The 71,286-nt window shown below is 38.2% G+C and overlaps 4 protein-coding genes and 2 long non-coding RNA genes across 14 annotated transcripts; 1 reads left to right on the top strand and 5 right to left on the bottom strand.

Annotated features, from left to right (window-relative positions):
• Window positions 1-16,996: 16,996 nt before the first annotated feature.
• Window positions 16,997-20,070, top strand: LOC112174762 (disease resistance protein RPM1). The gene is made up of 2 exons (XM_024312557.2): window positions 16,997-19,817; window positions 19,929-20,070. The coding sequence occupies exons 1-2, from the start codon at window positions 17,030-17,032 to the stop codon at window positions 19,931-19,933; spliced, it is 2,793 nt and encodes a 930-aa protein (XP_024168325.1). The 5' UTR covers window positions 16,997-17,029; the 3' UTR covers window positions 19,934-20,070.
• Window positions 20,071-20,625: 555 nt separating this feature from the next.
• LOC112174774 (RGG repeats nuclear RNA binding protein A) lies at window positions 20,626-24,140 on the bottom strand. Its single transcript, XM_024312587.2, has 7 exons — window positions 23,684-24,140; window positions 22,704-23,091; window positions 22,540-22,605; window positions 22,281-22,413; window positions 21,656-21,811; window positions 21,496-21,552; window positions 20,626-21,093 (listed from the first exon to the last, which is right to left on the bottom strand). The coding sequence occupies exons 1-7, from the start codon at window positions 23,868-23,870 to the stop codon at window positions 20,914-20,916; spliced, it is 1,167 nt and encodes a 388-aa protein (XP_024168355.1). The 5' UTR covers window positions 23,871-24,140; the 3' UTR covers window positions 20,626-20,913.
• Window positions 24,141-26,273: 2,133 nt separating this feature from the next.
• LOC112174708 (glycine--tRNA ligase, chloroplastic/mitochondrial 2) lies at window positions 26,274-44,279 on the bottom strand. 5 transcript variants are annotated; one of them, XM_024312506.2, is made up of 36 exons: window positions 43,906-44,278; window positions 43,767-43,817; window positions 43,548-43,615; window positions 43,264-43,345; window positions 43,081-43,144; window positions 42,052-42,107; window positions 41,736-41,813; window positions 41,580-41,654; window positions 41,423-41,493; window positions 40,883-40,999; window positions 40,660-40,761; window positions 39,819-39,945; window positions 38,739-38,822; window positions 37,836-37,922; window positions 36,857-36,958; window positions 36,658-36,721; window positions 36,477-36,532; window positions 35,890-35,961; window positions 35,339-35,421; window positions 34,395-34,443; window positions 33,518-33,580; window positions 33,315-33,404; window positions 33,159-33,245; window positions 31,840-31,911; window positions 31,672-31,730; window positions 30,823-30,916; window positions 30,281-30,499; window positions 30,041-30,135; window positions 29,568-29,658; window positions 29,382-29,486; window positions 28,917-28,955; window positions 28,355-28,444; window positions 28,158-28,259; window positions 27,363-27,444; window positions 27,174-27,259; window positions 26,274-26,730 (listed from the first exon to the last, which is right to left on the bottom strand). In XM_024312506.2, the coding sequence occupies exons 1-36, from the start codon at window positions 44,158-44,160 to the stop codon at window positions 26,632-26,634; spliced, it is 3,216 nt and encodes a 1,071-aa protein (XP_024168274.1). In that variant the 5' UTR covers window positions 44,161-44,278; the 3' UTR covers window positions 26,274-26,631. The 5 variants fall into 5 exon arrangements, with proteins under 5 accessions (XP_024168274.1, XP_024168280.1, XP_024168286.1 ...); XM_024312512.2 differs by lacking the exon at window positions 33,159-33,245 and having other exon boundaries at window positions 43,906-44,279; XM_024312518.2 differs by lacking the exon at window positions 43,906-44,278 and having other exon boundaries at window positions 43,538-43,615.
• Window positions 44,280-46,707: 2,428 nt separating this feature from the next.
• On the bottom strand, window positions 46,708-48,353 carry LOC121052706. 3 transcript variants are annotated; one of them, XR_005809834.1, is made up of 3 exons: window positions 47,987-48,353; window positions 47,788-47,864; window positions 46,708-47,312 (listed from the first exon to the last, which is right to left on the bottom strand). It is a non-coding gene; the product is annotated as an uncharacterized LOC121052706 (long non-coding RNA). The 3 variants fall into 3 exon arrangements; XR_005809833.1 differs by having other exon boundaries at window positions 46,708-47,864; XR_005809837.1 differs by lacking the exon at window positions 47,788-47,864.
• A 149-nt stretch (window positions 48,354-48,502) lies between these two features.
• On the bottom strand, window positions 48,503-51,160 carry LOC121048879. Of its 3 annotated transcripts, none has more exons than XR_005809831.1 (5): window positions 51,070-51,160; window positions 50,291-50,589; window positions 49,629-49,705; window positions 48,999-49,399; window positions 48,503-48,858 (listed from the first exon to the last, which is right to left on the bottom strand). It is a non-coding gene; the product is annotated as an uncharacterized LOC121048879 (long non-coding RNA). The 3 variants fall into 3 exon arrangements; XR_005809830.1 differs by having other exon boundaries at window positions 50,303-50,589; XR_005809832.1 differs by having other exon boundaries at window positions 50,303-50,549; window positions 51,070-51,158.
• Window positions 51,161-53,361: 2,201 nt separating this feature from the next.
• On the bottom strand, window positions 53,362-58,007 carry LOC112174667 (putative disease resistance RPP13-like protein 1). The gene is made up of 4 exons (XM_024312491.2): window positions 57,304-58,007; window positions 53,732-57,189; window positions 53,514-53,600; window positions 53,362-53,405 (listed from the first exon to the last, which is right to left on the bottom strand). The coding sequence occupies exons 1-2, from the start codon at window positions 57,816-57,818 to the stop codon at window positions 53,754-53,756; spliced, it is 3,951 nt and encodes a 1,316-aa protein (XP_024168259.1). The 5' UTR covers window positions 57,819-58,007; the 3' UTR covers window positions 53,362-53,405; window positions 53,514-53,600; window positions 53,732-53,753.
• Window positions 58,008-71,286: the final 13,279 nt, after the last annotated feature.

Here is a 71,286-nt window from a genome sequence, read left to right as displayed (position 1 = left end):
AAAAGTCGCCTGAAAGTTGATCAGAAACAATCAACCAACGTTGACCGGAGTTGATTGGTGCTGACGTGGCGGTGGGTCCGGTTACTGACGTGGCAGTGGGGTTCGGCTGTTGACGTGGCAGTGGGGTCTGGCTACTGACGTGGCAGTGGGTCTGGCTACTAAGGTGGCAGTGGGTCTGGCTGCTAAGGTGGCAGTGGGTCCCAGTGATGATGTGGCAGTGGGCTTTTGGGCTGCCTACTTTTCCTTTTTTTTTTCTTTCTTCTGCCTGTTTTTTTGCCTGCATGTTCGGCAGTTTTTAGAGTTCTATTTCTGGTTCCTGGATCCTGGGATCGAGGCGCTGCTGGTGGAAAAATTTGGTAGCAATCGGAGGTCCGGAAGGTGGTGAACTGGTGCAGGGATCCCTTTTTTTCTTCTTGAAGTGCTGGATCGATACTTCCTGTGGCCGGTTCGGTGCTTTTTCGGCCGGTTTTCTTCTTGAAGGGCTGGATCAATACTTTCAGTGGCCGGTTCGGTGCTTTTCCAGCCAGTTCTGGTGGTTCCACCTCCAGTTTTGGAATCTTGGGATTGAGGGCTTCAATATATGAGGCGGTGGTTGCTAAGGTTGGAAGGCTATAAATTTAGGGTTTTAGGGTTAGGGCTTCGTGCTGATAACATGTTTTAGAGAAACAGGAATTGAGAGAAAATTGTTGTGTATTCTCATTGATAATAGGGGTCTCTTTATACAATGCATAGAATCTGAATAGTACAAGGAAAGGTAATTATACATTGAATGGATATATCTAAGATTCTCCGAGATTATCTCTAGTTAATAACTCTATTACCATTTATTCAAGTAACCTAGAGTTTGGGCCAGACACAATTTGGATTTACTTAAACAAAATTAAAATTATACATTTATTTTATGCCGTCAAATTCACTTGTCTCTCATAGTCCCTTAAAAACTGTTCCTTAGATGAGTAGGCCTTTATATGTGTATGTCTGTTTAAATATATATATATATATATATATATATATATATATTGTTAAAGTAAATCTAGAATATGTGTCTAGCCCAAACTCTAGGTTACTTGACCTAGTTGTAATAAGGTTTTGAATTAGAGATATTTTCGGAGATATTCATAGATATCCGATTAATTGTACAATTATCTTTCCTTGTACAACTCTGATTCTATGTCTTGTAATCCTTTGTATAAAGAGGCCCCTATTATCAATGAAAGTACGACTCAATTCTCTCCCAATTCAGTTATCCTTAAACACGTTATTAGCACAAAACCCTAACCCTGAAACAAGTAGCTAAACCGTGATTCAAGAAGCTAAAACCCTAAATTCGGATACAAAACCTTGAAGCCTTTTCTGCCTCCACCTCACACCGTGAAGCCCTCCACACCAGAAGTCCAGAACGAGTGGTAGAACAACTAGGGCTGTCAATGGGTCGTGTCGGATTGGGTTTGTGTCGGGTCAAGATATTTGTCGTGTCGCAAGATATAAACCCAAACCCAACCCATTTAATAATCGTGTCAAAAATTTAAACTAAAACTCAACCTATTTATTAAACGGTTACCCGTTTTTAACCCACTTAACCCATTTAATAAATAGGTCGTGTCATGTTAGACAAAATGATCCATTAAGGATTAACAATGCGACTCATTTAACTAAAAAAATTCATAAATTGATTAAATTTATTAAAAACTCCACAAGATGAAGAATATAAATAATTATATATAATTTATAAATAATTAAATTCAATAATTATAAAGCAAAATATTTCAAATTGTCTAATCCTATGATCAAATACTCCCAACGTCCAAAATTTCAAGAAGAAGTATAGCATAATCGGGTTATACAGGTTCATTTCATGTTGGCAGGTTGACCCGTGGCCGACCCATTTATTAAATGGGTCATGGCGGGTTAACCCACGATTGACCCGCTTTATTTCGTCCAGGTTTCGAGTCGTGTTATCGGGTCGAAATTGACAGCCCTAAGAACAACCAGAACAGGCCTGAATTGCACCTAACCGGCCTCCCCAAGAAGAGAAAAAGATCCCTGCATAGTTCACAAGCTTCCAGATCACCTTCCACTGTCAAACTTTGCCGCCATCACGGCCCTGACCCCCGGCTATTGGAACGGAAACCAGATCATCCGAAACCGACCAAAAAGTGACTGGACCGCCAGCGGTCAAAGTGTTCCCGGCCAGCCAAAAAAAAAAGAAAAAAGAGGGAGACGCAGCCTAGAAGAATAAAAGAAAAGAGGAAGAAACGTGGTCTGGCCCATTACCAGAAAAGAAGAAGACACGGAAGAAGAAGAAAGAGAAAAAAAAAAAAAAAAAAAGGGAGGAGTGGGCCCCAGAAGAAGGCAGCAAAAAAAAAAAAAAAAGAGGCCTGCGGCCTATTGACATGACAAGGGCCCGAAGACGTCAAGGCCTAGAAGCGAAAAGTCAATGCCCTGCTTTCCTCAACAGGCCTGGGCCGAGAGAAAAGAAGAAGTAAAAGAAAAGAGGGAAAGGAATGGCAGCCCACCACCAAATAATTCCGGCCAACCACCGCCAAGCTCCGGCCACCTCATGCGACCCAATTCCGGCGATTTTTCAGGCAAATTTTGACACTTTTTTAGGTATGTTTTAAAAGGTTCTTTAAGTTTCCCTTTTTGAATTTTTTTTTATTGTTTTTCTCGGGGACTTGCAACCTCCCTTCTTCTACCCCCCTTTCTTCTTCATAGCCCACGATCTCTCTCTTATACGATATGAAACTCTCTCTCTCTCTCTCTCTCTGGCCGGCGTCGATCCAATCCCCAATCTCCACCTCTGGTAGGCGTCGATCTACTCTCTAATCTCCACCTCCGGCCGACGTCGATCAACTCCCTGATATCCAACTCTGGCATGGGTTTAGTTCCTACCCAGATTAGGTTGCAGCTCGCCGGTGAGCTGGCACAAGCTCAGCCCTATCAGCCCAATCGTCGTCGCTGACAACGACGACCAAACGACGTCGTCGATGGCCTCTTGGATGCCTCGCCATCACCTTGGCGTCACCAATAGCCTCCTAGACGCCTCCGGTGCTCGACCCGGGTTGTGGCAGAGCATAAAGATGATTGGGTGCCTAGAGCTTTTCTCTGGGTGCCTAAATCAATCTCTCTCTTTCATTTGTTTGTTTGTTTTTTTTTTTTTTTTGGTAAAATGGGGCTGAAGGCCCACAAGGGAAGAAAAAATGAAAAAAAGAAGAAGTTATATTAGGCAATAGAAGTGTGTTAAAGGTCTATTGGGGGGCAATAGACGTTTTGAATTGATGTAATCTCCTCATTTTTTTCTTTAATCAAAGTTTTATTTGTCTAAATCTAGGGAGATTAGTTACCATTCTGACAACTGAAAATTCTATTGGGGGGCAATAGACGTTTTGAATTGATGTAATCTCATCTTTTTTTTTCTTCAATCAAAGTTTTATTTGTCTAAATCTAGGGAGATTAGTTACCATTCTGGCGACTAAAAATTCTATTGAGGGGTAATAAACATTTCCAGCGACCTATGAGATCTCCGACGACCTATTTGGGGACATTCGGCGAGGTTTTTAGAGAAGTCCCGCGGCCGGTGACTGAACTCCGACGAAGTCTCCTATGGTTTCTCTCTCTCTCTCTCTCTCTCTCTCTCTATGTAACAAAGAGGTAAGGGTAAAATATCTCAAAAAAAAAAAAACATAATTGGATATTAGGGAATACCTTATTAGAGTCTTTAGGGATAAGGAAGAATTAAAAAAATTTAATAGGGTAAGTGAAAAAAAAATCATAGAATTGGGGTAAATGGACAAAAAAAAACTATTTATCTATCAAATAAGAAAGATAAACAATACGAATTCTCATCAAAATGCATGTGAGGTGAGATGAAGTCATTCTTCTAATCCGAATTTGAGGCTGAATGTAGATGTAGCCCGTGATGTCAAGCAAGGAAAGTGTGGAGTGGAAATAGTACTTAGAGATGCAGCAAGCAACCTCAAGGGAGCAGCTATGAAAACGATTCATAGTAACTGTTGTTTAAGTACGAGGTCGTTCGAACTGAGGATTGATAATCAATTTAATTCCTCACTCAATTAATCCAAACTAAGAACACTAAATTAAATAGACCATCAAGATAAAGAAGATCTGGATTTTAGGTTTTTGAATATAAATTTTATAAGTTGAAAAGCAATGATGATGGAATCTAAGGTTTCAGAATCAACCACTAACAATTATATTTATGTTTCAATGCAATTAACAGATTCTTTTCTTTCTTTAAATAATAATTTTTATATCTAAGTCCTTCTCAAACACTCTAGACCATAGTTTTCCTTAAATGTATGATGCTCTCCCTCTCGGGTAAAGATCTTATACCCTAGCTATGTAGTCTATCCTTCTCAAGTACAAATTTAACATGCAAGGAAACATTAGAGAATCAAGCAAAGCGTTATTCTTTCTCAAGTAAGAATGTAATTTATCACACTTAAAAAAAAGAAGTTAATTCAAATTATATTGCATCTCTGCTTCAAATTTGTCTTCCAACTACTAGATGCAAAGCCCTAAGGTGATCAATCAAAGAGCTTAAGCATAAAACATATAATTCAGTAAGTGATAACCATTCATCATATTAAAAAAAAATAAAAAAAAAATAAAAAGTATAAAAATCCATCAATAAAACATCAAAATACATAAACAATCATGATAGGGCATCATCCTAGCAAGAAAAAGGTCTAGTAAAATATAACTAAATAAAGCATAACAAAAACATAAAAAGAATGGAAAGGAAAAGAAGGAAATGATGGATGAGTCGTCTTTGCTCCTTAGGCGTCTTCAATCTGCTCCCTCAGACGTCCTCTTTTCTTGTGAAATTCGTTTTCCCTTATATAGAGAAGATTCCTACACATGTTTGGCTTCAAGTTTCCTTGTAGGGGCTTGAGTTCAACTTCCTTTATTGATTTGGAATCGGAAACACTTGAAATATCTTCACTAGAAGTAAGAATAAGTTCATCATTAAATCGTCATTTAAATTAACTTCCTTGAAGCATTAGGGTTGACGATCTTATGTCGTGGAATTTGAATTCTCCACAAATATTTGTAAAATCCCAAGCATACTTTTTATTATGACCTATCTTCACTCAGACAATCATACCTGGCTTTAGAAGCATCAAAATCGAGATCCGTAAAATGTTTGATTTGATATGAGAATCTCCCAGTAATTCGGCAAAGTTAGATATTCTGCATAGACAGAATTCTGAGACTTCGGATTGCAAATTGCTTTTCAATTGTAGTTAGCTTATTTTAGCTACTTTTTTCTCTCTCTACAAAATAAACCTACAAGAACACTAAAATAACGTAAATAAATCATAAAAATAAGGAGAATAAACTTAAATATCAAAACTAAGAGGAATATAAATATTGAAAATTATAGACCGAACTTACCTTAACATGAGGTCTTTAAAATAAAGATTTTGATATATAGGAGGGACACAAAAGTTATACCAAATACAAAGGTAGATTAAAAGTACTATGTCGTCGAGAAATTATATTATAAAATCAAATTAGAGAACAAACAATGTCATTTTTCATTGACTAGCAATACTGAAACCTATGGTTTCATGCAGCAGGGCGGTGGCAACTTCTTTGACAACAATAGGGCTCTTCAGTGCTGTTTCCATCAGGTGATTAAGGTAGAAGGACCGGGTTTGTCTTCCCTGTGTAAGCAGCACTAGTTTTGGGCTGGCATCAGACTCAATCTTATACTGGTTTCGAGACGACTACGTGGAGTTTGGATCGAAGTCATTGGCGTGAAGTGTCGTCAGATCCTGATCCTTCTGAGAAAGCACGTGGGATCATCGACGTAATTTGATTTGTATAGGTAGTGATCGTTTTCTCTAGGCGGTAGGCAATGTTTTTGTCTTCCTGGTGGACATGGGCATAGGGAGTATAGGGCCAGCAGAGTCAGCTGATCTTTCTCAAATTTTCATTCTAAATGTTGATTGGTTGAACTTTCCATATATATAGATGTTTATAATACTTTAACGGCCCTCCTAAGAAATGAAAAGATCGAATGCTTCTTCAGCTAATTAGCTTCATCTTTTGACCTAATTAAATACATAATCTTATCTATTTAATTTCTATTTTTACTATTTGATGCTTTCCTCTTTCAATTTATGCAAAGGGAATCACAATTAATATTCTCTAATAAACCAATCTAATTGCCAAACAAATCAGTATCATTCGTCATGTACGTAATTTATCAAGGTATAAAGTAACTATGTAAAGATTTCACATGAGCAATTGTGTTAGTAAACGACTTTTCTTTCTTTCAATGTAATAGCTTGTTTATTTTTTGACCCTCCTAGATGAAATTTCGAGCTACGCTACTCCTGACAGGGCTCTAGGCAGGTCCTTGTTTCGTTCCTTGGAGGGCCACCGGAAGGCTGATTGCAGACTACTCTCTCAGGGGTCCGGCTCCAACATGACCTAGGTGGCAAAGGTGAAGAGAGTTAGGTTTGGGCCTATGGGCCTTAGTCTTTCTAAGTTGTAGCAATGCAACCTAGTGGATTAGGCCACTGGGCTAAGCCATCTTTCCTTCTTTCTCTCTTTCAATTGGGTTGGGTTTGGGTTGGATCTTTGGGGATTGGCCTCAATACCTATACATTTCCCTAGTTTGAAGTTGTTGCTGTGTTGGAAGCGAAGATGTACACCATAAGGGTCTTAGGCATCAATGCTTATCAAGACAGTTATTTTGGGTCGGAGTGGGATGAGGTTTTTTCCATGCATTTTCTTTTTTAAATTATAGTCATTTGAATAAGAGTTAATTCCTTTCAAATCCAAAATTGATGTCATATATTAGTTGTAATCCACACATATTTTTGCTAATTGCGGGCTAGTGACTCACCTGCCACATCAGATTACTTTCTTTTGTTTGCATGTTGACTCAGTATAGCGTATTGATGATATATTTTGTCATCATATTCTACCCTTAATATTAAACTCCTTGAAGGATGCTTTTTATTTATCACAATTTATTATAATGGTGCATTCAAGATTTTGTCAACTCATTATTATTGAAAGTTTCTTGAACGTCTCCTTATATATAATACATAATTACTTTGAGTTTTGTATTTTCTCCTTCCATATAGTTCCTCTCATCTTCTTGATCTACTTTTTTTTTTTTACCCTTTTGAGGGTCAAGAAAATTGTTCTTATATGGTAGATGTATGTTGTGGAATATATGTGGGAGAAAAAAGAAGTACTAATAATCTCTCATCTCTTGTATTACTCAAGTATTGGTTTTATTGCAGGTGCTTCATGTTAGATTAAATATTATTAATTTACCTTTACTTTATAATCAATCTAGGCTTTTGTTGCATACCTCGACTATAGAACCAATTATAGTGTAGATTACCTTCATTGTAGACCCAAGTAGCAATTTTAATCTCAGGCTTATATAGCTACTATAAATGTCAGGTTTTGAGTGAGTTTTTAAGACAACATGCATGCATGCTTGTATTTCTTTTATTGGTAATATTCTAACTTCTCTATAGATTATTTTTCACATTAATATGCGTAAGACAAAGGTAAGATATTTATGAGGCTTTTTAAAGGGAGGGCATCATGTGTATCTTAATTGTAGGTACACAAAATGCATTGTCAATGAGTTAAGTTTACCTTTAGATTAGGTACAAACAAAATTAATCGTAAAGTTCAATTGAGAGTGATTTTGGATTGCTATAAATATTGTGGCTTATTGACTTACTGGTAGGTTCATTAGTAGTGATATGATGTGATAAAGTTGTTTTCTTTCATGTAGGTATGTTATATTATTGAGAGTTTTATTGAGACCTCCAAATTTGCTCACTTAACCTCTCATACTCTCTACACCTCATTTTTCCTTTTAAATAAAAGAGTTTGCTCACTAGACCTCTTTTTAAATTCCTAAAGCAACCTTAGTTATATTATACACACACAAAATAATAGAGTTTTTCTATTGGAACCTCCAAATTTACTCACTTGACCTCTATGCTTTTTACACCTCTTATCAAATTTTCAAATACTAAATTTGCTCACTAAACCTCACTAAACTTCCTCAAATAACCTCACTCATATAATTTGCAAACAAATTATTATCTTTAAAATAAAAAATTTAGTCATTTCAATGATTTAATCACTCTATAAATCTTAACTAAATATACATTTGTTAATCAAACTTGAGTTTCAAAAATTAATGTCTAATCAATAAGAAAATGCCATGAACTATTATGTTTTTTTTTAATTCTATTTTAGCTGTGCAAAATATAAAAAAATGAAGTAATCATTTGTTTTTATTCTCAAAAAAAAAAATCATTCGTTTTTTTAATGTTTATTTTTTTTCAGTATTTTTTGTACCACATGATTAATTATTTAAATATTTTTAGTTTTTTTTTTGTAGTTTTTTTTTTTTTTTTTTGCAAATATGATGGATTGACTTATATTTAGGTCATAAATCATAAGAGGAATTATTTTGTTTTCCTCACCAATATGCGTTCTTATTAAATATATATGAATAAATATTTAATTCTTATTAAATATATATGAATGCTTTAATGAGTATGTAGTGGAATTGGAAAATGAAAATAGATAAGGAAAATAATAAGGAATACAATCTAATATTATTGAATCGGAAAGTCTACATAAAATAAATGTAATATTTTTTTGGTATAATTGTTGTCCTTAATAGTCATTTTATAGTAGTTTATATATGTCATTTAATAATTCAAAATAGAGTGAGGTCAAATGAGCATATTTGGAGGTCCCAATAGAAACTCTCAAAATAATAAGTTACTCATTATACCTATAATTCACTCATTACACCTCCATTCCTCAATTTTTTTTTCATACAAACCCAAACAAAAAAATCTAAATTTTTGTTCATGAATAAAAAAATCATAAATCTCTCATTTAATTGAACCAAAAACACACGATTTGACAAAAAAAATTTTGATTCAGGCTTCATATATATGTAAGGGAGCAACATATATAATAGTAAAGCTTTGAAATTGCATGAATGGTAGCTAGCATATATTTATGCTATTCACACACCCATTTTCTCTATTCACGCACCCCCTCTATTTTCCTATTACTTTAATTCAATTTGTTTTTACAAATTACCCTAACTATCCTCCCTTGTAATTATGTTTCTTTTTTCTATTTAGCAAGTCAATCATGAATCAAATATCATTATACAATAAATCAATTTTAAGAGTTTCATACCATTGATTATGCATGTGTCTGCATTTGTCTAGCTCCTCAGGTAAGTCTTGTTCAAACAATTAATTTTGAACTATACTCCAAATTTTTTTTTTGTTGTACCTAAAAATTTCCCAAATTTGCAAATTGCGTTTGAAAATGGCTTATTGCCAATCTATAAGAGACGAGAAATTCAAATAAGCTAGGTGCAATATTGGACCCTGAGACAACAAAGGAGTAAAGTATGCTTCAATTCTTACCCCTCCTACTTGTACGAGGATAAACTTTGCAATTTAGATTGATGAACGTAATTACTTATGAAATATATTCCTTGTGTAATAATATAGTTCATTCCACTTAATGAACGTAATATTTTTCCTTCATTTATATAGATAAAAGAAAATTGATTTATTGTATAATTTGATTCATGAGCATTGGGTCTTTGTACCCATTTTTTAATTTGTTTTGTTTTAACTAGCCTATTACTATGCGAGATTAGTTCATAGTTATGAGCTCACTTTAAATAAGTGAGCGATAAGTTCAAATATAATTGGTCTATTCTATGTACCACTGTGGCTCCTCCATGAATTCTTGTGTGGCCATTGTTATGTGTAAGCGCATGGGTATGTAATGTCCTTCTTGGCATGCACTATTATCAATGAAATTTCTTTAATTAACAAAATATGATTGGTTTACTAAAAAGAAAAAAGAAATAGAATTGCAAGAAAGGGTAGTCATGGTAATTTGTAAAAAAAAAATTGAATTAAAGTAATAAAAAAAATAGAGGGGTGTGCGAATAGAGAAAATGGGTGTGTGAATAACACCACCTACCATGATCTGTCTAAGATTCTAATTCTTCATTGCAATTCTTATTCCGGGAGTTTTCATAAATTATCTCTTGCTTACTACTTGGATAATAATTCATTCTGAAGAAAGTAAAAGTCATCGATCAACAAAACCTCTGGAACGGGGAAAAAAAAAACTCCCATCCTCCACCAAACCCTAAACAAAGAAAATATTTAGTTGCTTATTATTTATTGTCAATCTATAACTGTCATTTTATAAAATGATATATATGCAATTCATTAATTCAAAAGAGATAGAGGTCAAGTGAGAAAATTTGGAGGTCCCAATAGAAAAACTCTATATTGTTATGATATGCTTTCTTTTGCTTGAAAATATTTTACATGTTGTTTTGATACTTTAGGTATATTGAATTCAAATTCAAAAGTTCAAATTTGGAGTAAGAGCTGCAAAAATTAGGAGATTTAATTTGTTTCCCTTATTTACCTCAAAGGGGAAAATAGACAAATGAAAATAGTGAAAGGACCGCAATTAAAACAAAAAAGTGAATAGACTGCATCTAATTATCACCTAAAAAATTGGACTTTAAATAAAAAACCTCTTTGAATAATTGAGCATGGTGACATAATATGATCGTATGATCCTTTGATCACAAGAATATATCTTCTTTTTTTTTCCCTAAACAAAATGTCATTCTTCATTGGGTAAAAGAAAAAATAACTCTCAAATTCAATTGAGAAAGCAATCCAAACTTAATGTGAAAAATATTGTATCCTAGACATAAATCTAACAGAACTCACCAAAATTATCAAAAACAACAATTCATATCATCATGAAGAACATATATACCTCTGAGGTAGAATGTTTGGAATCTCAAAGCAAATTCACCATTACATCCTCTACATCTACCTTCATTTGAATAACCATATATGTCATTTGAATTCAGAAATTCAAGACCACAAATACATAATTCTAGTAATAATAATGACACTACAATATATGCAAGAGCTAGAATAAAGAATTGTAGTGAATGTGCTGAACGTAAGTAATATACTTATAAATGGTAGCTTGTGTAAGTTTTCAAATATAAAAGTATAAAATTTATCCTACTTGGTAATTATTAGGTGTAGATTGAAATATGGTACGTGGGCTTTTTTTATTTAATTTTTGGGTTATTATCACAAATGGTACCTGAACTTATCATCTATCTTATCGATGATACCTAAACTTCAATTTTGATCACAACCAGACCAGAACTTTTTGATTTGATTTCAAATGGTACCTATCACTAACTTCAATTAATGTTCCATTAAAAACTTACATGTGTAGAGCACATGTTCTATATTCAACAGTAGTTTGACGAAAATACCTATTTAAATAATTTTATTACTAGATATTTTGATCAATTAATATGTTAATAAAATTAGAAGTTCAATTAAAAATAGAACTTCTGAACTTATCCTCTATCTTATCGATGATATCTAGACTTCAATCTTGATCACAACCAATACCCGAACTTTTTGATTTGATTTCAAATGGTTCCTATCACTAACTTCCGTTAATGTTCCGTTAAAAACTGACATGTACAGAGCACATGACCTATATTCAAGAGTAGTTTGACGAAAATACACATTTAAATAATTTTCTTACTAGATGTGATGCCCCGGAAATTCGTATTTATTTTCCGAGGATTTTCCGGAATCTAAATTATGGTTATTGGATGGTTTCGTGGCTCGTGGATGGAGCGGAAGTGTTTCGGGTGAATAATTAATTGAAGAATATGGTTTTAAGGGGGTTGCCTAAGGTTGACTTTTTATACGTTGGGATTCTCCGAAAACTTCCTTCACGAAAGTTGTAGAGCGCGTCGATACGAGTTCGTGGACTTGTGGAACGCGAGAATCGGAGTTCGTATGAAAAAGTTATGGCCATTGGAAGAAGTTTCCATTTTGGTATAAATAGGGAATTTCCGAAAATAATTTCATAATTTTGATATTTCCTTTTTCGGAAACCCTTTTCTCTCTGTTCTCTCTCCTCAGCCTCCGTGCGACCCAACCCAAACCCGGTGACCCGACCTGACTTTTCCAGCCGTTCCCGACGTCCGCCGGCGACGAAACCAACGCAGACGTGATCGCCACCATCTCGCCGACCTCCCTCTGGTGCTTGACGGCGACGGAGACCATTGGAAAGTGGAGATCGGAGGAGCTACAGTAGACGTACTCGGATCCTGTCGGATTTTCTCAGTTTCCGGCGATTCCTCGGCCGATCGTTCTCAGTTTCAGAATCTCCTCCTCCTTCTGATCATCCTCATAACCACCTTGTAGGACGATTTTGCGTGTGGAGTGAAAGATCTAGGTTTGAAAATATACGGTGCACAACGAATCTGGGGTTTGATCAGACGGCTGCGATTGGCTGATCTTGCAAGCTTGATCTAGGACGATCTAGGCCGAACCAGGCTTAGCTCCAGGTATGAAAGTTGCTCTACTCATCATGATGAACATTTCTGGTTGGCTTGATTGTTGTGGTGTTGAGTTTTGGCCGGTGGTAGTTGTGGTGGTTGCACCGCCGACTGTGGCGGCGTTATGGTGGCCTTCCGGCCATGTAATGGTTAGTTTCTGGTATTGTATATCATCCACTCGTCGATACGAGCGTTTTGATATATAATACGCAATTTTTGGAGATCGTATGAATATATTGTGATTTTTACGGTTTCGGACCGTTTGATGCTTCGATCTGTGAGGATCCGAGCGTCCGATCGACTTGTGGTTTGGACATATCGATCGTAGAAGTGTTCCGGAGACATTGGGTGGTTCGGATGTGGTTTCGCCTCGATTGGCGTTACTTTGGGGATTTAGTTCAAAATAGGGGTTTCGGACTTAAATCGTTTGTGAATCGTTACTGATTTGAGGTCATTGGTGATTAGGTGCTTCTAAAGGTGAATTGGACGAGTTGTTGGTGATAGTTTTGGTTCGGTTCTGTATAGAAGACGCAGCGGGAGTTCAAGGTGAGTAATCTCACGAAGTTCATTTCACGAACGGGAATACCCTTATTGTTTTGAGAGTTATTTAGTTAACTGCAAACTATAGATGGTATTAGTGGCACTTTTGAGTAGATGATTACGTGTGTATATATATATATATTATGGGATGTATATATATACATACGTATTCATGTATTAGTAGATATATGTTTACGTGAAATATATATGTTTTGGGTGGTTTGTGGATTTATGAAAACAATATGCATGAAATGATGCTTTTTATTGTTTTGGGGTGTGGCTTTTGGAAAACAAATGATTTGTGGAAATGATTGATTTCGTTTTGTTTTGAAAAGCGTTGAGATTTGAGAAAAGTGTTGAGATTTGGGTATGAAAACAATAGGCATGAATTGATGCTTTTTATTGTTTTGTGTTATGGCTTTTCGGAAAACAATAATTATGGAAATGTTGATTTCGATTGTTTTCAAAAGCGTTGCGACTTGTGTAACATTTTGGGTCCTGTGCGACTCCTTTAATGTTTTGCTCCAAGGGACAGTGCGGCCCGAGGATCGAAGGTCTAAGACCTTGGGCAGAATATCAAGTGACCACGTCTTTGGCCGGACGAGTGGTTACGTTTTTCAGTTAGAGCTCTAATCTGTCTGCCATATAGGTAATTCATGGGGTAACGGGAATTGGTTATTTACAACTCATGACATTACGTATTTTTAGGGAACAAGGTGTGAGTTGCTTCCTTATTAATGGTTTTTAAGGGGACAAGGTGTGAGTTGTTTTCCTTATTAACGTTTTGATAGAAATCAAGGTGTGAGTTGCTTTCTATGGTACGATTATGGTACATTTGATAGGAAACAAGGTGTGAGTTGTTTTCTATGTTTTATTGATAGAAATCAAGGTGTGAGTTGCTTTCTATGGTACGCTTATGGTACAACTGATAGAATTCAAGGTGCGAGTTGTTTTCTATGTTTTATTGATAGAATTCAAGTGTGGGTTGTTTTCTATGTTTCGTTTTAAAAGGAAACAAGGTGTGAGTTGCTTTCTTTTATTTCGATTTGAAAGGAAATTAAAGTGTGAGTTATTCTCCTTTATTTCGTGTTTTAAGGAATCAAAGCGTGAGTTGTTTTCCTTATTTTTGGCGTGAGTTGTGTGTGGTTTGAGTTACTCATACGGGCTTGCAAAAGCTTACCGGGTTTGTTGTGTGGCAACCCGGTACACTATTCAAACGGTGTAGGGGTTAATCCTGCAGGTTAGGATAATCGGGGCTGAAGCTGAGGTAGCGCCTTTGCAGCTTTACGGTAGGAAGCCATTTTTGTAACTTTACCGTCGATAAGGACTTCCGTTGTATAGTTAACTCTGAGCTGCATTTACGTTTTATTTTGTTGTTGACAATTTAATTCGTATGCTTGTGTAATATATAACTCTATGGACGAGTGTATATTAACCTTGAGGGTTCAGGGCATCAATATCTGTGTAAGTTAAAGGGAAAAAGATTCCAGGTATTTTGTATTGATGACTGGACGTTCACGCATATATAATTATGGGGTTATATATATCGATTTTCATGTGTGTAAAATCAGGGGCGTGACACTAGATATTTTGATCAATTAATATGTTAATAAAACTTTCGTAAGTCTTTTTTTTTTCCCGTCATTCATATTTTTAATTGAAATAGAAAGCTTTTCTTTTTTATAGTCTCATTTTTTATAGCCACAATATAAGTGAAAACAAGTGATATTACCAAAAAAAAATAAAAATGAAGGGATCTTGTAGGATTCCCAAGAAATTCTTCAATTTCTTCTGGAAGCAGCTGCTTAGAACTATATGTTAAAAATAAAAACACACACACACACACACATATATATATACACATACAGGGTCCTTCCACTAAGGGATACCTTTTTTTGTTTTTTTTATAGGGATAGACATTAGACAAACTTTTCGATTATATTTCGGCATCTCAATCGTTCATTTTTTAGGTTCTAATGTGTAGATCACTTTTGTAAATTTTCAGCCAAATCGATGATCGTTAAGGCATCCAAAACTGCAATTTACACGAACGGACCGAATCTGTTGAACCGGAACCGTTCGTGTTTGTAATGGTAAATTGTAGTTTTGGATGCCTTAACGATCATCAAATTGGCTGAAATTTGCAGAAGTGATCTATACATTAGGACCTAAAAATGAACGGTTGAGATGTGAAAATATGATCGAAAAGTTAGTCTAATGCCCTATCCCTATAAAAGACAAAAAAAAAGGGATCCCTCATTAGAAGGGCCCTGTATATATATATATATATATATATATATATATATATATATATATATATATATATTTCTATGCTAAGGAGACCCTTAGCTTAGCTTAAGGAATGGATTTCCATATTTTGACCATTTTCGATCGTATATTCACACCTTAACTGTTCAGTTTTTAGGTATATATGAGTAGATTAATTTTGCAAATTTTCAGCTAAATTGATGATCGTTAAGGATCCAAAACTACAATTTACACGAACGGGTTCAAGTTGGACAGATTTGGTTCGTTCGTGTAACTTGCAGTTTTGGATGCTTTAACGATCATCAATTTGACTGAAAATTTGCAAAGATAATCTACTCATATATACCTAAAAACTGAACGGTTAAGATGTGAATATGTGATTGAAAAGTGGTCAAAATATGGAAATCCGTTCCTTAAGCTAAGTTAAGGACCTCCTTAGCAGAGCAAGACTACACACACACACACACACACACACACATCCTATCTAGAGTGAGGCCTCACTCTGAAATTAACGTGTGAAGTTGGAGTTTATGGTCACTTTTCGGTTTCATATGTACATCTCGACCGTTTAGTTTTTAGGTACTAATGTATAGATCATCTGTTAAGGCATTGATAATTGTCTTAAAGCTAGTACAGTTCAGGGTTAACAGATTCACTTCGTCCATTGGTTTAAGTGAGTTAGATACCTTAAAGATCATCAATTTGGCTGAAATTTTGTAGAGATGATATATACATTAGTACCTAAAAACTAAACGGTCGAGATGTGGATATGAGACCGAAAAATGACCCTAAACTCCAAGCTCACACGTTAATTTCAGAGTGAGGCCTCACTCTGGATAGAATATGTATAATATATATACACACACACACACACGGAGCCGTTCAAGAGCGGACGTCGCTCCTCCGGCCTCGATCTAGAGGCGACGGCGCGGCGCTGCTTGCTTGAGGGAAGCTGGGGGTCGTGTGGAGGGGGTCTGCGGTCCGGTGGAGTCGCCTACAACGGTTCTGCGATGCTGCACAAAACCTGCAACTGCAGGTGAGGTGGCTGCCCAGAAACCGGTAAGCCTGACCTCCTCCGACCTCGAACGCCGCCGACCTCCCTCCAGCCAACCCAGCGCTGCCGCCGCTGCCTGGAAGCCGCTTGCTGCATCGACGTCCGCACTTTAGCGAAGTGCGGACGGCCGCTCCTGATCGGGCCTCTATATATATATATATATATATTTGTCCTCGCCCAAACAAGAAGCGTCGTGAGAGGTAGGAAGGATCAATGCAGATTAAACTAATTCTCGTCACATTCATGCTAAAGGGTGCAATACCACATATCCGGATATTCCATTGTTGTACTAAAACTGTAGCAGTCACATTGATTTCACAGAACAATATCCTTCAATATATTACGTTCATATATGTCTCTCTGTAGGTGCTTGGAATATGCTAGAAGCCTAGGATCCAAAGCATAAAGAGTGCGTATATTCCATATAGCTACTCATGGTCATGACATTCTGATAGTGACAATTATTAACAACTAAAATATCTGAATTTTTTTATGTCAAATAAGAAATTTCTACTCGCTTCATGTATACCTATTATTCATCTTCGGTTTTGGAACCTCATTCTTGTTCGTTCTGCCTCTCTCTTCCATATATTGATTTCCACTCAAGTAATAGTTCCTCACTGACTGTCTTGTTTTTTGAAAAGCTGCTTCTGATCTAATATGATTGAGGAGTTACCTTCCAAATCAATTTCAGATATATGGCCTTGCCGACGACAGATTTGTTGATTGGAAAAATTGTAGCTATTGTTGAGAATGAAGCATTATCCATATCCAGTGTTCGTGATGAAATCGATGAGATCAAGCAGGAGCTGGTTAGCATGAAATCTTTCCTGCAGGATGCTGATGGAAAGAAAGAAAACAGCGAAGGAGAGGAAACGTGGGTCGCAAGCGTCAGAGACTTGGCCTATGATGTTGAGGACATAATTGATGAATTCATGTACCACATATATGAGAAGCAAACTGGTGGCCTATTTCCAAGGTGGCTCCACAAGATCATTCACATTCCAAGGAGTCTCTGGTATAAACGTCAAATTGCCAACAAATTGCAGAAAACCACTAAAATGATCAAAGCCATTCCAGAGAGGAATCAGAGATATGCTATTGGTGGTGTAGAAGGGACAACAAGTTCAATTGATGTTGACAAATGGGTGCAGAACCAAGCAGAGTCTTCTCTTTTTATTAAGGAAGATGAACTTGTAGGCATTGAAGGCAACAAGCAAACAATAATGGGATGGCTGATGGATGAAGAGCAACATCAAACTATTGTCTCTGTGGTCGGGATGGGAGGTTCAGGAAAGACAACTCTAGTTGCCAAGACCTTCACCAATGAAAGTGTGAAAAGACATTTTGACTGCTATGCGTGGATTACTGTTTCCAGAACCTATGCCATTGAAGACTTATTTAGATGCTTGATCAAGGAGTTCCACCAATCAAGAAAAGAAAAGGTTCCTGCACCTGCAAAACTGAAGGACATGAGCTACAGAGAATTGCTAGAGAAGCTCGTGAACTACTTGGAGAGTAAAAGGTACCTAGTTGTATTGGATGACGTGTGGGATGTTAAACTTTGGACAGAAATAAATATATCACTCCCTGATAGACGACTTGGAAGTCGGATCCTTCTTACAACTCGGAAAGAAGACATAGCACATTATTCTTTCGGAGTGGTAAGCCATGTTCATCTTATTAAGCCCTTGGACAACAATGAGGCGTGGGAGCTTTTCAGCAAGAAAGCATTCTCAACTTACCATAATAGATTTTGTACACCGGAGCTTGAACCGTTAGCTTCAAAACTTGTGGAGAAGTGTAAAGGTTTGCCTCTTGCAATTGTTGCTTTAGGAGGTCTTATGTCTTCCAAAAAGTCAACCACAGAGTGGAGGGATGTCTACAACAGCTTAAATTGGCATCTAACTAACAATCCCTTGTTAGATAATGTGAAGAGCATTTTGTTGCTCAGTTACAATGATTTGCCTTTCCGACTCAAGCAATGTTTCTTGTATTGTTCTCTTTTCCCAGAAGATTATTTGATTCGAAGAAAAAGGCTCTTCAGGTTGTGGATATCTGAAGGACTTGTTCAACATGTCCAAGGGGTCACTCCGCAAGCAGCTACAGAAAACTATCTTATGGAACTCATTGTTCGTAGCATGCTACAAGTTGTAAGGAGGAATGAAACTGGGAGGCCAAAGGCATTTAAGATGCATGATCTTATGCGGGAGCTTGCTCTATCAATGTCAACAAGAGAAAAGTTTTTTGTTGTATATGATGGGAGAGAATCAGTAATGGAAGAAATTGGAGCCCGGCGTTTGTCAATTCAAAGCACTGAAGGAACAGAAATCAAATCATGGATAGGTATGTCAAAGCTTCGTACCCTTCTTGTGTTTGTCACTGGCATAATACCATTATCTTTCTCAAACGCATTGCCTTCTGGATTTAAATTATTAAGGGTTCTAGATGTGGAGGATATGCCACTTGATAAACTGCCAAATGATCTAGTGTACTTATTCAACTTGAGATATTTGAATTTGAAAGGAACTGCAATTAGGGAGCTTCCAAAATCCATAGGGTATCTCCATAACCTTCACTTCTTGGACATTAGGAAAACAAAGATTGAGGCACTTCCAAAAGGATTTTCTAAGTTGCTAAACTTGCGCCACCTAATGATGTATTATAATAATAAGGATTATAATGATTTCAAGATTGTAAGTGGGACAAGAGCAACTTCAAATATCAGCAAGTTGAAGAAATTGCAAGTTTTGTCTAGAGTTCAATCCGAAGGGAATATCATTAGACTACTCGGGAACATGACCCAGCTTACAAGGATTGGCATAACCAACCTAACTGAGAGAGATGAGATGGACCTATGTGACTCAATCCAAAAGATGAAACTCCTTACCAATTTGAGCTTGATGGTAAAGGATGAAGAAGAATTTCTTCGAGCTGATAATGCACTGTTTTCACCTCCTCCTCACCTTAGAAAGCTTTGTTTCATTGGGAAACTGGAAAAAGTACCACATTGGTTTTCTTCACTCGACAGCCTCACATCCATGCATCTGCATTGGCCTAGACTTGAGGAAGATTTATTATCTCACATCGAAGGACTGCCGTTTTTGGGAAGTCTTACACTTGTTAATGCATATGTCGGGAGTGAGTTACGTTTCAGTAGAGGCTTTGTGAAGCTTTCAAATTTGCAATTATTTAAATTCCCCTCATTGAGTAAGATAACAGTGGAAAAGGGGGTGATGCCAAATCTCCAGTTCCTAACACTCAATAGCTGCATGGAATTAAAGAGATTGCCTCATGGTCTTGAACACCTTACTAATCTACAAACATTGAGCTTGGAGTTTCTTTCGAGCCAACTTATACAGTCCATACGAGAAGGAGGTGTGGATCGTCCAAAGGTACAACATATCCTAGAAATCAACCATTTTTTCGACTCTTCAGGTGGGAGGTCTTGCGAAAGCTTGTCTCCAAGGGCTCTTTACCGAGGAGGTAATAAACTTGCTTTGTATATGTAAATTTTCTGCATTGGAGTTCCAATATTTTTGCCACGTACTAATATTTCAGTAAACTGAACGTTTAATCTTGTTAAATCTTTTGCAGAATAAAGTCCGAGAAGTAGGGTGACTGCCATGTTTGCGGTGAATTCAGATGCCCTAGCATAATGTCAATTGCACTCTAAATTCAGATGCCCAACAATTGTGTGATTTGCCTATAATAATGAGACTTACTATAGGCCTTGCGCGCGGGGGTAACTGTATAGGTGAGCAGTAGCAAGCGCGCGGGGGTATAGGTGAGCAGTGATGTTGTGGATGCACAATTCATATTACTTACCATCCGCCCATACCAGGGGAATGATATGTAAATCTCCTACAACTGAGTGGGTGTTTATCATTCATCTAATGAAATATGCTCATCTTGTTTACCTGCTGGCCGCTGCAACCAAATCATCCTCATTCAACTGTTGAATCTTGGGCAACAAAGATTTAGAATACAACTAAACTATAAATCCATCAATTACATTACCCTAATCTTCTTTCAATAAAATTTTAACGTTTCCCTTTTCTCTAAAGGAAGCCCAGATTAGGTTGGATACCACATTAAACAGAATCATAGTATGCACACAGGAACAGTAAAGCTAAACTAGTTGGTAGTCAAGCAATAATACAACAAAAATTGGCATGCAAGTCATTAACACTAGCACATAACATTTCCCAAGCAGATGAATATATTTTCTGATATATGACTGTTTTCAAACCCAATCTCCGAGGGGGAAAAAGGTGAAACAGGGGCCCATTTAAAAGGAGAAAACTAGTCTAACTAAAACTGATCAAAGGATGTCCGCCTGGTCACAAATAAGTCCCTTCCATATGACCCAAATGTCATAAAAACAAGCATAAAGGGGGAAAAAAAGAAAATCAAACTACATGGGAACATATGAACCGCGACTGAAATTTACAATTTAAGTCATAAATTTTTCTAACAAAAAAATTAAGACAGGAAATCCAATTATTCTAGTCAATTTCCTGCTTCAGATGAAAGAAATGAACCAAATGTCATTGAGACTGTAGGTGTCCCCGTCACAATCTCACTTGCCACCCAAGGTTGGGAAGTGAGAAGGATCTTCAATTGGTGGGGCTTCCACACTGCTTTGGGAGTAGTTGCTGCTAAACCCTCCCCTGGAACCACGACCACGGCCACGGCCACGAGATGGGTAAGAGAACCTTTCTCCTTCTGCTGGCTTCAAGAACTCATTGATGCTGACAGACTGAAACAGATAAAGAAATAGCAGTTCAGAAGCAACCAGGAAAAAAAAAGGAAAACACCACAAGATGAGAAGATATCAGTCAATAACACAAAGCTTAACAGCATATTACCAATCGGATGAACACCAATGTTGCAAAAATAAGAGATCCATATTGCAGTAATATTGGTGAAAGAGACAGGCAGCATAGGATGAAAGCAAATAGAGTACTACTATGTTTAAAAATTGCACAAACACCATTAATGAAATAGGTACCAAGTAAAATCAAAACATATAAGCTTGCAAGCTGTTCAGAAAGCCCATTTGCAACTACAACACACTCACTTCACAAGACTTCCTAGAAGTCCAGAGAATCAAAACAAACAAATACAGTGTATCAATTACAGACATTATTAGCAGTAGTACCTTTTTGGCTTTTTCTTCCTTCTCAGCAGACTCTTTCTTCTTATCCTTGTCAGATCCCTGTAAAGAAAAATTCAGGTAGCATTTACAAGTAATAGGTTGATGTCAGGTCCACACAATGAACAAGGAGACAGAGACATCTGAAAAGAATCAGTAGACTCACCAATTTAATGAAGATATCATCATTCCCTTTCTTGTTTGAAAGCTGTTGCAGTGATTCAAATTCCTTAGTATCAACCTTTCTTTCTTCAGTCTTAAGTGCCTGCAGGGCCTTCCTTTTCTCTTCAAGCACCTTCTCATACTCTTCAAGTGTCATTTCCTATTCAGGAATGATAATAACAAAAACAACCTGGGTTAAAAAAAAAAGGGGGCAAAAAAGCTATAGCTTGGTCAGACAGTCACTATGACCTAGCATATTAACATCAGAATGTTAATGTTCATCATCATATTCGCCATACATAGTTGAGATGAATTTTGTAACAGTGCCTTCAAGAAACATCTGCAGCTAAGCAGAGAAGGCAAAACTCTCAAGCAACAGAATTCATAGACAGTATAAATACATGCATTCTGATCCCATTAATGAATATGCAATCCAATTCTGAAATTCTCACAATAGTTATCATTTTAACTAGTACCATGATAAATCTATTAATCTGGTGCAGAGTAGTGTATCTGTATACCATAGGCTTTTAGTATTTCTAAAATTAAAGTTAACTATCCAATAACAAAACCACTAGATAGCAATTTTTGGATATATTTTATTTTGACATACGACTTTTATAACTCACCTTCTCCTCAGGTTCCTTTTCTTCAGGTTCATTGGCAGGGGTCTCTTTGCTGTCATCTGCTGCATCTACCTCTCCCACAGGCTTTTCTTCGCCCAAAATTTTTTCAGTTGCATTGACTCCGTCTTCAGTCCCCCTAAATATGAAGAGATGATAACCAAACATTAAACACAAACTAACAAAAACTACAGTAAATTTTAAACCAAAGGAAAGGAGGCATAAGAAGAGATTATAAATAAAAAGGTAATTCAAGAATAGCTACTCAGGAAATTCATCAGTTTGTGATCCCCAGTTTCCACGACCAGAACCTTCACGCTTGAGTTCATTTCTGTGCACAGAATAAGACAGGTTGAAAACATATTAAACTCTAGAAACATATTACGGACATAGCATACTTTAAAATGGGCAGCAAAAACTAATATTCACCCGCGTCCAGTCCCACTACGACGTTCATGGATCCTCCGCGGGCGCTCCTCATCACCAACTTCCCCATTCCCAAAACCACCGCGGCGACCACCGTGGTAAGAACCGCGTGGTCCACCATAGCTACGCCTTTCAGTCGTCCTCCCTTCTCCATCTCCCCCATAGCCACGCCTTTCAGATGGCCTTCCATCACCATCCCCACCAGAGAAACGCCTTTTGGGAGGTGCATCCTCAAAAGCACCCTGACCAGCAGGGGCTGATTCACGATTGTACCCACTGTTGTTTTCATTATTGGCTGAATCACGATTGTAGCCACCACCGCCACGGCCACGGCCATATCCGCGTCCACCCCCACGGCCTCCACGACCAGCTTCATCCTTTGAATCCCTCACTGCACAAGATGAAGCAACCTCTAATTAGTAACAAGAACAAACTTTAAATAAAACTTTAGGTGAACACGGTACCACAACAAAAGATTCAAATTGCCATAATAAACACAGGAGAAGGCTTTTCCTGACATATGCCATAATCAACCATATGCCAAAGTAACAAAAGAGTAAGAAAAATTAAGACAGTCATCTATCTTCACGAGCTTCTGGGAAGCTCAAAATGTGGTTTTTAAATGAACACAAGACAATCACACACAAAACCAATTATATATACTCCTTCCAATTCATGTATTATGTATTTTTGGAACTCTACACCACTAATCCACACATTTACCAAAAACAAACTCCACCCGACATTTTCATCGAAAACCATAACACCAAAAGCCAAATCTCAAAGAGACTAATACACTCATGACACTGAAAAAAACCAACTAAATAAATCTTCACCAAATTTTCAACCAAAGTAAGCAAACAAACAAAAAGGGAACCCATATATTAGCTCCCAGCATACAAAAGAATCCGAATAACCGCAAGAAACCCAAGAACACAAAGAAACCTAGATACAAAGCAAGAGGGCAGAGATGAAAAGCTCACCAGCCTGAGAAGGAGGGGCAGGCTTGGAAGGCAACTTGGCGGGCTTGGCGTCGAGACCGGGCTTGTTGGGCTGAGCCTGAGCTTTCTTGGGTGCGGCAGCGAGCTTCTGCTGGTGAGCCGCGACCAGCAGCGAAGGGTCCTCGGCATCATCGTCGCCCAACAAATCAAACGGGTTCATGGTCGCCATTTTCTGATTAAACCCACCACAGAAAACCTAATTCCCCTGAGATTCTTTACTGTCAGAGACGACAGAGAGAGAGAGACCCTACCTCACCGAGACCTCCATGACATGGTTACGAGTTACTGGATTGAAACGGATCTGAAAGATCGATGCTTTTAGGGGTTTGAGAGATGGGGGATGGAGAGAGAGAAAAACCCTAGCCGCAAGAGGAGCCGAGCAGAGAGAGAGAGAGAGAGAGTGGGAGTGGAACCTAATCACAAAAAAGCTGAATTTATTGTTTGGGTTTGTTCGTGTGGTCTCTCCAAATTTAATATTATTAATAATCAATTTATATACTTTACTTTACCTTTTATTTTTGTGAGAATATACTTTGATTTTCAATCTATTTATATACCTTACTTTGCCTTTTGTTTCAATTTAAGGGAATATTTTGGTTTCAAATTCGGTTGTAAATCCTGAGTGATATGCTCACGCTCCAGAACTAATCCTGGATGCACTCACTTGTGATTGTAAAAAAAATATTATGTAAACCTCGCCCGTACTAAATATTACACAAAAGTCTTTGGTATGATAGAAAAATACGTCACTTAAATAATTTCAACTTCTCTATAACACAACTCGGATAGAGAGAGCATACCGTGGAATCAATAGTTACATCGAAAAAATAATAGTAACTTTAAACTCAATAATTGGAGCATCCTGTGCATTTAACTTATCAAGAATGTGGGCCGATATTCCAAAACATAAACCTAAACATATGAGATGAATTAGAACAGCCAATCTCCCCCGAGAGTGATGTCCTAGTAAATACAAAAAACTGTATCCAAAAGTCTTGAGGTGATGCATCACACAAACTATAAAAAAATGAGTCTAATTTAAATACTTGCTCCAAAGACGAAGAGAACTTAGCTCATCGTGAAAATTGGGCCAATGACATATAAGAACCATTTTACTAACTTTATTATTCTCTCTTCTTCTTTTTTTGTTAAAATTTTATTATTTTATAGGGTTTAGAGTTTAGGGGAGAATAATGATCCAATATTTAGCATCAAAGGATTAAGATACCGAAAGAATGATATATAAAATACAAAAAGGACAATGATCGAAAAATCAACATAAAAAAAAACCAAAAAAAAAAAAGATCAGATTAGACTAGAGCAGCTCCATGTCTAAAAAAAATGATCGAAAAATTAGTATCAAAGATTGAGAAACCAGGATGCTTCCTCCATTCATATCTAATATACCATGCACAAGAGATATTATTTTTTAGCCAAGAGAAGACAATGTAGCTCATAAGGATGCTTGTTTTATAGTCTACGAACGAGAATCACCTTAAACTTTTCTGTAACCTCTAATTCCTTGAAGTTGGTCGATATATTCCTTTTTTATTTTTCTTTCACATGAATAAACCTAAACTATATATAAGATAATTTTGGTAGGGGTTTTGTGTGCATTGGTGGAAAGGTTTAGGGCTTATCTAGAATGAACAAGTTGCAACAACGTGGCATCTCAGTCTTTCATGTCAGTGGCTCAAATTTGCATTATTGGCCACGTTTGGATAATTTTATGCAGTATAGACTATAGTGGAGGTGAATTAGTGAATATAAAGTTGTAGTCGTCATTGTCGTTTTCTTTCTCCCTCTCTATTATATGGATAAGTACTTAAGTAGTCATTTTCTTGTATGACCACGTGAACCAAATTTTTCAGAAGAACTTGAAATCCAAATTTTAGGATAAAATTTTGTAAAAAGAAAATTATTCGGCACCGCAGGAAGTGTATCCCGACCTAATCTAATCCTAACATAATTTCCAACTCCTCTTCACCACTTCGATTAACCAAAACACTAAACAAATTTGCTCATAGTGAACGAAAAAAAGGAAACCCTTCTAATTTAGACCATCTCCGCTTCATAGAGTCCCACAAAGTAAAAAGTTCTTGGGAAATAACTGGACAAAACAACCACAGCTACTTACCGTCATCGACAGTCTGACTCTGACTGACAAGAAAGCTACAGTGCATCATATCACTTCACTTGAAAGAAATCCATATTTGGAAAGTTGTGGATTTTAAGTTATATGGATTTGCATTCAAAGAAATTATAGTCTGTTGTTGGGAATTTAAATTGAACAAAAGCATAAACATCCTCTTAGCATGTATAAAGTGCTTCAGCCTATACTAACTATCAATGAATCTAGATCCGAGGAAAATCATTACTTTTAAGTCTGGTTTGATGTGTTTTGCACATAGACCCAGATATCACGGGTAACTAACAGAGGTTTTCCAGGTTAGTAACTTAGGACTAGGAGAATTATTTCCAATTTTTGCCAAAACTTTGTTGTAATAACATACTTTTCAAATCGCTGAATGATTACAATCACACCCTGTTCTCTCCTTTCCTCTCTGTACTATGTAGGTAACTCCAAGAACTTTCTTCCCCTCTGTTTCTAAAACACAAGTCAGTAACTTACATAACTTGAGTTACTAGTTCTTACATAAAGGAGAGTTTGTTGTCCACAACTGCAAAAATGGACTTGCATGACAACCACCCACTCTTTAATTTCTTAATCCTAGCAATCTAACAAAACAAGCTAGTACGCTGTAGTACCTTTTCTTGGTTCTTCCTCCACATATTTTTCTCTATTGCAACAATTGATATTCCTTTACTATGAAGAACTAAGTAAGAACTGGGGTGGGGGTTGTAGGGGTTCTGATTTGTCAGTTTCTTTTTCCTTTGGCAAAAAGAAAAAAAACAATGTCGCGTACAATTCAAAATCCGGGCAACATTGATAGGTCCGCTACTCCTCTTGGAAGGTCAGCAATTTTCTTCAGCAAAGCAAGCCTGTTATTTCGAATTCTTTCATCTTCCTGCACATACATAAGAGAAAAATTGGCATTCCATTTTCCCTCAAATCCATTGGTGAATAATTAGCAGTTAACTAATATCAAATGTAGGCTCATATGTTGTCGCAGCCCAAGCCTGTAAGGAGTCTAAACTCCACTCTATACCCATGCAAAAGTGATTGACAACAGAAGACTTGTTCTGTTGCTCTATGCAACTGAGCAAGGGCCCTTTATGCAAGCATAATTTTGTTAGGGAATTCTTTTCAGGTTTAATTATATGGTCCTTGAGGTTCAAATTATTCTCTTTCAGAAATTAAGTGCACCATTATGACTGAGAGTTGAATGACAGACTCAACAGAACTACAATATATCATCATTGTGAAACAGAGTATTTGGCAACTACTGTTCTTACTATTTTAGATGCTAGCTGTGAAGATAAAGTGATAAAATGGGCAAAGGAACCATACCACCATAACAAACACATGATTAAAGAAATCGTCAAGTGGTTGTACTAGCTGTGCTGATATTTTGACAAACTCGTCAACCTCAATACCTTGAAGACAAAAACATATTCAGGGTTGGTTAGTTAATATGCTGTCAAAGTCAAAATCAACTGTAAAACACATTTGAAAAATATTGGCGATAGGAAAAAGTACCATGGCATATTTTGTTTTTAACCGACAAGAATGAAATCCATAGAGCTCTCTCTTCATCTGTCTCAAAGGCTGCCTCATCCACCTTTTTTTTTTTTTTTAATCCATTGCAACTATATAAGCTTGGGAGGAATTCACATAAATATGAAAATGTGCCATTGAATTGGTTTTAATAAATTCAAAGCCTTCCGAGCAAGACAAAAGCATGCAATAAAGAAATACCACAATTTGGTGTACTATATTTACACCACATGATATGGTAATTGATGTGGCAGCAACCATTTGATAATGTTAAAATATCAATGAATTTAACCAATATTTAACTGCCACATCATGTGGTTTAATAATGGTTAACCAACCAGAAAACACTATGATGTAAGGACATGGATATGGATACTGATACGACACATAAATTATGGTAAATAAGTGAAATTATTTCAACAATCATACCTGTTGAAATAAGTTAAACTAGTTAAAACAGCATATATATGGCAGGATAAAACAGTTAAAATAATTCCTTGTGTGTGTGTGTGTGTACCTTTGATAAATAAGTTCAATAATATTGCAACAATCATTTCTTTTGATTCCACACAAAATAAAAGAATCAATATTCTGAACAAAGTGAAACGCCCCAAGACCCCAATTCATGTTCAAGTTTCAAGCTGAAACTGCAAACTCCTATCCTTTCAGGGTCATCAAATGAAAAGAAGAGACAAAAACTATGTTCAGCATGTTGAAACCTTGGGCTCCTTGCAGACCACCTTAAAAGACAGAAATATTAAAAGAGAAAAAGAGTACCTCAATATGAGGGTCCACATCCTTTCCTCGGACAATTCTCGTAGGACGAGAATATGCTTCAAGAACCTTTGGCAAAAGATCGCCTTTCGACAAGGCTTCCATCTACAATTAATAAAAAAGAGACATGATCTCAAACTGTAGACATACTGTCATACTGCTTCAGAGCAGGATCAGCAGAGGTAAATAAAGCAACTTACTTTAGAAGCAGTCCTTGCTGCTAGACAAGGTAAGTTTGCACGCTCTGCAAGGACTGATCGAACCACTTCTGAACTTATTCCCTTATCAACCTGTAAACAGAATGTATCTGAGGATACCATATGAAACCCACAATCCCAATCTGTGAATAAAAACCAAAAGGCCAAAAAATTTCTATTTCTGTTCAACAAGTTAAGAATAGTGGCAGATCTTCACAGCTACCCAATGCCAAAAAAAAACCCTGAAGATATCCATGAGAACCATGACAAAAGTTCAAAGTTTTTGCACACTGGGGTTTGGGAGTTACTAACCCTAAGCTTCCTATCCTAGACGTACAAGCAAGCAAATAGTGTCATCAATTCAAAATAAATGAATAAACTAATGGAAAGAAAAAGAAGGAAATAACACGTTTTTCGGATGAACAAATTAACAGCTCTCAATATCCTTCCTCTCTATAACTAAAACCCTCGTATACATAATACTCAGAAAAAAATAAATAGAACAAAATAGTCGGAAACACAAAAGAGTGGTCACATGATAAACTCCAATAAATGTTATACATACCAGATATTGTTCTAATCTCCGAGTAATGAATTGATGTGCCTATACAAGGAAAAATACGCATCATATAAGTGGAATGTACAATAACAACAACAAAGAAAAAGAGAGGCAGTGTAGGCACAAATAAGTGGAAAGTGCAGTTTTGGGTTTTGCACACAGCAAGAGAAAAAAAAAAGAAAGAAGAGGAGATTATATTATTATTGGAAGTATGATGAATGAAAAAAAAAAATGAGTAAAAGAAAGGTACCACCAACTCAAACGTATAATTAGTTTTAGATGGCAAGTTTAATCATAAGAACCCTCTCTGCATCATCGGGTAGGTTATAACACAAAGGGACCTCTCTTCATAATGGCTTCTTTTTAAAATTTCATGTGAAAATAATATTTTGATTGAAGTGGTGAATAACGTCAAAAAAAAAAAAATGAGGCACTATATATAGAATCTAGAAAAGGGACTTGTTTTCATACATCTTTTACAGTAGGGGCATCCACTTTCATGGGTTGCACACCTGCTGCAAGTTCCAAAGCTTGTTGTAAATCCAGATACTTATCTTTTTCCACCAACACCTGGACCTGGAGGGAACAAATTTCAATTATTTAAGCTTAGCTAGCAGTGCCTGAGCCTCAAAGTGTCACAATAATCACAGAACTTACAAGACCATAAGAGATTCGTCGCAGGCCAAATGGGTCATTAGTAGAACTGGGCTGACAACCAGCAGCAAATAAACCGACAAGGCTATCTAATCTGGAAGAAACATCACATTTTAGAATTTTGCAATAAGTAGAGTAAGACACGCAAGCTTATGCAAAATAACCTGAAAGGATAGGTGGGATGAATCATTGCAAAGGCAAAATATTTCAGGCATAAATGAGGGAGGAAAACAATAATAATCTGTATTTGGGTTTTGTTTTGAAAATTTTCTCGAGAAATCAACTAGTCATCATGTTACAGGTGGGAGGGGGGTGTATCTCATGACTTTCACCCCTTCAATATTTCTTCTCCAGATATTTTCAAAACCCAGAAAGAAATGGAATTGTGAAACAATGCCAAATATACACTGCTTTTAAATGTCTCCACAGTTATAGTTATAATCCCAGCCAAAACTAATAATGGTTATCAGTATCACCTGTCGGCTACTGACAGAACTATGCCTGCATCAGTTTTAGGAAGAATATCTCCAGAAAATCTAGGAAGTGTAATCTCGAATAAAGCCTCTGCAACCTGCCATACCGAGCAAAAGTAGAGAAAAGAGAATGGTTAATTCTGAGGAAGAACTCAAGTTGAGTTTACTATCATCCAAAGTCCTACAAGAGACTGAGTATAGGCACACACGGAACAAAAATAACTACCCAGAGTGGAAACAAACCTGCTCTGAATGGCCATCTCTTAGAGCATAATGACGAGCCATTACTCCTGAAAGAGACGTAAATTCTGTGACAACTGCTGTAGCAAGATCTGACATAGCAAGGGATGCAGCATGCTGGACTATTTTATTCGTACTGTCATCCATTCCAAGGGCCAAAGTCAGTTTGTCAACCATTTTCTCAAGACGCAGCACCTTCTCCAGCATTGTTCCTAACTTCTCCTATATCGTTTCACATGTCAAAATAAAAGAGCTACCAAGAGATTCAACAAATTAACTCATTTTTCTACATTGCGCTAACAGTAAAGTTGGGAACTGTCTTATTCTTAGTTCAAAGACGTATACAAGGTAAAATAATCACTTCTTAAACAATACAAAGAAAAATGCTAACTAGACAACAACCATACTTAAACCACATGGTGTGGCAGTTGATGTGGCATTTACATCAGACAGTGCTAGGGACACCACATAGATCAACTGCCATATCATGTTTAAATGTGGGAAATTGTGGTCTGTTCCCCATTGAGTTCAATAAAAGGACTTACATGGAAAAGAATCCCTTTCAGTTGACTTCTAAATTCTGAAAACCTTTTCCGTGTATCCATCTCATAGAAAAATTTAGCATCTTCATAGCGAGCTCTGCATGAATAATGAAATGCTCACTCAACTTTTCAAGCTTAGTAAAAGAATCATAGAACTTGAATTCAATAGGGAAACTGGAGTCTAGCCAGAAATCCCCTCCTATTGCAAGGTAATGTGGCCACATAATAATAGAAGTGACGATTCAGCACTCTCTCAAACATATAGGATTCTCTACCAGAATACATTTTCACATTTCTGTTCTTTTTCCAGACAGCTTACCAGTAGCCCAATAGATTTACCAAAAAAGAACAGTTCATTCTTAGGTTTAAGAATAGAAGAAAGGAAATCGCATTCTGGATTTTGAAATGTTCCACAATACCTTTGCATATGATTTTAGTAAAATTTTGTTTTGGTTTAGCTCACAAAATATCTTGTAGGCTATTGAACTTTTACTGAGTTTTAAAATAAAGAATGGTTTTCCAATAGAACTTTAATTTGGTCCATCGATGAGAAAGTGATCTACACTTGACGGGGTATTTCAACGAAAACAAATACTGAAAATTCTTGTTCCTCCTTTTTTTCTGTTGGGAACAGAGGTACACGATCCCAGATCCAAATCAATAAACATTTGAAGCCAGGAAAGCTTCTCTAGAAGACCGAAAATTCTTGTTGTTGATTGAATAAAGTTTTTCAATTTACCTTTCTGTTTTTTTGTACATTTACTTTTCACTCCTAATAGGGAAAAAAAAACACCATGCAAATCCAGCAGACAAGGACCCAAGATCGTAAAATTAGCAAGGTCCATGCTTTACCTCAATACAGCTTCATTTCCTTTTCTAACCACCATCTCGTCAATTGTCCCATTTGCCACCTAAAAGACAAACCCCCCATGTCACCAACGAAATTATAAATACCAGCCAAAGAAATCAACAAATTACGTAACAATTCACAACACATATATGACTGAAAGCATGTCTCACAGCAATGAAGTAAGGCATCAGCCCTCCATTCTCATCCCTCACAGAAAAGTACTTCTGATGCTTCTGCATAACCTGCAGGATCGCTTATAACAGTTAACAGAATCAAAATATTTACAAAGACAAAAGCAAAAATCTAAACAACCATTGTGCACAGACAAATTAAACTTTACATCACTGTCACTATTTAGATATTGGAAAAATATCAAGTGATGTTATTCAATCAAGCCAAAGAATTGCACAAGAACTTAGACATGTTTCCGCAGCCAAGTATTTAATTAAACCAGAACCTTGAGGCTAGCATTCATTTCTAGCCAATTCTACCTTTGCTTGGAAAAACTTCTCAATGACAAGCATCCTAATGAAAAATTCCCCATCATTTGCAAAGCTTCACATACAGTTTTGAGCAATTAAACTGGGTTATGCTCCAAGCTAAAATATGTAAGGGCAAGTGCAGATATTCATTGTTCTTGTCCAACAACAAAACTTTGGGCATCAACATGTGGTGTCCAGAGTTACTCAGCTGTGACAACCTTAGACGACACTATAGTTTCTTAAAATTGGCGACGTAGTAAAGCATGATGTTACTAATGGAGTACTTGCCAGTTAAAGAATATTTCAACTTTTGATTAACAGGCAACAAAAGAACAATATAGTCTGGAAGGCCAAAAGACACAAAGGACTGACAAATGAGAAGAAGACTGATTAAGTTAGAAAGTGGTCAAAAATATTAGCAGTTAAATAAACATAAATATATATATAGCTCAATCCTGAGATAGTCACACAAAAGAGAAGTGCCGATTCCTTCTCACATGAGAGTGGAATGAGCAATGTCTTCTAAAAAAACATGCTACTACTTAGTTCTACCAATTTACGTGATAAGGCTGATCCTGTATTCCTTTTCGTCCACTCTCAACACAAGCAAGCTAGAGCCAAACCATTTCATGAATTTTTGTAGTATATAGTAAAGCCAACTAAACACTATATGACTGTACTTTTCTTCCCCAAAGTACACCTGAACAAACAACTACATAAAACTTGTTTCTGGAATCAAACAGCCTGTGGGGGATATTGCTAACTATAAAAAAAAAACACAATCTCTATACCAAATTATGAACAACAGTGTTTACCAAAAGATGCCAGAAAAGGACTTCTCCTTCCCCTTTTATTATGATTATTATTATTTTAATATTTTTATAAGAGAAGAGTAGTAATACATCTGAAACAAACAAAAATCAAATACATCAAGATGCGGAATGCATGCATGCAGCTGTCAGGTGAAAAGACACTAACAAATACTCCATAGAATTTAAACAGCTCACCATAGTGAGAAGATCACTAGGAAGCTCTAAGAAGGACCTTTTAAACTCCCCAAGGACTGGAACAGGTGCCTCAACAAGATTTACAACCTACAATTTATGTTGGCAGATTTAGATAACATGCTTACCTCTACCAACCAAAGACAACCATTTACCAACCTCATTAAGCAAGCCCTCTGGAATAAATGCTTGTCCATTTACACTTCTGGCTAATGTATTAGAACACTCCATTACTTTTTTCTTACGTTCCTGTAAGTAAAGTACAAGCTCCCACTATTAATACTCTGTCTAATCCCTATGTGCATGAGAGAGAGAGAGAGCTCTTCCAGACAAGAAAAAGGTGCAAAGTTAATATATGATACCTCCATTTCAATATTGATCCCCGCATTCCTCATTACACCAGCATAAGATTCCGCAGTTTCAACCTGTGAAACTTTCTGGAGTTATAATTACATAAACTCTATCCTCTTAGACATAGAAAATATTAAGCAGAGTAATACATTAGCATTTGCAAGCCCAAAGGTAGAATTTCAGATTCACATTGTTTATACATTACTATAATACAATGCCCTTAGAGCAATACCAAGAACAGTGTGCAATGCTGAGAGACAATGAACCACAAGAATATATAGAGCATCATCAGCCAGGAAACCGAACAGGAAAAGAAATTCACTGTTGATTGCCACGGATTGGCCTATCTTAAATGATGGCCTACGAATGAAAAGGTTAGCTAAAGTGAAAAGCTTAATAATGTTTTTGCAAAGGCCCAAGAGATGTGTGTGTGTGTGTGTGTGGGGGGGGGGGGGGGGGGGGGGGGGCGCAGGCAGGGATGGGGATGTTAAGCTTCCAGAAACATTCAAAATAATGAAATTTTAGGGAATATAAGAAAAATCAGGAGAATTAGAGAGCAAAAGAAAAGGAAAAACGAAGAGATATCACATATGAGCTCTTCTTATGCATCCCAAAGTAAGTCATTTTCATGAAATTGTGTCATTTGTTTGTTCCTCTTACAAGGATTTTAGCGCCATAATAATTTGGACTAATAAACTATACGTCTATACCCCAAACTAAAATACCCTGTTAGATCAATCTTTCTAAAGATGGAGAAAAGATTGTGATCAAAATTTATATGCATGTGTCATACTAATGCAAATCAGACAACAATCAACTCTGAGAATAAAGACAATGAAGATGATGATGAAAATGGGACATGATACATATTCTAAGTTCACCATATACCGTGACAGTAGCGGAAGGAGTGTTACGAAGACCATAAGACAGGTTTCCACTGCATCCAGAAAAGTTTAAAAAGGAAAAAAAAAAAAACCATTAAGTAAAGTCTGTTATATAAAGAAAAATCGCAACGGTACAAATTTGAGAAATTCACATTTGCCAACTATTTTATGAGTAAAATGAATATACTAACATAAGAAAACAATACACTGATTTACATTAAACAGGATTTACGTTGAACAAATTATACTCTCCTGACAGGAGACACATCAAAATAAAGTGCTATACCGCACAGAATTATGCCATCAGTTTACAATGGCATGAAATTATATTAAATTCCCATTTGGGACCCAGCTTGACAGTTGCGAGACCACACTAAAACTTCAGGCTGGCACTCTGTCATCTCCACATTTTTTAAGGGCTGACTACGATTAGACATCCATCCCCATAAAAGCTTAACAGTTCAGCACGAGACTTTGGAACAACCAAAACACGTACACAAGAATAGTTCAATATAATACTATCCTACTTGCCTAACAGCCCGTGTCAGTGGCTGTAAAGTATTATCTGAGATCAAAAGCACATGTATTTTATTTGTCCTTCAGCTAAACGTGGAAGGACAAGGTCAAGAAAGAGAATGTTCATTCAAGTTATGACAGGAAGTGCAGTTGACAAGAACATTGTTAATCATGTCAGTACCAGGCTACTACCATGAGGAGTGAGTAGAATTTTAGAAGCAGAAATAATGTCAATGGTTAAAGAACAGCAAAGGAGTTCAGGACTCCCATTCCCTATAGCTATAGGATAGTTCAAGCCTTGTGCTAAATTTCTTAGTTCAACTTCATAATTTCTTAGCTATAAGATAATATCCACCTTTTATGAATGCATTTCATGTGATACTGTTGCAAAATAGTGTAATCCAAAACGAGTCCAGCCATCAGCCTGATTACCTTAAAACTTGAGCAAAAGTAAAGGGCACAACTACATCTCCATGGAGTGCTAAAATCCAACGAATAGGTCTGCTAAACAAAACCTAGATAATAACAAGAAGCACACAAATAACACATCAGCTAAATGGAACTCCCATACATATTAGCATGCTCCTCTTATAAGTGCTGATATCAGAAATTGAAGATTTAAATAAGAATAATGCTTAACAGACCACATTTTCTTGTACCACATTTAAACCACATGATGTGCCATTTAAAGAGCGGTCTAAAATCATGTGGTCTGTTTAGCACTGTGCAATGATTAAATCCCACATCAACTGGCACATCATGTGGTAAAAAATGTACACTGATATAAAATGTTTCTTAATGCTGGAAGAGAGCTCTTTGGAAAAGGAGAATGCCCAAAAAAAAGCCACTTTGATAGTACAATAGATAAATAAATGAACACATAACGATATCAGTGGCAAAGAAGCATGGTGGTCAGGCTAGTTTTCTGTCTCATCCAGACCAATATCAAGAGTCCACATCAATTCAGCACAAATTTAGCATACCTGAGAGTTCCAGCGCATTGATTTTGGAAATGATATTCTAGCAATCGCATTGGGCAAATCCTCAGACAACACCTAATGAAAAGAAAATAGAAAATAATTCTGTAAGAACTGTGTACAAAATTTTCTATATGCAGGGAACAATATGAGCACAGTGAACTAAAGGTCCACCGCACAAAGGCGAATCCAGTCTTTAACTCAAATTCGTAAGACTAATATACAAGAGAAAGATACGCAAAAATGCTTGGAACTATGCTTTAGCATGATTCCTATGCAAATAAAAAGCAGTTATATCCGGTTCAACATAAATGACAGAAAAATGACCAACTCTTGCTGCTTTTTATTTCATCTTTGTCATCAGATGCAAATAGTTTACAGAATCAAGGTACAAATGATATAAATATATAGATAATCAATTTCGATTCTGACTTAAATAAGCAACAAACAGAACATGGGCATTGTTGAGTTCATCTAGTACAACACAAGTACAAATTATCACTGAAATTACAAAACAAAAACAAAAAGTACATGAAATTTGAAATCTAAGTTCGGCAATACTGCTAGTAAAAGGAAAAGATGAGAAGTCAAACCTCCAAAGCAAGTCGAGCAGACTCTATTACACGAGCATAAATATATTCTGTTTTCCCTGCAAAGTAGATAACAAAGTCCTAGTGATGAATGGACATCTAGAATGTAGCAACAAAAATTAATTTGTCAGTTATATAACAGCTTGAAAACATATGTAGGTATTTCATGCGTTCATCTACTCACCATCAGTCTTTTGATATAATGAGTTCAATGGTACAGAGTATCTCCGGCAGAAACCCTCGGCAGCCTGACATGAAATAACATGTTCAATATTTACAAATCTATTATCATATAACACTTCATGAGTATAGAGAATTCCAATGTGACATTAGCATGCACGAGCAATGACATTAGTAAATAAATAAGATAAAAAGAGTATCACCTTTGTAGGATTTCCTTGATCATCAAATGATTTTGAAACAGGAGGCCCTCGAACCTCAACCTCATTCTCCATTTGTTTAGTGCAGAGATTCTCAACACAAACCTGGAAGTGTGGAAGTAAATACCAATGTGAGAACATAATCATCGGAAGTATAAGTACAAGAATTCGCTAACACCAATATGCTTAATTTTTGGTTCCCACTATTAAGGTTGTAGTAATAATTTTTACATCTACCATGTGAAGCTTGCATTACAACAAATTTATAAACACAATACTTATTCTGAATGGTTATGAAATGTATTTATGAATAGAAGGAGCAACCATAGAGAGTAAGATAAAAATCACCATTAACAAAAGAAGAAACAACCTAGAAAGAAAAAAGGCAGCTCCTGAGGTTTAAATAGCTCAAACTTTCAAACAGCAAAAGGAAGAAAGAGCACCAAGCAGAAGGGGTGGCCAACCAAAAACTGTGAAGTACAGTATCTTAAACTAACAGGACCTTGATCATGCAGTGGAGGTTGAACGAGAACACATGCACATGAAATCATGATCAAACATTCTGAGTTCAAGAAACCATGAGCTCTCTACATTCTAAAGATTGTTTCAAGTTTGACTAACTTGAATTCAAGATGCTCACTTGGCTTTGCCAGTTAGCTTGTTGGCATCATGAGTAATAATAAGACGAGTTTAAAACTCAATGAGCTCGAGAAAGACTAAATCAAGGATTTGAGTTTGAATATGAAGATGTAAGGAGATAAAGAATTTGTTAGTTTCACAATCCTATAGCAATCAACTTTACCCAGATCCTGAACATCATCAATTTTTAATACTATTTAAATATTAAACAATACATGATAGTGTTCAAGATTCAGCCAACCATATTGACATACAAAAAAAAAATCATCATTAAAATGAAAAATGCTTGAGAAGAATAAAATCTAGAAATGCCAGTGCATAGGGAAATAATATATAATGATACCACAAGTCTGCGAGGTGTGCCAAAAGCTTGCACTTCACCATGGCCCAGTCTTTGCTTTGCTAGTAACTGCACTATTAGATCTTTCAGCTGCAATGATCAGCTGAGCACAGTAAGAGAAATCCCTAATATGGAAAAGCACATAAATTGTAAAATGCCAGAGAGAGAGAGAGAGAGCTCTCATTCTCTGTGTGTGTGTGTGTGTGAGAGAGAGAGAGAGACAGAGAATTGAAACAGATTATTATTATTATTATTTGACAACCTACTTTTGTGAAAAGAAACAGCTTTTATTGATGAAAAGAATGATACAGTACAAGAAAGTGGACCTCCAAAACAAGAAAAGCAGCATAAAATGAAAGAAATACATCAACAGCAACTAGGATTCACACAACCCACCCTAAGAAAACAAGAGCCCTAGATACTACTGTGATCCATTCTAGCACAATGTAGGAGACACTGATTCTTTGATGACTTAATTCCTGATTTATATAAAGAATACAAGAGAATTAAACAAAATCATTGGGCTGAAACAGCAGGACAAAACCTTTGAGTGTAATAAATATGAATTATGAATAACGCACAAGTTTGAAAAGGTAAATAAAGCTTCACAACTCACAAGGGAAAAGAAAATAACGATATTTAGTCAACTATACATCAAAACCAAATCACAAAACAAAGGAAAGAATGTACAAGTGTTACATTAAATTGGGCGAACTAGAAAAGATAAGATCTATAAACAAATTAACAGATATTTTTGTTATGAAAAAGCCTAAGACCCAACTCACCTCCTCAATTTCAAGTTTTCAACCAACTATTTTAACAGGGCATATAAAATTACCCACTGAATATAAATAGAATGAAATGAATGTAGAAAGAAAATTTGCTTCATATGAAAGATAATTATACTTGCTGGCTTGCATCAACTACGTCTTGAGGTGGCATCTCTTCAATTCCAATTTCGAGAACAAATGACCTTGCAGTATCATGCACCTGGGATGTAAGTCAGCAAACAAAAAGAGGTCAATAATTAGAAATATCTTTTCTGTTAGATAAGTGAATTGAAATACTCCTTGAATAGGTGAATACACAACAATTTCTAAAAGTTCAATCCAACCAGATCTCCAGTCACTAAAGATATATCAAATTAATACCAGGCCAACTTAGGAGAGGAATTAAATTCATGCTGCACAGTTTGGAAGCAGCAAGTTAAAGACATGATGCAACTACAAAACTTCCAGGATAAAAAGTCGAACTGGAAATAACAAAAGAGTTAATAAAACAACCTGTCTCTATCTTTATGCATGTGTGTTTGCAAGTAATATTTGCTAAGCTAAGGAGCCCATTAATGTATATATGAACATATGTATAATCTAGGATGTCTTATGGAGAGATTATATATTGGTAGACGTAGACACGGATCTCTTATGGGATAGGGTCACTTTTGGGCATCTTTGTGGGCCTCTGTTCCTATGAACTTGGAGACTGGCCTTTTGTTCTGTTGAATGTGAACTGGGAAGCACCAATTTCCTAGGCTCCTATGCAGCTTTTATCTGGGTTGTGTTTCTGTTTGGGGATTTTTCTTTTGCAAATATTATTCTGTTATGTGTTGATTGTTTATTTCTTTTTTCTATTCTTGTTTCGTCTTGATCGAGCTCGGTGTTCACTGAGTTTGTACTATTTCTCTCTCTATCTGATGTTTCTTTAGTTAGATTTGTTAATGCATGTCAAAGCATCAAGGCTCCTGGTGTGCTTAAGATCTCAATGGTTAATCATTAAGAGAGCCATAAGTATCAACTAAAAAGAAATCCGAAAATTTTGGTGCCATATAATGGCAATATTAGACAAGTAAATTTGGGAACCACTCAATTATGAAACAAAAAAGAGAAACCTTAGAAAGTGCATGTTGAGCCTTCATTGCTTTACAATAAAATAAGATTATAGGAGACTATACAGCTATAACGTCACGATTTTCATATAAGAACTAACCTTCTTGACCGCTGCCTCCACAAGCTCTTTAGGACATACAAGATTAGCAGTTTCAGAAACAACACCCAATGGATAACCAAGGGACTCCCTGGTCTTTAACCAAAGTTGTGCACACTGACGAGCTAAACTGATAAAAATAATATTGACAAAAATTAGTAATAACCATACAGCCAAAACTAGAGAGTGAAAATTTTATATATTGGTGTGCCAAAGGGTGTATTCTTGTTCCAGCATTAACCATTCCATAGAACATAAATCATAAGGTTGGGTAGTTAGATGAATATCTCTGTGCTGTACATTCTATTTGTCCCCCTAGACATTATTCCTGAAGTAATGACTGTGAGTATAATATTCTCTCTGCCGGACTAATAAAGTCTGAGGACATAAGATATCAAGCATTTGGTTCTTGGCAAGTTCACCCCCATATTTCCATAATGTTAGAACTTCGGTTCAAAGCTTATACATTAAGAACCTAAGGGAACTACCCACAGAAAGGGTTCATTTATGAACTATGATGAGCCTACAAGGCAGGAAAAAAAACATAGTTATGACAAAATATTACACTGCTTGTGGACAGCTTACAGGATGTGTGCAATCACAGATGATTTGCAAAAATATGGGAATGCAAAAAGATATGTCCCATGAACCACAAATTACTGAGCAAAGAGAAAAGTGACTTCTGTATTTTTATTATATCTTATTTTTCTCAATTTCCTCCCTAATAATTCAGAACAGAAATAAATTCCCTGCATTTTTCTTTCTTAACAAGCATACTTACTTTGAATGTACATGTACCAAGGTATCAGCCAAATTTGTTTGCTATGGGGGAAAGTAGTCTTACCTACGCATCCGACCAAAGTAACGAGCACGCTCTGTTACCCCAACAAAGCCTCTAGAGTCTAATATATTGAAAGCATGTGATGTTTTCAGAAGTTGATCATACCTAGCAAGTTAACAGGAGACTGGTTAAAGAGTAATGATCAAAAAGGGTGTTCATAGTTAACAATTACACTAAGGAGAAAAGGATGGTTATCAATAATAAGAGAAATAAAAAGTTGCCATACGCAGGTATTGCTAGGCCTGAAGCAAGCAAGGAACGAGCTTCCTCCTCAGAAAGATCAAACTGTTTTTGAATATGATTTACACCAGCATGCTCTAGATAGTATGCACTCATTTCCTTCCTGAAATGAAATTGTATTCAATATTACTGAAATTATACATGAAATATGTTTGATAACAGTCACTGACAGCACAGACATACAAAGGGAGAATGAATTGAAAAAAAGAAAAATGCATGAAAGGATAGGAGGATGTAACAGAAATATAGGAGAAATCAGGGAATATCTAATCAGCTCAGTATGCCAGTCTCCTTTCTTCTCCAATACAAAATTAAATTGGAAAAGAAAAAAAGAGAAAGTTAAACCCCCGCAGACACAATGACCACAGATCAAGGAATGGCAACACAATTACTGAAGCTGTAAGTTAAAATGCTGACCAGTATACATCTTTTCTTTGGATTAACTGTTCTAAACAATTTACTGAATCTCCGAATTAAAACTACCGAACAGGAAAAAAAAAATCAGTAGTTTAAGTAGTTTCCTCACTCATTCTCCAAGAATAGCTCCCCATATGTAATTCCATCAGCATATTGAATTTTCTTAAAATGATCAACTCCCTGCCAGTTAGTCAGGAAAATTTAAGAGGATAGAAGGGAAAGAAAATAGAATAGAAAAATAAATAAAATAAGTTATCTACACTAACCTGAAGCAACATGAGGATTCGCTCAAGACCATAGGTGATTTCAACAGATACTGGTGACAATTGAAGACTTCCAGCCTAGAGAGAGAGAGAGAACAAAACTCAAGCTATGTCTCCAAAATAAAAAGTATCAAACTCAAATCAATGTAGAGAAGGAACCTGCTGAAAGTAGGTAAACTGTGTAATTTCCATCCCATCCATCCAGATTTCCCAACCCAGACCCCAAGCTCCAAGCACCTAAAAGAATTTTGTAAAAGCAAATTACATCACATCAGCTAAATGGTATATTTTATCCTCAAATGTGTTCCTAATGAAAGCAGTACATATATTTTACTTTTATGTTCATAACTGATCAATTGGAAGGAAATCTAATTAACCAACAAGTTAAATCGGATCTTACTCAGACGTTCAAACAGAAACTGCATAAAACTAACATGGAAAGATTGTTTGTGACCAGCTAATGACAGAATACTACCGGACTCTCCCAGTTGTCCTCCACAAATCGTATATCATGAGAACGAACATCAATACCTGTAAAGGATACAAACATCAAATGCTAATCGCAGAGTAGATCGGTTCAAATCAGACAGGAAACAAATGGAAACAAATGCTATAAATTCATTTAATCATGATCCTTGTATCTGTTCGCTTTTACTATTTTCCTTTTGAAATGGAGGAATATTATTAATTCTCATGAAAATGAATTGCATCTCATGGCGCATGAGTTCTCTCTATTTTATGTTCCTTATTATACACAGAATAGCTGGAGAGGTACCTTGAGGAGTTTGAACCCCAGACCACATGGGAGCAAATCATGAGCCTCACCTTATACTGAAACCTCACTGATGGGTTCTCTTTCTTATTTTGATCACGATAAAGATCAGATTCAATTCTTGTTGGATTTATAACTGGTAATTCCATTTTTTTTTCCTTCCCTTTCCGCGGTAAGTAGAATAGGAGGGGAGTCTAAATGGGCAATTCAAGTTTAAAAAGAGTATACATTGGGCAGTCCTCCCTGTAGACTCCCTTAAATGAGGAACCCTCTCAGCAGATAAAAGACTATGTTTGTTCTTATATCAGTTTCACATACCCAGCACTTGCCATCCAACCAAAAGAGATGGTGCAGCCTACCCTGCTTACAAGCACAGAACCCACCCCATTTCAAGGTAATATGGACTGTTACATTAGAGGCTCTTAACCTATTTTATAGAAAACCAAGTAATGATTCTCATTTATTCTCCCATAATTAGGGAAAAATGAAGCTTCGATTTATGGAAAGAGGTACTAAACAATGCTTGATATAAAACACACGCAAAATTTAAGTAATTAGGTACATAGATATGTGCGATAATACTTGAGTGATGCTTAGCACTATTGGAGGCCACTTGCAATCAGTTGAACAGACTGTCAATACATGAACAATTTTTAACTATATGAGTGTGCATGATGCATATACATGTAAAGATCTGTTTGTATAACTAAGGAAACAGTGTGAATTGAATACCTAAAGCTGATAAGCTGCGGATAAAAAGGTCTTGCGAGTTTCCAGGATCAGGCTTCAATATAACCTGAGATAGATAAAATGGAAAATGAAATGTCCATGAGAACTGGTTGTAGAAAATCTTTGTTCCAAAACGATACAGCCATATGCATTTCAAAATTACATAACTGCAAAATTAAACTAAACCTGAAATTGAGTGTGTCTCTGGAGCCTATTTGGGTTTTCCCCATAACGACTATCATCTGGTCGGATACTAGGCTCCGCATACCTATCACGAAAAAGTCCATCGGCAGTTACAACAAAGAGCCTCAAAAGACCAGATGATCGGTGTATGTGACATCCATTTTAAGTAAACATACATAAGAATAACTAACAGTAGAACAGAATGACGGTCTCCGACAAACCTCTGCTTCAGATATCAATATGTAATCGAGTGACTCTAGTAAACTTACAAACTTACGCATACTTACGCTACATTCCACGGTTCTGGACCAAGCACCCTAAGGAAAGTCAAGGGATTCATAGTCCCAGCTCCAACCTAATCAACATCCAAAGCCACAGTAAGCGACTAATAAAGCACGAAACACATGCTAAACATCCAAAGAAGCACAACAATTAAAAGGGTACATAGTTTAATACAATCTCATTACAACTGAAAAAACAAAAGCACAACACTAATTAAGCATTACCTCTGTGTTGCTGCATTGCATAATGGCGCATCCAACTGAAGCCCAATATTCCTACACCACAAAAAACACATTAGCATGCATACATTGCTACATACATACATACATACAGAGTGGAGTGAGTTTGGGTTGAGGAGTGGACCTGGAGGCGCTGAATGGCTTGTTGGAAAGTGAGGACTGAAGCTTTGCTGGGCTCAATAAGTGGGTCAGTAGAGGATTGGTGAGGAACGGCAGAGGTGGTGCTGATAGCAGAGACGGCGGTTTTGGTGAAGTGGCGGTGGTAGTAATTGAGTGGGTTGCGGAGGCGGGAAGAAGGGGCGGCGCGGCGGAGGAGGTAGAGGCGGGAAGTGTGAGGCTTGAGAGCGGAGATGACTAGTGGGAGAGCGAGGATTGCCATGGCTGGCTGGCCCGCTCTGAGTTTTGAGGCTCGTAATTACAGAGAGCCTTACCCAGTTTTTGGGTTTATCAGGAGATGACTGGCATGAACTAAGACGGGGTTTAACCTTTTTTCATTTCTTTTTTCTTCGGGTGTTTAGGTTGGGGAAAAAAAAAAACAATTGTGCTTTCACTAATCCTCATCATCCTCATCGAATCAATTCTTTTCCCTTTTTTTTTTTTTTATGTGGTATCGATAAAACAGTAATACGTGAGAGATAAATATTACGCAATGACTCACCATGTGTTAGATTACGTTAAAATTGAGTCCGTGTTTAAGCAATTTGAGAAGCGTAAAAAAAAAATGAAATGATCATTTACCCAATTTTAGCTTAAAAATTGCCCACTTACCCAAATACTCTAAGAGATTGCCCACTTACCCAAACACTCTACGAGATTATTTCCCTAATATCCAATTAAGTTTTTTTTAATTCTTTTTTATTTATTTTTGGGACAATTTTGCCCTCTCCTTCTTTGTCACTTAGTGAGAGAAGTCATTGGACACATTGCAGGACTCTGGTGACCAGTGGCAGGCCGGGGACTCCGGCGATCGGTGACCAGAATCCCGAATCGGGCTACCGGACCGATAACCGGATTCCAGCGTCTGATTTTATTACCCCCAATAATACCCAGTAATCATATTATTGCCCTCCAATAACAAGTTTATTGGGGATCAATAATTAGTGAAAAATGAAGATGTTTTGAATTTTGAAAGCTTTCGGAGGTTTATCCAAATAAATAATTTTATTATTGCCCCAATAAAGATTTTATTGCCCCTCAATAATCTTATTATTACCTTCCAATAATCTTATTATTACCTTCCAATAATCTTATTATTGACCTCAAGTGAATTGCATAAACTCTCAAAACCAAAATAAATATACTACAATTATGTTTAATTGTACACGTTCACTTTTTTTTTTCTTTTTTCCATTCCCCATTCCGGAAGGTCACAGTATACCAAAAAAAAAAAAGTGCTCTGGGCACCCATCGGAGTGTGAGGCAGGCTCAGCAACCAGCTCCGCGACACCAGCTGCTCAGATCTGCCAAGATCCTGATGCAGCGCTGGGCACCCGAGGTGGGGGTGCCGCTGGGAGAGAAGCGAGGGAGGAGGAGCCATGGGTTTGTGAGAGAGAGAGAGAGAGAGAGAGAGAGAGAGAGAGAGAGAGAGAGAGAGAGAGAGAGAGAGAGAGAGAGAGAGAGAGAGAGAGAGAGAGCAGATCGGGGAGAGAGAGGTCAGAGAATGGGGGATGAGAGAGAAAGAGCAGATCGGGGAGAGAGAGAGAGAGGTCGGAGAATGTGGGATGAGAGAGAAATAGCATATCAGGGAGAGTGGAGAGAGACAGGGAGATGTACATGTAATTAATTAATTGAGTTAAGGGCAAAACTGTCATCAAATATTAGATTGGATAAATGGGGTTAAAAAACTCTTAGCGGAGCAAGTGGACAATTTTTAGACTAAAATTGGGTAAGTGGTCACGGTCCCTAAAAAAATATGTCTTGCACTAAGGTTTAAATAACCAAATTTTTTTTTTTTTGAGTAAATGAAGATTTCATTGATAATTACAGGCCAGAACGACACTTACAAATTTCCCAGAAATAGGAATCATGCACCATTCACTTAAGACATCGAAACTCGCTTAAACAAGGAGCCTAACAAACTACAACATTACCCTAGATTAACCAAATAACTTTGATATTACTAGGACTTAAGTGAATGTTGCTGATACATCTATTAACAAAACCATATAAACTACAACTAGAAGACAAATAGCAAGTTAGAAGGAGGAGGAAACATATCAATAGAACTGCCGGTTTGGGCTATAAGTAAGCTTCTTGCAAGTTGAAGACTCGACAGTAATCCCTCCCTCACAGACTATACTAGACTCTTGTTTGCTGAGTTAGGTAAGAGGAAATGAGATAATAATTCCTCTCCGGCATCCTAAAGTTTTCCTAGAATAGAAATTTCCGTTGCTGGGATGCTGCATATAAATAACAGAGAACAAAAGCTCGGGGCCTGCTTTTATTTACTCTATCTTATCCACAGAGCATGTCTAATATTCCCAGAGTATGTGAGTTTACAAGCATATACATAATCAATATTCGGATAACTATGACAGTGAAGCACTAAGAATAAGTTATTCTAATCGTTGTAGAGATATAGCGGAGAGGGTTGGTCTATCACTATAACAATCTAGTTGCCATTGACAAAACGATGCATTATATACTGAAAATTTTCGTAGATTTAGTTAGAGGTATTAGAAAATTTCACTTCCATTTTCCTTTCACTAAAACTCTGCTCTGTAATTAAATTATTCATATATACCAACTTGCAGACTTTTCTTCCACAGTTCAATTACATATGCTATAACTGTTATATGCATCAGCTTATCATAATCATCGTTATCATAGATAAATATAGATCATCCAAAACCTTAACAAATTGGTATTTATCTTATGCTTTGAATCAGTGCACGTACAACTTACTCTATAAGTACATGCTATAGAATTCATGAAACATTCAGACTCTCATTTGCATTAACAAAACCATACGTATACATGACATTCTGAAACTTTTATTTGTAATCACTCTGGTTGTTGCTCATACACGATCAACAAACCATATAGATAGAAAGGCTGAAGGAGAAAGAAAGCAACAACGAAACAAAACAAACACAAAAAGAAAAGAAAAAAATGAAAGAACCTCAAATCCATAACCTCATAGCAGCCTTATCAATTTCTGCATCCCGAGTTCCCGACCTCTCCCTTTTGATTAGCCTGATCAAAATTCCAACCATCTCAAGAAACAGCTCACGCTTTTGAGTGATGGTGATGTTCGCAAGTACCACTCCCAGCATTAACCCACTTCTAAATCCCACTAATGCAAATTTCCATTCAAATTCAACTCCATCTATGCTTAAGGGTGGCAGTGGCATTTTCACATTTATTTGGCAATGGTTCTCCACACAATCCCAGGTTCCCTCAAATGAAGTCCTCTCGAACGTATTAAATTGGCGCCCTTGCGGTATGGAACCTGTGAGATTGTTGTCAGAGACGTTGACATATGCGAGGGATGTAAGCTGCTTTAGTTGCTGAGGAATTTCTCCGGAAAGCCTGTCATTTGAAAGGTGTAATGCTTAATGTCAACTTTCACAAGGATAATGGGGTGGTACCAGTGAGAATGTCGTTGGAAACATTAAGAAAGCAAAGTCCTTTGAAGTTCCCAATGAATTCAGGAATCTTCCCTTCAAATTTGTTGCATGATATATCAACGACCCAATTGTGAGGGATGATCAATAAGTTTCTGAATACCTAAATACTTCTTTCTGGGAGTGTTATTTACTCTGTTTTCCGCCAACAATTCTCTTCAGGCTTTTCCAAATTTCGATTTAATTCTATTTGCAATTATCAAAGACAAAAGAGAAAAGTAAACGCCATGCCTGTGCATTTATTTCTTATGTGAAAGGTATCATCAGTCTAATTGCAATCATCATAGACGAGAAAATATAGAAAACTCAACCCACTCCTTACTCTAATCCATCGAATCAGCTATTGAAAACTTTATAAATGGTAGGTAAGCACTGTGTACCAGGTTATCTGAGACCAAAACAACTCTTTCTCTCTGCCTTCAGTTTATGCATCTCACACCACACCACACCAAGTCGTCTTATTAGCATTTGCAATAATCAAAAATGAAAAATCAAACTTGATGCTCTTAGCAACTTGGGAAATTTCATGGAATTTTGAAATAAGAAAACTTCAAACCAATTTTGTAAATAGGAGCTTACCCTCAAAACTTTCACTCCTCTTCAATATCCACTTAGCTCTCTGTAATCTCTAACGGATGATTTGGTTCTCTCCTGCTTTACAAATTCATGCTCAGTTGCACATCTCTGCAACCTCACCAAACAGCACAGAGTATTCTTGGCCTCATTTGCAATAGCTAAAATAGCTTAGCAATGAATTAAACAACCTCACCAAAACATACAGACTCCGAACTAAAACAACCAGTTTTAAACAACGTTGACAGGTAAGGAATGATGAAACGGAGTGGTTTTTACTTCTGGCAATCAAAATAAATAGACCAAAGGTTAAAACTGGGTTTTGAAGTAGGCTTCACTTTATGTTCCTCATAATCATCTTTAAATAGCCCAAAGGAACACACCTTAAATAACTTTCCCACAAGTTTATGTCCAATTGTATTTTACTTATCTTTTTGAAAAAGAAACACCCCAAAAGTCCTGAAAGCATGGGAATGTTCTATATATCTGTATAACTACAAAAGTTTCTACGTAAGGGGCAGAAAAATCAAATATCTCAATTCATTTATACAAAAACAATAAAGTTTGATAATCTACTACTTTTCTAGAATAGGCAGAACTAGTTGCTGCTGAATTCATGTATCTAGTAGTCTAGTACCATACTACTGTTTAATACTAGTATCTTCCGGTGTAGATAGAGGTAATACATACTGCAAACTGCAAAACGCCTCTTTGTACTATTTCTATGTCTGCTCCTTGAAAAGTTTGCCCGGCTATCTGAGGGCCTATAAGTAAATAAATGAAGTAACAACAACGTAGACACCTCCCGTGGGCCTCCAGAATGTCCTAAAGGGTCAGTGAGTTGATAGTCTGCCAAAGAATTTCCTTGCTGTGACATGCTGCATATAAAGAACAGAGAAAGCTCAAAACAATTGGCATTGTTCAATTTCAGATAATATTGAAGTGCCACAACCTTTAAGGTCATTCTTCAATTTCAGATGATATGCAAAATGACTTCAAATTTAAGGTAGTAAAGCACCCTTAGTTGCAGGCTGGCAGCATTGTATAACTCCGGAGAGCCCAGGAAAAAAACTCTAGCAGCTTTGATCAGAAGAGGATCCACAGCTTGTCAGTCATCCCTCCTTCAAGGCATAGAAATTCCAGCAAGGAAGTTACCTCTCACAGCTGTAAAGTCCAATGGGAACTAGAATACTGTTATTCATTTAATTTTAAGACCATGTCTGATTTTCTTTGACATGAATTTATCAGCAGTCCAAATAAAAATGCCCGTAACAGTACTTATCAATTGACTGATATGGAAAGGAAAGAATCTTACAGGTCATGAGTAAGTGAAGTATCATTCAAGGCGCAACATTGTTTGATCATGTGTTATTGTTTGCCACGCGAAACCAAGTTTCTTTGCTGATTAATGTAACGCTCCTGATATAACAGAGAAGAGCCACAACCTTTAAGGTAATTAATTCTTCATTTTGCAATTCAATACAGAAGTAATACAAAAATATGGAAGCAAAGCACCACAATTAAAAATACCTCCAGGCAGAACCGCATTTAGTTGCCTTATGAGAGAGATTTAGATAATTGCGATCACAACTAGGACTATCAGGCCATTGCACATCATAAATATTTTGGGTATGTGAGCTTAACTAACCTTTCTGGTTCGCTCTCTGAGAAGGTGTGTTCCAGGAGGCCCAAAAATTAACCTCAAAATATTTTCGAACTGAGATGCTGCATGTAAAAACAGGGTACACATATTACATTAGCCAGCTTTTAAGGGCCTAAGGATCAACTGCATTACAATGTGGTAAACGAAACATAAATTCTCCCTCTATATGACAATCTGTTCAACAATTGACTGACATGAAAAAGTCAGTCAAAAGCAGCCTCATTGTGTTTTAACACTTGCTCATAATTTTAAGAGTATTACGGGATCAAGGAAGCTACTACATCTTAACATTACGTGAAAGTTTAAACTGCATAGGAGATTTAGGTAGGTTATGAGGATTCCAATATCACTATTGAATGTTTATCACTACTGATCATGCATCCAAGCACACAATTTATAGGGTTCCAATTTTCATCATATAGTTTTATAAAGGACTACAAGGAAAAGGCAGTAGATTTATATTGAAGAAGAAATACCTGACACATTATTGGATGATTATGATTAAAGGAAACGAGACCACTCAAGACATTGTGACTACAACATATCTTTTCACATTCATAGTATGTTATGGAGGTACAGAAGAAAAGCACACGCACTAATGATGTGTAAGAAGAAAGAGAGGTGAGGTGGCAAGAAATCGAGCTCACAGTAATACAGACTCTTCAAAGTTTCAAGCGAGTTGAGATGTCAAAACCACTTGACAATGTCCATTTTCTTAAGATTAAGAAGTAGAGTCTGAGATAAGTGAGAGTACTGAATAAATTCCCCTTCTCTGGAAATGAATCTAGCAATTCTTCACACCATCAGTGCCAAAGTCAAGTGACAAAATTTCTAAGAGAGGTGAGTCCTTGGATATCCTTCTTCACATAGTTGTAAACTTGTAACATCTAGAGAGCTGATATCGCACTGGCAACATAAACACATACACATCACTACTAGCTTGACCCTGAAGCAAGACAATCCAAAAGTTGAAGTAGACTGATTAATATAGATATTAATGATTGATTAAACTTTATCTGTATACTCAATTTCTCAATTTATTATATAGTTCCACATTTTGTCTACAGCTTATAATCTTTCAATGAAAAAATTGAGGACACACTAGTGTGGACTTGAGCTCAAACATTTTTTAGAAAATCAATTCACGCTGGGATTCTTTGTTACGCTGGAAAAGATTATGATGCATAGAATTTTGTAGTAGCTGTGGAAGTTAGGCTAGATTAGTTAGCTTGAGTAAAGTTTTTGTGGTATCTAATATACCTCGTATTATTATGTTTTGGAGGCAGGTCTTTATCAAGTTGTGAGGACTGAATTGAAACAGCAACTTTAAAAGCTTTCTAGAAAGTCTTTGATGAAAGACCAAGTCAGTTCAACTAAAACAAACTGAAGACAGATCAGAAACAGAGGCGGATTGCAAATATTGTACCTGACTCAAAATTGGCTCTCATCTCTCTGTGATTTCATTCTGCTCGGTAACTCTAAATATACTCTTATGTTTGTGTGATTGAGTGGAGGTGTTGAATTTGATATTCCTTGATTGATTTAAGCTATTACATTCTATGTATTATATAGCTATGAGTATTTGACAGTTACAAGTATTACATTAACAACATAATCAAAACTGATGCATAATCCTAGGAAGTAGTAAAGCAGCAGTAGACAAACTAATCAATGGAGGAGATTCTGGGAGTGATTGAAGGAGGAGATTGATTCTCTTTAACAGCCCCCCTCAAACTTGGCGGTCCTGAACGGACAAGTTTGCCGGAAAAGAGAAGATGACGAGACTTGTGAAGTGGCTTAGTGAGCAAATCTGCCGGCTGATCCTTGGATGGAATGAAACAAACCCGATGACTACCACGAGCAACCTTTTCACGAACATAGTGGTAATCAAGCTCAATGTGCTTGGTGCGTGCATGAAAAACAGGATTGGAAGCCATATAAGTTGCACTTAGATTATCACAATGTAACAAAATGGGGAACTGAATCCGGGCACCAAGCTCATATAGTAAATATCCCAACCAAGTAGTTTCGGCACTGGCATGGGCAAGAGAGCGATACTCGGACTCGGCACTAGAGCGAGCAATGGTAGGCTGCTTTTTAGAACACCAAGATATGAGGTTAGAACCGAGGTACACAAGATAGCCAGATGTTGAGCGGCGAGTAATGGGACAGCCGGCCCAATCAGCATCAGAGTAGGCAGATAGAGCAACCGGTTGACGCTGTGGTGTGAACAGTAAACCATGAGCAAGAGTGCCTTTGACATAACGAAGGATGCGCTTGACAGCGACAAGATGAGAAACACGTGGCTGGCTCATAAATTGTGAAATCGTGTTAACTGCAAAGGCAATGTCAGGGCGTGTGATGGTGAGATATTGCAAGGACCCAACAAGTTCACGGAATGTGGTAGGGTTCTCAAGTACTACATCATCAGTGGCATGGAGGTCAGACTTAGCGGACATAGGTGTACTCACAGGCTTACTGAAATAGGAGATCATGCTTGGAAAGAAGATCATGTGCATACTTAATTTGATTGATATGCATCCCATGAGAATGAGGAGTGACCTGTAAACCAAGGAAATAATGGAGAGGACCTAAATCCTTGATGTCAAAACCATGCCCAAGAGTATCAATAAAACGTTGGAGAAGCTGATTACTGCTACCCGTCACCACAATATCATCAACATAGAGTAAGAAATAAATTGTGTGAACCCCTTGACGATAAATAAACAGAGAGGAATCAGCAATACTTTGAACGAAACCAACAGATAATAGAAAAGTACTCATTCGATGAAACCAGGCACGGGGAGCCTGCTTCAGGCCGTATAGGGCTTTGTTGAGCTTGCAGACATGGGAAGGTCGTGCCGGATCAATGAAACCTGGTGGCTGAACCATATAGACATCTTCCTTGAGAATGCCATGAAGAAAGGCATTCTTCACATCCAATTGGCGGAGGGACCAACCGCGAGACACAGCAAGTGTAATCACAGTACGAATAGTTGCAGGTTTAATCACAGGGCTAAAGGTTTCATCATAATCGATACCTTGCTGCTGGTGGAATCCCTTGGCTACTAGCCGAGCCTTGTAGCGCTCGATCGAACCATCAGACTTCCACTTAACCCTAAACACCCACTTACAGCCTACCGTATTCTGTGTTGGGGAGGAAGCCACCAGAGTCCATGTGTTGGTCTTCAACAGGGCATTGATCTCCTCTGTCATGGCTGCACGCCATTCGGCTTTCTGAGATGCCTGAGAGTAGCAGGTGGGTTCAACAGTCTCAAGGAAGGTGAGAAGAGCCCGAGGCAGAGGATACCGGACAGTGCCATCAGTGAGTTGTCTGAGCTGACGAGTTCCGTCGCGAAGTCGAGTAGTCATGGGATGAACCGGTGGAGGATGAGTGACTGGGACTGGATTGGAAGACTGGGCGGCGTCGATGGCCGAGGCGACGACCGGAGGAGGTGCAACGACTGGAGCTGGAGTTCCGGCTGTTCCGGCGAGGGAAGATGCAACTGGGGTAGGAGACGCCGCCACTGGTTGAGCTACAGGAGGTAGGGATTCTGTCGTCGGAAAAAGAGGACGTCGCCGACTGTACTGGAGAATAGGCGCCGGCGGGGACTGAGGAGGACGGGAAGCTGACAGCGACGGAGGAGCACGGGATGCCGGCGGCGACTGAGGATCACAGGATGCCGGCGGCGACGGAGGAGATTGATTCTCTTTAACAGGACGAGATAAAGAACATTCTTCAAGTTCAGATAAGAAGAGAATCTGTACAAAAATGGAAGCAGTAAATCAGAAATTGGCTACTAGAGTTAAGAGGTGAATAAAGCTAAATCAACTGATGGTTCTCCAGCACTAAGACATGGCAATCTTAACCTTGGCCTATCTCTGTCTTAACACATGGTTCTCCATCAAGTCCAAGAGTTGAGACCCTCAAAATTTTTGTGCTCATTTTGTAAGATGCTGCATATGAAGAAACAGGGCAGAAAGAGGACTCATTACCCAGCTTTTCAAAGAATCAACTGACAACGACATATATATATTCTCTCTACTATGTCAAGAGCAAAGACCAGAAATTGGGAAGTGCGACACACCGTAGGAAATGGCATGTCGTAGTCAATCCAGTTTTCTGACTTTTCTCAACCCATCGATCATTATGAAGGGGATGTGAGCAATCTTGCGCCAATGTTCGCCACTCATACTTCGGTACCGCTCCTTAAGCCAAGGACAACGCACAATCTGCAAGCGTTGAAGAGAAGTGGGTAGCCCACTATCTGGCAAGCACCGGAGCGCAGAGCAGTGGCAAATAACCAATTGTTGAAGAGAGTTGAGATGGCCAAACCACTTGACGCCGTCAATGGTCTCGCCCTTCAGATTCCAGATCTCGAGATGAGTGAGAGTGCTGGGCAACAGCCCCTCCGCAGCAAACCAATATTCTGCCCTCGCAAAGTCAAGTCTCAATTTTTCAAGAGAGGTGAGTCTCCGGAGACCCTCGTTCAGATTTTGCCCACTCTTTTTATCCACAGTACAGCCCATGATGACAAGTGATTTTAACTTTGACGGGAATCCCCCTTCCGGAAAACATTCCAATCTTCCGCAATCTACTACCGACAAAGACACAAGAGATGGGACAAGGGAGTGCATTTGTTTCGGCCATGCAATGAGTTTCCGACATGCTTTTATCTCTAGACTGGTCAAGTTGGGTGCATGCAACACTCCATCGAGAAAAGTTGGACACTCAAGTCCACCTCCTTCTTCATAGATAAAATATTTGTCACAGTTCTCTAATCGCAACTTATTCACGGATAAGAGTCTAGAGTCTAGTGATAAATTAATCCCATTCAAGTCGACCTCTTTCAGCATCGGGAAACTGTCAACCGCTAATATCCCGATAAGATCTGGACACCATGATAGAACAAGCTCCACAAGATTAGGAAAAACTCCACCTTCATTATCGTCACCTCCAACACAACATTCTTTATTTTCTCTTTTGGTTACAACATAACACCATTCTTGCCACCTCCACATATTGTCGAATTTTAAAAACCGTAGACATCTAAATGGTTTTTTCACACTAGTACTAGTATTGCCGTCACCATAATAGAATTCAGAACCTATGGACACCACTTCACCTAACCCAGAAATATGAAGCTCTCTGAGGTAAGGTAGCTGTCCCAATGGTGGCAATGAGGTACAATTCACACAATCAACAAGTTCAAGATAAACAAGATGACAGGATTCGGAAGAATAATATTCTGACCAACCTGGAAACATTTTGCCTCCATAATCTTTAATTGTAAGCCTTTTCAGTTTCAGGTGAGGTTGGAGCTGCTCAAGCACTTCTCTTTCCTCTACCATATCGCCTTTTTCAATTGTATATTTCCAATTCAAATTTAATTCGGTAACAAACTCCTTGTCCCTCACAATGTTGGCTACCAAAGCGCTGCCATCCACAACATTCTCAAGCCCTGAAATACAAAGTGTTCCACGCAAATTTTGAAGCTTCTTTAGCTCTAAAGCATTATGGCCTTCGGTATATTTGTCCAGCACAAACTCGGTTAGTATCTGCAGGTCCTTGAAATTACCCATATGTGGTGGCATCTTTTCTATCTTTGTATATTTAATATCCAGATGCCTCAAGCTGATCAATCGTCCCAACTTGGTTGGCAGTTCCACAAGATTTCGACACCCCCGCAACAATAATGCTTGCAAATTATACAAAGTACAAATACTATTAGGTAACTTTCTAATGGGAGTTTCAGACATGTCCAAGTGCCTTAGATGTTTCAAGTTGTCAATCGAATCAGGCAATTTCATAATATCATACAGTGATAAATTCAACATTCTTAAACATTGTAGTTTTGGCAATACCTCATGTAGTACTTTTTGGAATTTGTCTCTATAGAATGTCCCCAGATAGGATGCATATTGAGGTACAGGTAGAAGAGTGCGCAAATATTTAGCTTCATGTATAGCCTCAAGTCTGGCAAAGCTATCACCGTGTTTCTCCATATATGAGAAATGACGAGTCTCCCTCAAAATGTTGGGTGATTCACTATTCTCCCACCTAACAGAAAATTCTCCAGATACAAAATTTGCTAAATCCTTGATAAGGTCATGCATGATGAAGTGTTCGGAACTTGATGAACGTTGGAAAAATGACCTTGAGATTAGATCATTGAAGTACTCTTCCCCAACTTGTTCTACCAATTTCTTCTTTTGGGGTTGCAAGAAACCTTGGGCATTCCACAATAAAAGCAGTTCTGATTTTTTAAGTCGATAATTCTTGGGAAATATCGAACAGTAGCTAAAACAACGCTTGAGATGTAGAGGCAAATCCAAATAGCTCAACCAAAGAGATGGTAGAATGTCATCACTCTCCTCCTGCGTCAATTCCCAGATGTCACTATCCAATATGCTTTCCCATTCCTCAGGAGATAGTTTAGAACATAAGAGACCCCCAAGTGACTTAATAGCCAAGGGAAGACCGTTGCACTTTTGAACAATTTGTCTACCGATTTCTTCAAGACGTGAGCGTGCACCAACATCTGCATTTTTGAAGGCATGTTTTTCAAATAACGACCAGCTATCTTGCTCAGACATTGGCATGAGATGGTGAGCTTCAAGCCTACTCATCTTACGTGCAACATCTTCATCGCGTGTTGTGACAATGATCTTGCTTCCATGTGCTCCAGACTGAAAGAGACGTGTTAAGAATTCCAACTGGCTATAATTCTTGTTCCAGATGTCATCAAGAACAAAGAAGAATCTTTTCCCCAACAAAATGTCCTGCAACTTTGATTGAAGCAGATCTAGGTTCTTGATTATGCAAGCTTCTAAGGTGAGGGACTCATAAATGCTTTGCGAGATCCTAAGGATATCAAATTCTTTTGAAACGCAAACCCATGCTTGGATGTGAAAATGTTGCTTGACTCTAACATCGTTGTATAGAAACTGGGCGAGGGTGGTTTTTCCGATTCCACCCATACCCACGATAGGAAGCACACCTATTTTATTGCCAGTCTCATCATCTGATAGCAATAATTTAATGAATCCTTCTTTCTCCTCATCTCTTCCATACACAGAGTCTTCTACCAAAGAAGTTGACGGTATTGTTTGTGATACCCTGTATCCAGCACTTGCTTCCATATCCCAGACATCTCTTCTCTGCTCCATAATGAAGTCTAGTCTTTCAAGAACTTCCTCTACCTTGGGGTATATTAAAGCTGAGTCAAAAGCATGAGATGGAGGAGTAGAGCTATGCTCTTGTTCCTTACTCGTGCTACTCCCATATTCGCGTTCTATCTTTTGCCTCAGCGCTTCTGTTTTGATCTCCTGCAACAGGTCCTCAGCATCATAGACAGCTTCTGTAAGCTCATTGAGCCATGCCTTCACAGTTGGGTTGTTCAGTTGCTTCCCCTCCGCGTCGTTGAGAACAGGGTTAATAAACGACAACTTCTTCTGTAACACCTCCTGGACATGGGTCAGGGGCACACGACCTAGCTTGTCTTGAATCTCTCTAACAATCTTTTGGATGAACTTTGACTCGTGCCTACAAATTGCAATCAAAACAAAAATATATCATACAAGCTAGCCGGCTATGAGCCTATCAATTTCAAAGAATTAGAATTACTCAAGGCTTTAGTTGTGATCTGAATTTACATACCCGTCAGCTTCATTTTCTAAAACCATGCCTGCTAGATCTGCAACTTCTTTAAGCGCTGCCCGCCATCCATTCAACTTCTCAGGGGATTGAGTTTTCTGGTGTTCAGTAAATGCTTGTGCAACACTTCCAGTCTGGTTCCTCAGATGGGATGGATCAACGTGGTAGAAGACCGGTAACACGACATGATCGGAGGTCCTCTTGCGTTGAAGGATGATGACAAGCTCGTCCAGACACCATCTGGAAGAGGTGTAGTCTTTCGAAAACACAATCACAGAGCTTCGTGACTGTTGAATGGCTTTCTCAAGCTCCTCCTTGATATTTTCACCTCTTTTGAGTTCAGGGTCATCCCGAAAAGTTCGAAATCGGGCGTTGAGAAGGGCCGTGTGGAGGTGATCAGTGAAGTTCTTTCGGGTGTCTTCACCTCTGAAGCTGAGGAACACGTCATAAGCAAATCCAGAAGAAGAAGTAGTATATCTGGAAGGCGAGGCCTTGTGGTGACCTCGGAACAGAGCCATGGATGAACCAACAAAATTCTGCTCAGGGAAATCTCAAAATTTTGGTGGTTTCTCAGTTGAGTGGGAATTGGGTTCCAAATTCCTTTCTTTCTCTCTCTCCTTTTGCTTTTGGTTCCAAATGCAATTGGTGGAAATTTCGGCCCTTCCTTTTCTTTTCAGTGAGATCCCCCATTTCTTGTTCTATTTTCTAAGTACGGTTTTTCTATTGTGCATTGCTGCACCGTGCAGCGTCAAACTGTTCATCACATGGGCTGCACGTAAAATGATTAAAAAAAACTGGAGAGAAGTGCTTGATTTTTTTATGAAGCGGCTATGAATCGATCACCGGCCGAACCCTCTTACCCAAGAAACCGATCGTACGGCAGAGAGATGTGAAGCGTGCGAGTTGGACGGATGAATATTGAAAGGGGGGACGTAGGAGAATGTTCAATAATCAACAAACAAGTGGGATCGATTTAATATTTGATGTCAGTTTCGGGGTTGTAATCGCGTCTCCATATATATTATCCATTCTGGGGTGCGCTTCGGGGTAATCATTAATGGTTTAGTGTTTCTTCTGGTGTCGTTAGTTGACCAGTTGTGCGATCGCATGTGTCGCTGCAAGTGTATAAGTTCATGAGTTTACCACTCCTTCTGGTTTGTTTTTCTTTCTGGCTATTATATGTGTTGTTGCAGTTCTATATTCATTGTGGACGTTGAGTATTATTTTATCGAGTGTTGAATGTAATCTGAAGAGTGATGGCAAGCTGTTTTGCGGTTACAATGTCAAAGTGAAAGTTTAGATATTTGAATTTGGGCTCTCGTTATATATATCATTACTGAATTCTCACAAGGGATGCGAAAGGAATTTGTAAGCGTGGCATTTCAGGTGTGAAAACGTTTATTGAGCAAGAACTTGTGGAAGAATCATTAGTCATGTCTTAATCCGGCACATGCGTATTGCTATTATTGTAAAAACCAGAATCTTTATGGATTGAACTTAATTAAATTGCTTCATGATTTTGATTTGTTAATGTCAAATATCCTACTGATTATTTCTCGTTTCAACAAAGACCAACCTGTTACTGTCCCCATTGGTGTGTCATCTGATATCGAAGGGATAGAGTATTCACAATGTTGTGTGCAGTGTGAAATTCATTGTATATGCAGGGTGGTTTATTATCGTATCCTATATGAGTTAAATCACCCACACCCTTCTCCGGTCCCTAATATTTTTTTCAAGGGATCCAGCTCCTCTAAAGTGAGAGGGTTGTGAATTTATTTAAATTTCATAAAATCCACAGTTCCACACCCTTTGAGTCATCTAATGGTCAAAGAAATTGCCACATCAACTAAGAGGATTTTTATTGCTTTTCCTCTCAAACATACGTTTATTCCATCAAACAAACAAAAAAAAGTTCCACGGCAAAATTTCATTCTTTTGTCCTGCTTCCTTTTTCTTTTCTTTTTTCTAAATCCCTCCACAACCAAAATGAAAAAAAAAAAAATAGAAATCATTGCTGCAAATCCTCCAAATTGCATAGAGCATAACAAAATTACAAGAAAAAGAAAACAACATTAATCTATAATCTATTAGCCTGTTGATGTATTGAATTATTGATATGAGAAAGTCTAAAGGAAAGCTCAAATCGAATCGAAATTACATGAAAGAGCCATACATATATATATATATATATATATATATATATATATATATGTGGACAACATAGCCAGTGAGATTCAAATATGAGAAGATTTAGTCGTTTAATTTCGTTTCAATTAAAGAAAGGAGAACAGAATTAGAAAGAAGATACAGAATTTGGTTTCAATTCATGAAAGCAGGATTAATTTCGTTTGTTTTGGTTAATAGAGGACGACTGCATTGTTTTTTATTGAAGAGTCAACGACACCGTTAGCGTCAGTTTGAGAAGGAAACCATAAAGTTAATTCCAACTAATGTGGCATTTTTTTTTACCATTGGATTACTTGGAGGATGTAGATTTTATGAAATTTGAATAAGGGTGCGGCTATTACCACCCTACAATTTTCTTAGTTCACCCTACAAACATTTGAATTATTGAAAGACTATATTACCCAAGTGTAAAATGACTAATAAGTACACTAATTTTCTAAAATCCAAATATGTAAGAAAAAATAAATATATAAGTAATTAATTAAATAGAAAGACTACTTAATTTCTCATTGAATAACATTAATCTTTATCTTCTCAACCCAAATTTGAATTTATTACTATTTTTTTTGTCTTTTTGTTGCCTCCTCATCGTTAATTCGTTATTCAATTCACAAAAATATTACCTATAACTTCATCAAAATCTTTGTGAACACCGAAAGTAAAAATTTAAAACACGAAGAAAAAAATCAATCTCTTCTTCATTGATCATAGTTGTAAATTTACTAATCTTTTTACATAGATTGAAATAGAGACCACTGAAATTCCTTATCAAAAAAAAAAAAAGAACAATGAAATTGAAAGAAAAATTTTTAAAAATGGGAGTAAATCAGATTATGATTTTATTAGGAAACTTTAATAATTTTATTTTGTTTTTATGAGTATAAATTAAATGAGATATTTTCGTTAAAAATATTTATTTTCTAATTGGATATGTCATATAAGGATATTCTTGGAAAGAGAAATGGGTTAAATAAGTAAATCTAATAATGGAAATTAAAATGTAGAGTGTAATGAGCAAGTAGGGTGAACAAAGAAAATGGTAGGGTGGCAATAGCCGCACCCTTTAAATAAATTCACAGTTCTCTCACTTTAGAGGAGCTGGATCCTTTTTCAAGAACGTTCAGTGAGTTGCACTTTTAGGCGCTGATCCTCCTGCACAGGGCCGGTCCTAAGTTTTTCAAGGCCCTGGGCGAAAAATATATATACATCAATAAAATGAAATGAAAAAAAGAAATTTTCAATAATTGACATCTCCAAAGAGAAGCCAAACATCAGTCTACTAAACTTTGAATGTAAATACTAGCTTGAGCATAGAACAATAAAATGTAGAATCAACTTTGCTCCTTCTTATTTTTCCTTTTCTGCTCAAGATCGACTTGGAACTCCAACTTCCAATTGCACCTAATATTGAAAATTGAAAACGAATTAGCAATCAACAGAACCCAGAAATCAAGTAACCCAAAATCAAAATTGAAAAACACCTAATACGTATTTTGATTTGTACCTCAGCCTACATTGATGGAAACCCGAAGAATTCGTATGAACACCATAGAAGAACATAAGCATAGAGAGGAGAAAGAGTGGTGATGATAAATGATGAGAAGAAATTGAAGGATTGAACAACCATTGAAACCAATTTAAAGAGAATTTGCTTGATTTCAAGGTTTGGGATAGAGTAAGAGACGCTGGAATAATGGCATCGTGCGTGCAATTAGAAAAAGAAAGAAGCAAAGATGCTGGAATAATTGCGTCTAATGTTCCTTACTTATATATATATATATATATATATATATATTAAATCTTATTTTAAAAATCTTGTGCCCCCCTCTTTGTTGTGCCCCGTGCGGTCGCCAATGCTGCCCAACAGCAAGGCCGGCCCTGCTCCTGCAACAAGTTGTAGAGAAATTAGACTATCCTTCTTTCCTTTATTTTTGACCGAGGTTGTAGCTCTGGTTTTGTGCTGGGTTTTTTTTTCCTAAGAGACAAGTAGTACAAAACCAGTATTGTTGAAGATGGTATTCGAGCTTCATAAAAAATAAGTGTGTTTATTGTATGATGGATCTTATGTTACTTAATCCAGCAAAGGCAGGAGTAGAAGATTAGCAGGCCTCAGCAACTACAATTACAACGGATGGGTTTTACCACAGTTGAGGAGGTTTGGAACGATGAGACCCAAATGTGGAACTATTGAAGAGTTGTTTGCCAATACTCAAGCCTGTTGGGGTAGAGATGGTGATATCACATACCTGCATTTCCAATGTGACATTGATCACTGAATCAGTGGAACGCTTTGAAGATACAGTTGTGGTCCATCAACAAATGAATGTTGGTCCATCTTGAAGAATAAAGCAGAAGATGGGTTTCACTGCATTCTTATATGTTCTCTCTACTATATAGAAGACCTGCTTAGCATCTTCAGTTTTATCACCTTTCATTTTTGTGATTTTGTTTTGTGATGTTGGGCTTTTCTGTATATTTGTAGTCGCAATATTTGAAATAATGAGAATTGATGAATAAAGTATTCAAAAGAAAGAGAATCATAGCGGATGTCGATGAAATGTTACCGTAAGAGAAGATATGTTATTGAATTGATAGTTGATGATATTGAAGAAACGTTAAGGAGGACGACGAGATTTGACGAATCTGAGACGAAATGTAACGATAGTTGAAGGAGTAGTTTATCTCTCGAATGACGGTATTGACGAAAGGTTACGTTTGTGGACACGTGGTGACAATGGTTGACAAATGTCGATGACGGTTGCTAAATTATAATAGGTAAAACATCAGTTTTTCCACTTGAATGATAGTTAACAGTGTTGACGAAAGTCTGATCCTGGTGATGAATCTTGACGATACTACACGAAAGATTACGAGAGTTGAAGATTGATTTTCATCTATTGCATACTAGTTGACGATGGTGGACGATAGTTGACAAAACATTGTATATATCACTGTGCAAGAGGATATAAATGGGTTTCATAAGGCCAAAATGAATTCAAAAGTATGACGAAGGGAGTTAAATTTGCATTTACATGTTTACAATATTCATATAAACTCATCCAACGGTCGGTCTCTGTGATGACCTGGATTTTCATTTTGTAATTTTGGTAATTAATAATGGACTGGTTGTACGAATAATTGTTATTAGGCTTTATTCGTAGGTTGTATGTGGAATGGAATGGTTTTCGTACGTATAAATATTTGAATTTCACAGTTTAGGGGGTCGTGTGAAGTTTGACTTTTTATATGTTGGGATTCTCGGAAAACTTCCTTCACGAAAGTTGTAGAGCGCGTCGATACGAGTTCGTGGACATGCGGAACGCGTGAATCGGAGTCCGTATGAGGAAGTTATGGCTATTGGAAGAAGTTTCCATTTTGGTATATAAAGGAAAAATCAGTTTTTTTTTCATTATTCCTCATTTCCGTTTCCGGAAGTTTTTATCCTCTCTCTCTTCTCTCTCGTCCGCGCCCTCAGAGTCGAAGTTTTTCGACTGACCCGACCCGAACCCGGCATTCCGACCCGACGTTTCCGGCGAACTGCGGCCACCTCCGGCGACGAAACTTTCCAGACAGGATCGCCTCCGCCGTCTGGTCGTCCCTCTGGTGTTCTCTATCGCCGATTCTTCTCCACGGCGGCGCTGCAAGGTGGTGCAGCCTTGTGTTTTCGGACCCGGCCGGAAAACACAACTCCGGCGACCTCGTGGCTTCAGGCTTCTTGGGTTGAGTTCAGAACAAGCTCCCTGGTCGATCCTTGGTGGTTGTTTGGATCGATTCACGTGAAAATTCGATCAACTCAGATTGGATTACTATTCACGGCTTGTGAGGTAGTTTTCGATCCCTTAAGCTTGTTTTCTGACTTCGATCCAGTTATGAAAGTTCACAAGCATGCTTAGATGAAGCTTTTTGATGTTGGGAGTTTTGAGAGATTTTGAGTTTTGGCCGGCGGCGGTGCGCCACCGCCTGTGGCGGCGTTCCGGCGGTGTTCCAGCCATGTATGGGACTGTTTCTGGTATTATATGTCTTTTACTCGTCGATACGAGCGTTTCGATATATAATATGCAAATTTTGGAGTTCGAATGGATTTGTTTTGATTTTTGCCGTTTCATATCGGTGAATTTATTCGATCCGTGAGGATACGAGCGTCCGATCGACTTGTGGTTTGTTCACATCGATCGTGGACGTATTCCGAAGACTTAGGGAGGTCTCGGATGTGGTTTTGCCTCGATTGGCACCACTTTGGGGATTTTAGTTCAAAAACAGGGGTTTCGAACTTAAATCAAATGTGAATCATTACTAAGTTGGAACCATATGTGAATAGGTACTTGACGAAGTATTCAGACGAGTGGTTGGTGATAGTTTTGGTTCGGTTCTGTATTGAAGACGCAGCAGGAGTTCAAGGTGAGTAAATCTCACAAGGACCTTTATGAACAGAAATACCATTATTGTTTTGGAGTTAATTATTTAACTGCAAACTATAGTTGGTATTAGTGGGCATTCCTGAGCGAATGACTACATATATATATATATATATATATATTTAGATGAAATATATATATCCTTGTGAATGATTGTGATGAATAATAATATGCATGATGGTGTTCATATTATTGTTAAATGCGACTTTTCAGGAAACGATATTATAGAAAAAGATGTTTTCTATTGTTTGGAAAGTATTGAGCTTGATGTTACATTTTGAGTCAAGCGTGACTCATTTTAGATGTATTGGTTTTAGTATCAAGGGTCACAGATGGTGAGCAGGGATTAGGAAAACCGAAACTAGGTGTTGTAACGTTTTTAGGTCAGATGCGACTTACTTAACGTTGACCTTAAGACCAGATAGGGTCTAAGAAGATCTTACGTCACAGATGGTGATAGATCATAGATAGTAACAGGTTGCAGATGGTAACCTTGATGTTTGACTTCATGACCTGATGGGGTCTGAAGATCATGAGTCACAGATGGTGATCAATGGTTGAGCTGAGACCAGATGGGGTCTAATGATTATAGGTCACAGATGGTGACAGGTTGCAGATGGCGACCTTGATGTTGATTTCCTGACTAGACGGAGTCTGAAATCATATGTCTCAGATGGTGACAGATCACAGATGGTGATAGATCACAGATGGTGATCAAGGCAGGAAATAGGTAATCACGTTCTGGTTAGGACGAGTGATTACAATTTCAATAGGGTTCTAGTTTATCTGCCATGATAGCTTATGGGAGTAACAGTCGAGGTTGCTTGAGACTCATAGGTTCGCGGCTTAAAGGAGAGTTCAGATGGCATTCTTCTTTAATTGTCTAGATGAGACTTGAATTGCTACTTGATGGTTAAGTTAGCAAATAGGATATGGTCATAGCGGTGACTCATGTTGTCCTTTCTGTGGAAAGGATATTGAATGTTTGAAGGATTCATGGCTGCATGTTTCCTTAAGTAGATTGATGTGAGTTGTTGATTGATGTTCATGAGTTACTCATACGAGCTTGAAGAAGCTTACCGGGTTTGTTGTTTGGCAACCCCGGTGCACCATTCTTTTGGTGTAGGGGTTAATCCTGCAGGTCAGGAAAATCGTGGCTGAAGCAGAGGCAGCTTGTTGGCAGCTGAACGGGTAGGAAGCAAATTTTGTTGGCTTTGCCATTGTTATGACTTCCGCTATGTAGTAAGCTCTGAGGAGCATTTACGCTTTATTTTGTGATGACAATTTAATTCGTAAATTTGTATAATATATAACTCTGTGGAGCGAGTGTATGTTATCTTGGATGATTCAGTGTATCAGTAAGTACTTGTTTTATGGGAAAGATGTTCCAGGTATTTGTATTGATGACTGAATATTCACGCATGTATAATTATGGGATTATATATATCGATTTTTATTGTTGTAAAAATCAGGGGCGTGACAGATTGGTATCAGAGCGTAAGGTACATATTTGGTGACACAATCAATACTCCTCGAGTGATGGCCCGTCTGCAGCGGATCCCCATCATATGCTCTTCGGTATTGATATAGTCATTGGGTATGTAGTGAACGGTAGGATGTGAGTCGTCAGGGTAGTGTCGACTTAGGGAAGGAAGTGTAGGAGCTAGATGTAGCTTCTATGAGTTAAAGACTTTTAAGGAATGATGACCTTTAGTCTAACTCAAGATTTACGTAGGGGATGGAATTGTATCCTTGACGTAGCATTGTGGTTGATTGAGTCATAGCGTTGACTTATACTTGTGTTTGAGAGTTATACATGTATTAACCACATGTTGTTATACTCCTTAGGTGATGGACCCTCGAGGAGGCAGAGCTAGGGGTCGAGGTAGACCCAGAGGCAGAGGTAGAGCCCGAGGTAGAGGCGGGATTCCTCCTCCTGTTGAGGAGATGTTTGAGAATGATGTGGAGGCATCAAATGTTGAGTTGCCTGTTCCACCTGTGGTGGAGGTTGCTAATGTTGTAGATCCTACTCGTTTGTCGAAGTTGGCAAAGGAGATTTCGAGATTGGGAGGAGTTCCATTTCAGGGAGGTACGGATCACATGTTGGCAGACCAATGGATTGAGAATATGAAGACCTACTTCGAGATGGTCGTCTGTGACGACATTGAGAAGAGGAAGATTTCCACATTTATGCTCCAAGGCGATGCACGGGTTTGGTGGAATGGCACACAGAGGGTGATGGACGTGTCCACCATGACCTGGAATGAGTTTGTGGAACTGTTCAGGAAAAAGTACTTTCCGCCTTCAGTGAGGGAGCAGATGGAAAGGGAATTCATCTCGTTAGTCCAAGGGACTAAGAGTGTGAGGGAGTATGAAGCTGAGTTCTCAAGGTTGTATCGCTTTGTGAGGCATATGGATGCTGAGAGCTTAGCTATGAAGTTTCAGTGGGGACTGAATGCTTCAATCCGGCGCGATGTCGCTGTTCTGGAACTGAAGACGGTAGAGCTCATTTTCGTTAAGGCTATGGCCATTGAGCAGGAGAACTTGACTCTCCAAGAACACGAATCGGCTGAGAGGGATTTCCAAAGAAAGGGAAAGGCAACTGCGGGGAGCAGTAAGGCATCTGGGAATCGAGGTGGATTCTGGAAAAGACAGAGGACTAATCAGCAGGCACCAGCTAGGGCTGCAGCTGCACCTGCTAGGGTTGCACCTAATAGGCCAGTGGCGAACCCGAAGTGTTTCAATTGCAATGAGATGGGCCATGTTGCTCGAGATTGCACGAAACCTAAGAACTTGGCATGCTTCACATGTGGCCAGACGGGGCACTTCTCAAGGGATTGTACCCAGCAGCGTAGGGGACAAGGAAATCAGCAGAGGCATCTACCTCCGGGAAATGCTAGGGTGTTTGCTATTGGTCAGCAGAATGCCGGAGTGGAAGGTACCTTATCCTTATTTGATTTCTTTGCTAGGGTGTTATTTGATACGGGAGCGTCCCACTCTTTCATATCTAGTTCTGTGGTTGATATGTTAGGTTTAACTCCTAGGCCTCTTGCTAGATCCTTGTGTGTTATTTCCCCACTTGGTGTTTCCCTTGAGCTTGATAAGTTTTGTGATGCTTGTCCAATTGTGATTGGTGGTAAGGAGTTTACCGCGGCCTTGATTGTATTAGCAGATCATAAGTATGATGTCATTTTGGGTATTGATTGGCTGAGGCCAAACCATGCTATGATTGATTGCTTTGAAATGGTAGTGTCATTTCATATACCTGGGCAGCCGGTGTTTCGTTATCGGTGTCTTAGGTCAGATACTGCTTTAAGGGCAGGATTCTTAGCTCATGTGGAGTCAGTGAGTTGTACGGCGGTTATGGCAGAGATTTCTGTGGTTTCCGAGTACAGTGATGTATTTCAGGAGATACCAGGATTACCTCCGAGGAGGGAAGTGGATTTTGCTATCGATGTGATACCAGGTACTGCACCTGTATCTATGGCACCATTTCGGATGGCACCAACTGAACTTAAAGAGTTGAAGGAGCAAATTGATGGTTTACTTGAGCAAGGGTTCATTAGACCTAGTGCTTCTCCTTGGGGTGCACCTGTGTTGTTTGCGAAGAAGAAGGATGGTTCACTAAGGTTGTGTGTGGATTATCGGCAGTTGAACAAGGTGACGATTAAGAATAGGTACCCTTTACCTAGGATTGATGACTTGTTCGACCAGCTTAAGGAAGCTGCTGTATTCTCGAAGATCGATTTGAGATCCGGATATCACCAGTTGAGGGTGAAAGATGATGATGTTCCTAAGACTGCTTTTAGGACTAGGTATGGACACTTTGAGTTTGTTGTCATGCCTTTTGGTTTAACCAATGCGCCTGCAGCCTTTATGGACTTGATGAACCGTATGTTCAGTCCGTACTTGGATAAGTTTGTGGTAGTGTTCGTGGATGATATTTTGGTTTATTCCAAGACGTTGGAGGACCATGACCAGCATCTGCGGGTTGTGCTACAACTTTTGAGAGAAAAGGAATTGTTTGCGAAATTCGAGAAGTGCGAATTTTGGCAAAGGGAGATCAAGTTCCTTGGTCATGTGATTTCGAAGGATGGAATCTCTGTGGATCCTTCTAAGGTGGAAGCAGTGATGAACTGGGGCCAACCCACTACAGTTATTGAGGTACGTAGTTTCCTGGGTTTGGCAGGTTATTATCTGAGATTCATTGAGGGATTTTCTAGTATTGCTTCGGCTTTGACCAAGTTGACAAGGAAGAATGTCCAGTTTGTGTGGACTGAGGAATGTGAACGAGCATTCAACGAGTTGAAGGCTAGATTGACCTCAGCCCCAGTGTTGACTATTCCCACAAGCGGTGGCGGTTTAGTCATCTATAGTGATGCGTCTCATCAAGGGTTGGGATGTGTATTGATGCAGCATGGAGGTGTTGTCGCTTATGGTTCTAGACAGTTGAAGGTGCATGAGCGTAATTACCCCACTCATGATTTGGAGTTGGCTGCTGTTGTGTTTGCCTTGAAGATTTGGAGGCATTACTTGTATGGGGAGAAGTTCGAACTCTTTTCGGATCATAAGAGTTTAAAGTATCTGTTCTCTCAGAAGGAGTTGAACATGAGACAGAGAAGGTGGATGGAACTCATAAAGGACTATGATTTCACCTTGGAGTATCATCCAGGAAAGGCCAATGTGGTGGCGGATGCTTTGAGTAGAAAGCCCAGAGGTATTGTTGCTTCTATTATGGTTCAGGAATGGCTTATGTTGGAGACTGCATCTGAGTTTGACCTTGTGCAAGCAAGAGTTGAGAATGGAAGTTTCCTTGGAAGCATCACGGTACAGCCTGCCCTGATTTCCAGGATCATTCAAGGTCAGAAAGAGGATGAGTTCTCACGCGCGAAGTTGGCAGAGTTAGCTGCAGACGTACCCATTGATGTTCCAGGTGAGTGGACGGTGGGAGTAGATGGTGGTTTGAGATTGAACCATAGGTTGTATGTTCCGGATCGTGTTGACCTCAGGGGAGAGATTCTTCGTCAGGGGCATCGATCGCGGTATACTGTGCACCCTGGAAGCACTAAGATGTATCGGGATTTGCGAAGGCAATTCTGGTGGAATGGAATGAAAAAGGACGTGGCAGAGTATGTTTCCAAGTGTCTTACTTGCCAACGTGTGAAGGCTGAGCATCAGAGACCTGCAGGTATGTTGAAGCCATTACCTATTCCCGTATGGAAGTGGGAGCAGATCTCGATGGATTTTGTCACTGGACTGCCTAGGTCCAAACGTAGTCACGATGCAGTGTGGGTGATCGTGGATCGTTTGACGAAATCAGCGCACTTTCTTCCGGTGTCAATGACGTATTCGGTTGACATGTTGTGCGAGCTTTACATCGAGGTAATCGTGAAACTTCATGGTGTGCCTGTGTCAATTGTTTCTGATCGTGATACTCGGTTTACTTCAAAATTTTGGAGCGGTTTCCAAAAGGCCATGGGAACTGATTTAGATATGAGTACGGCATTTCACCCTCAGATTGATGGGCAGACTGAGCGAGTGAATCAGGTGTTGGAGGATATGTTGAGAGCCTGTGTGTTGGACTTCAAGGGAAGCTGGGAGGATCATCTGCCGTTGATTGAATTCTCCTACAACAACAGTTATCACTCCAGTATTGGCATGACACCATATGAGGCCCTGTATGGTAGGCCATGTAGATCTCCGATCTGCTGGGCAGAGGCAGGAGATAAGGTGTTATTGGGTCCTGAGATTGTCCAGGAGACCTCTGATAAGATTTCGGTTATCAGGGACAGGATTCGAACAGCACAGAGTAGACAGAAGAGTTATGCAGATTTGAAAAGGAGACAGGTTGAGTTTAAAGAGGGTGATCATGTGTTCTTGAAGGTCTCACCCATGAAGGGTGTGGTGAGATTTGGCAAGAAAGGGAAGTTATCGCCAAGGTTTGTCGGACCTTTTGAAATTCTGGAAAGGGTAGGAGATTTGGCTTATAGGCTTGCCTTGCCTCCTATTATGTCTGGCGTGCATAATGTTTTCCATGTGTCTATGTTGAGGAAGTATGTTCAGGATGAGTCACATGTGATTGATTATGGTACGATTGAGGTGCATGCGGATACGACCTTTGTTGTTGAACCTGTTCGAATTTTGGATAGGTCAACAAAGCAACTTCGAAGGAAAGAAGTTGACTTGGTCAAGGTATTGTGGAGTCACCATGACGAGGGTGATGCTTCTTGGGAGTTGGAGTCAGATATGAGAGCGAAGTACCCACAGTTGTTTGTTGATGAGCAAGCGGGAATTTCGGGACGAAATTCCTTTAAGGAGGGTAGACTGTGATGACCTGGATTTTCATTTTGTAATTTTGGTAATTAATAATGGACTGGTTGTACGAATAATTTTTATTAGGCTTTATTCGTAGGTTGTATGTGGAATGGAATGGTTTTCGTACGTATAAATATTTGAATTTCACAGTTTAGGGGGTCGTGTGAAGTTTGACTTTTTATATGTTGGGATTCTCGGAAAACTTCCTTCACGAAAGTTGTAGAGCGCGTCGATACGAGTTCGTGGACATGCGGAACGCGTGAATCGGAGTCCGTATGAGGAAGTTATGGCTATTGGAAGAAGTTTCCATTTTGGTATATAAAGGAAAAATCAGTTTTTTTTTCATTATTCCTCATTTCCGTTTCCGGAAGTTTTTATCCTCTCTCTCTTCTCTCTCGTCCGCGCCCTCAGAGTCGAAGTTTTTCGACTGACCCGACCCGAACCCGGCATTCCGACCCGACGTTTCCGGCGAACTGCGGCCACCTCCGGCGACGAAACTTTCCAGACAGGATCGCCTCCGCCGTCTGGTCGTCCCTCTGGTGTTCTCTATCGCCGATTCTTCTCCACGGCGGCGCTGCAAGGTGGTGCAGCCTTGTGTTTTCGGACCCGGCCGGAAAACACAACTCCGGCGACCTCGTGGCTTCAGGCTTCTTGGGTTGAGTTCAGAACAAGCTCCCTGGTCGATCCTTGGTGGTTGTTTGGATCGATTCACGTGAAAATTCGATCAACTCAGATTGGATTACTATTCACGGCTTGTGAGGTAGTTTTCGATCCCTTAAGCTTGTTTTCTGACTTCGATCCAGTTATGAAAGTTCACAAGCATGCTTAGATGAAGCTTTTTGATGTTGGGAGTTTTGAGAGATTTTGAGTTTTGGCCGGCGGCGGTGCGCCACCGCCTGTGGCGGCGTTCCGGCGGTGTTCCAGCCATGTATGGGACTGTTTCTGGTATTATATGTCTTTTACTCGTCGATACGAGCGTTTCGATATATAATATGCAAATTTTGGAGTTCGAATGGATTTGTTTTGATTTTTGCCGTTTCATATCGGTGAATTTATTCGATCCGTG

This window comes from Rosa chinensis, chromosome 1 (genome assembly GCF_002994745.2).
Source record: "Rosa chinensis cultivar Old Blush chromosome 1, RchiOBHm-V2, whole genome shotgun sequence".
Lineage (NCBI taxonomy): Eukaryota > Viridiplantae > Streptophyta > Magnoliopsida > Rosales > Rosaceae > Rosa > Rosa chinensis.
The sequence above is the reverse complement of the archived record's forward strand: the minus strand, read 5'-3'. Positions and strand labels throughout refer to the sequence as shown.

Bases quoted from the DNA above. Each gene is read 5' to 3' on its own strand.
- LOC112174708 (XM_024312506.2), bottom strand. From the start codon at position 44,160: ATGGCAATCCTCGCTCTCCCACTAGTCATCTCCGCTCTCAAGCCTCAC. The intron at 30,917-31,671 runs GTAAAGCATGGA...TTATTCATGCAG, and splicing joins GGAAATGAAGCTGTATTGAG to AGCTCGCTATGAAGATGCTA. The intron at 27,445-28,157 runs GTACTCTTTTTC...AAAAAAAAAAAG, and splicing joins ATGTGGACCCTCATATTGAG to GTGGATGAGGCAGCCTTTGA.
- LOC112174762 (XM_024312557.2), top strand. From the start codon at position 17,030: ATGGCCTTGCCGACGACAGATTTGTTGATTGGAAAAATTGTAGCTATT.
- LOC112174774 (XM_024312587.2), bottom strand. From the start codon at position 23,870: ATGGCGACCATGAACCCGTTTGATTTGTTGGGCGACGATGATGCCGAG. The intron at 23,092-23,683 runs GTGAGCTTTTCA...CATCTTGTGCAG, and splicing joins TGCCCCTCCTTCTCAGGCTG to TGAGGGATTCAAAGGATGAA. The intron at 22,606-22,703 runs GTGAATATTAGT...TTCTGTGCACAG, and splicing joins CGTAGTGGGACTGGACGCGG to AAATGAACTCAAGCGTGAAG.
- LOC112174667 (XM_024312491.2), bottom strand. From the start codon at position 57,818: ATGGCTCTGTTCCGAGGTCACCACAAGGCCTCGCCTTCCAGATATACT. The intron at 57,190-57,303 runs GTATGTAAATTC...TGCAATTTGTAG, and splicing joins TTAGAAAATGAAGCTGACGG to GCACGAGTCAAAGTTCATCC.